General features: G+C 36.7%; 2 protein-coding genes, 1 non-coding gene and 1 pseudogene across 4 annotated transcripts in view; 2 read left to right on the forward strand and 2 right to left on the reverse strand.

The window, feature by feature from the left end:
* Nucleotides 1-2,797: 2,797 nt before the first annotated feature.
* Nucleotides 2,798-25,344, reverse strand: LOC118889456 (eukaryotic translation initiation factor 2 subunit 3, Y-linked-like). Its single transcript, XM_036841221.1, is given in 9 exon segments — nt 2,798-2,861; nt 7,371-7,543; nt 9,110-9,279; nt 10,253-10,397; nt 10,659-10,753; nt 12,537-12,671; nt 13,591-13,758; nt 20,597-20,894; nt 25,147-25,344. Coding segments are annotated over 9 exon segments (1,446 nt in total).
* LOC118889470 lies at nt 13,191-13,295 on the forward strand. The gene has a single exon (XR_005018537.1). It is a non-coding gene; the product is annotated as a U6 spliceosomal RNA (small nuclear RNA).
* An 11,544-nt stretch (nt 25,345-36,888) lies between the features above and the next one.
* On the forward strand, nt 36,889-37,961 carry LOC118889457 (annotated as a pseudogene).
* A 26,771-nt stretch (nt 37,962-64,732) lies between these two features.
* Nucleotides 64,733-72,089, reverse strand: part of LOC118889454 (eukaryotic translation initiation factor 1A, X-chromosomal-like) — a 16,705-nt gene continuing 9,348 nt past the window's right edge. The window contains exons 5-7 of one of the 2 annotated variants that reach the window (XM_036841219.1): nt 69,224-69,305; nt 67,901-67,992; nt 64,733-65,742 (exon numbers count right to left, since the gene is read on the reverse strand). In XM_036841219.1, coding sequence (XP_036697114.1) covers nt 65,737-65,742; nt 67,901-67,992; nt 69,224-69,305 — 180 coding nt within the window. In that variant the 3' untranslated portion in view covers nt 64,733-65,736. The remainder of the gene's footprint in view (nt 65,743-67,900; nt 67,993-69,223; nt 69,306-72,089) is intronic. The other variant, XM_036841218.1, reaches the window with a different exon arrangement.

The following is a 72,089-nucleotide window of genomic DNA, read 5'->3' on the forward strand; positions in this document are numbered from 1 at the left end:
AAATATTAACTATAGAGTAGGCACACATATGAATAAGCATTTTTAAAACTGCCACTCTGAGTGTAGAGTGAGAGGTAGCTGGATGAGAGTATATAAACTTCTTACCTTTACTTTTTTCACTCCTAGTACTAAAATCTACAGTGTTTTAGACTTACGTTTGTATCATTTAAGAGCAAAGTAATAAAGAAGCCCATCTTGGTGAAATTTTATCTTGTATGTTTAGAGTCCAAATTATTATCACCACTGCTACCAACACCAGTAAAAATATCCTTCATCTGTTACTATTTTCTTTTACTTAATTTTTTGTTTTGGGGGCTTTTGCTCACTTGTTACCTGTATGAGCCCTAAAAGTTTGCTGTACTTGTATCAGAAACAGGCAAACAACAAATACAGAAGAAATCATCATCCAAAGTAACATTTTTCACCATTCATGACTTTTCAGAGATATTAAAGGAGAAATGGTAGGGAAAGCTACTATTTTTTTCTCCCCTCATGATTATCCTTTGAAATCACTATCTCCTTCCAACCTATTTCATTTTTCAAGACTGGTCTTCCATGGCCACAAATAATTACAGAATGAGCAGTGGACCCTTTGCTTCCCATGCTTCAACTACATGAATTTTTCACACAAAAATAATTCATACTAACTTCAGAAGAATTATTATATTTTGAGGAAAGATTATTAAAAAAACAGCTCTACATATTCTCTTAATGATCTCACTGTGGGCTAAGTACTACTTTAAATATGGAGTTTATGATCTGTAGCATATTTGTGATTTGTTGGTAATGAATGAATAAAACACCATAGGTTATGTCCTAGTTATGCTGTAGAAACCAAACTTAAAAGTGCTTTTGTTCATTGTATCCCGTACTCACACAAATGTAAATATTCTCTGATCTTCTATGAAAATAAAATTCCCAAACGCTTTACTTCTGGCTAAAATTACTGTTGAAACCAAAGGTCAAATATTAAATGATACGCTAGGTAGATAATAAACAAAATTATACTGGTGTAGCTATACTAATAGCCAGTAAATTTTACTAGCCAAAAACAGTATTACAGACATTTATTTCCTTAAGTTGAAAGATGCACTTAAGTCTACTTTATCTGTACTTACTCTCAATATGTATAAAGCAAAGACAGATGACCACAAAAGGAAACTGAGTCTTTCTTCATAGAGAGAGATCTTAACAGTAATAGAATAAGCATTATTATAATAAGCAGGTAAAAACAGTAAGAGAACAATAAAAGGAGCAGAGGAAAAAATAAGTCTTAAAAAATGAAAAGCTCTTGAATGACAAATTTACAAAGGTTTATCTCACTGGCAAATATAAACCATGGCACCCAACAACTGGAAAATACACCTTCCAAAAGAGGTGAGTAATTTCATGATTAAGGGTATAAACTCTGGAGCCAGATTATTCATGTTTGACTTCCAATCCTTTACTTATTAGCTATGAGACTTGGGCAAATTTCTTATCTTCCTTATGCCTATTTCTTCAATGGTAAAATGGGGATAACTGTACCCAGCTCAATGGAACTTTGTGACAAATTACTATATATAAAATGGAACAGTGCAAAGCACAAGCAAAGCATGCAATAAATGTGTAGTAGTGGGTTTTTTTGCAGGCACAGGTTAGATTGTAGGAATTCTTAATACGAATTTATGAAAGGACTCCAGCGGTTCTGTGAGACTACTGAAATCACACACAAAACTTTAGACTTGAATGCATTTTTCTGGGAGATAAAACTGTTTTTGCTCTTAAATTTATGACCTATCTGCCCCAAGAGCCTAAATGTTAATACTGTGTTTATGCTTTTTTAAAAATAATTGACTCAATATTGGAAAATATTTAAGTCTCCCAGGCTATGATATCTCAAATTATTACTTTTTAAACATAACTGGCTAGTGAGCAAGTCAATTCAATGTATGTGGGCTAAGAAAAACAGGTTAAACACTTCCTTTGGCAAACTGTTTACAGTATCAGCACCTTGTCTTCTGTAAGCTCTTATTTTTTTCAAATGCAGATTAAAATCATCAATATGCCAATTTTGATAATTAGTAACTTCTAGTGAGTATTTTAAGAAGGAAAAATACTTGCTACTTGATAGAAAAAAAAAGACTAATATTAGAATCCATGTTATAATTATATAAACTGAACAGTTAGGATAAAACATAAAATTGGTTTAAGCTTCCTATGTTTCAGTCTAGGAACACAGTAAAGGGAGGGAAAGGTTTGTGCATGTAAATGAGCACCTATGCTCTAAAAGGACAATTTAATTTGAAGCTGTTAATTTTTGTTCTAAATTTTAAAGAGAAGGCAAAATAAAATAGGCATAAAAAGGAAACCTAGTTTTGAAGGAGACTTTGTATCTTCAGGTTTTGACTGGTACAACAGCCCTTCAGGCCCAGAAATACTCATAGACAAATCATGAAAAAATAAGAGAAAAACTTTATTTCAAACAGGGTCAGTGGTATGTATGCTATAGCAAAGGCTGGTTGTAACAGCACTTTCACTTCAAACCTGAATTGATGCACAAATGTGACATTGTTTAATGATCAGTTACAGCTAAAATGTGGATTAAATCCATCAACATGCTAATTCTGACATCTGTTATAGACCCTATTATTTATTTTAGTAGTAGAGGCTAATTTTCATCAGAAGAAAATGAAAACAACCTTACGGTTTCTACTAATGTAATGAACTGTATCCCCAGTATTGCTCTGAAATTATACCACTAGGTTGCTAAGAGAAATTCTAACTTCATCCAAATGTATTATTTAACGGATAATCTTCAATCATCATCTACTGTTGGCTTGATGGTTACTCCTCTTCTTATCTGACCCCAACCAATTAAACTGAAAAATGAAAATAAAAGAAATCATGAATTTTAAATCCATTTCATTAGCATTACTATAAAATGTTGATATATCCAATTTTACTACACTCTCCTCTAAATTCAAACTTGTTCCCATAACATGTTCTATTAAAAAAAGTCTGTATGTTACCTTCTTAGATTCCTAGAACCTTATACATGGATTTTCACCATCAGGAATGACAAGAAAAGCAAACAAGAAGTTGCTGTCACACATATGCTCATGTTTCTCTAAAAAAATATACCTATCCATTCAGAATCAGCAAACAAGAGCATGTCAGGTCCCCCTAAGGAACAATGCCAATAGACAAAACACATCAACTTAAATTAAAAACAACAACAAAAGAAACCCAACTCATTATCAATTCTTTTTTCCTTGAAGAATGCCTCTTTCACAGCATCTCAATAGATCATAATGGCTTTAAAGGGAAATAAGTAAAGAGAAAGAAGTGAAGAACTAGAATAGGTAGTCTATAAACAGATTACTCTCAATAGCAGAGGGACCAAAGTCCCCTCTAGTCAACAACCAGACTGGATTGATACCACAACTTTATTTTCTAGAACAAAGCCCACCTAAATATGGGTAAAAAATACAATTCTAAAGAATATAAAGGAAGAAGAAAGTTAGCAAAAATGGGGAACTTGAAGGTTCCAGATACCTGTTCTCCTATAGAACCACCAAGTAATTAACATTCTGAAAAAGTAGTTTTGTGGATCTGCAGCAGCCAAGCATATGCCCAACAACAAAAAAAGCCACACTCAAGATAGAAAAAAATTTTGTGTAATTTTGCTCACCCAGTGCAGCATAGCCAAGAGGAAGCCAACCAATTCCCAGTTCCTCCCATGGGACAGAAGGGAAAGAACAGAACTTGTTTTCAAAGGTCTAGTTTGTCTGGGGGTTGCTCAAGGGACTAGTTTCTGTTTTGTCTGACATTGAGTACCCGGAGAACTGTGGCATGGTTGCATCATCAGGTTGAAGACTCCAGAAAGCAGTAGTGTGAGACCAGGTGAGTAAAAGCTTCAGAAGGACTGGAGACTAAGGGTACCTGGGGAACAAAGGATTATGAGCAGAGAAATACAGTAAAGTGAGGTCACAGAAGAAGCAAGGGTGAGACTTGGAGAAACTAAGACATATAAAGCAGTTGTGTACATGAAAAACTTGGACAAAAGAACACAGCTCCAGGGAAGATGCACACACAGAAAGGCCTGAGAAGACAATAAACAGTCACACTCAGTTGATTAGTGAAGTTTTTTCCTTCAGTCTTCAAAAACTATGACAGATGGCTTCTTTTTCTTCCTTTCAAATGCCCAATTTTAAATAAAAGATCACAAGGTATACAGAGATACAGGGAAACATGAACACAGCCCATGCAAGAGAACAAAATAAATCCCTAGATACTAAACCTAAAGATGCACAGGCCTTGGACCCACTTGATAAGGACTTTAAAACAACTGTCTTAAATACTTCCAAAGAGCTAAAGGAGAAATAGAGACCTAAAAAAATAATGAAAATGATACACAAACAAAAAGAGAATTTAAACAAAGAGAGTTTATAAAAATAAAGAGAAAAAAACTAAATAGAAGTTCCGAAGCTGAAAAATGCAAGGACAATTGAAAAACTCAATAGATTAATAAAACAGCAGATTGGAACAGTATCAGCAAACAGACAACAAATTTTGAAGATAGGTCATCTGAAATTATTGAGTCTGAGAAGCAAAAGAAAAGTAAACACCAACTGAAGTACTTACGGGACATCCAGAGAATCAACACACACATTATGGGAGTACCAAAAAAAGAAGAGAGGGGCAGAGAGTTTATTTGAAGAAATAATGGGGTTTCCCTGGTGGCGCAGTGGTTGGGAGTCTGCCTGCTAATGTGGGGGACACGGGTTCCGGCCCTGGTCTGGGAGGATCCCACATGCTGCAGAGCAACTGGGCCCATGAGCCACAACTGCTGAGCCTGCGCGTCTGGAGCCTGTGCTCCACAACAAGAGAGGCCGCAATAGTGAGAGGCCCACACACTGCGATGAAGGGTGGCCCCCGCTTGCCTCAACTAGAGAAAGCCCTTGCACAGAAACTAAGACCCAACACAGCCAAAACAAATTAATTAATTAATTAATTTTTTTAAAAAAAAAGAAAGAATGACTGTAATAGTTCATGAATATATATAAGAAGCTCAAAACCCTCCAACTATGATAAGCCAAAGAGAAGTATATGAAGACACAGGGTGATCTAACTGTCCAAGTCAAAGACAACTAGAGACTTTTAAAACTGCAAGAGAAAAGGCAGTCAGTACATATAAGGGAACTTCCTTAAGATTATCAGTGGACTTCTTAGCAGATAACTTGCAGGCTGAAGGACAGTGGGATGATATATTCAAAGTGTTAAAAGAAAAACACTACCAACCAAGGATACTATCTTGAAAAACTGCTTTCAAAATGAAGAAATGAAGATTTCCACAGATAAAAGCTGAGTGATTCATTATCACTATACCTGCTTTTAAAGAAATGCTAAAATAAGTCCTTCAAGTTGAATTGAAAAGATAATACACAGCAACACAAAGAGCTATGAAAATATAATGCTCAGTTGGTAAAGGGAAATACACAAATATAAAAACCTGTATTATTTAATTCTGGTGCACAGAATCTAAATGACACAAATGTAAGAAGTAATGATAAATAAATATGCAAATATATAATTCATTTGTCACATCAATAGCATTAAGTGCATGAATAAATATTTAAAAAGAGTAAGCTACTGTATTTAACTGAAGTTAAGCCGTTAGCAGTTTTGAACAAAATGTTTTAATGTCAAGTTTTTATATGTAATCCAACAACAACAACAACAAATCTATAGAATATACACAAAGGAAAAATGATGGGGTGAATTCATAAGAACATAGGAACAGGGAATCCCTGATGGTACAGTGGCTGAGACTCAGCACTTTCACTGCTCTGGGCCCGGATACAATCACTGGTTGGGGAACTAAGATCCCACAAGCAAACACAGGAATGAAGCGGAACAGAATCCGACTGGCCAATGTGGGTTATGAGCATCAAAATAAAAACAAACAGCAATGGATCATAACCCACTGTAAACAAGTAAATAAGTAGGAAAAGAGGAATGGCAAATGATAAATGCAGAGAAGCAGCACAGAGTTATGCTATCCCCAGAACGAAGCACAATTCAAGCAAGAATAATCAAGTGGCAAACGGGTAGGCAATTTGATGAGAAGCAGGCTATTTGCAGTCTTAAGGGTTCTCGCCATAGACATCATTAGTGCAAGCATAAAAAGAGAAACTTTACAACAGAAAAATCAGACGTCTTGACTCTATGAACAAAATTAACATCACCATCTAGGTGCAGCCAGATATTCTGTGCCCTTGAGATTCCTGATAAGGACACAACACAAATTATATAGCATTTTGGCTTATAATAAATAACCTAAATCTAATAAGACAAAATATCAAATTCAAACTGAGGAAGATTCTATAAATTAACTGGCTTGTATTATTCAAATGTCAATTCATGTTCAGACAAAAACGTTTAAAAAAGTTCCATATTAGAGAGACTATAGGAACATGAAAAGGAAATGAAATATGTGATCCTGGGGTGAAGAAAAAAAATTCTATAAAGTACAATGGTGAGACAGGTGACAAAACTGGAATGAGAAGTTCAGGTTTTTGTATTTTGTCAACATTAAAAATCTTGAGGGGCTTTCCTGGTGGCGCAGTGGTTGAGAATCTGCCTGCCAATGCAGGGGACACGGGTTCGAGCCCTGGTCTGGGAAGATCCCACATGTCGCGGAGCAACTAGGCCCGTGAGCCACAACTACTGAGCCTGCGCGTCTGGAGCCTGTGCTCCGCAACAAGAGAGGCCGCAATAGTGAGAGGCCCGTGCACCGCGATGAAGAGTGGCCCCCGCTTGCCACAACTAGAGAAAGCCCTTGCACAGAAACGAAGACCCAACACAGCTAAAAATAAAGAAAGAATAAAAAAAAAATAAAAATAAAGGAATTCCTTTAAAAAAAAATTCTTGAACTAGCTGTATAAGAGAATATCCTTATTCTTAGGAGATACACACTGAAATATTAAGAACTCCAGGTTATGTAACCTACTCAATGGTTCAGAAAAACTAAGGTGTATGCTTATGTATGTGCACATGTAATAATATGAATGGTGTACATATATAAAAAGTCAAAGAAAATGGAAATATTGATTTGGAATTGTTTGATTTTATATAGATTCTGTCTGAGATTAAAGGAAAGCCAGTTGCAATACCTGGAGTAAAAAAGTGAACTGCAACTTTACAAATCAGTGCTTGAAATATAGATTTTAGCGATCCAAATACACACCTGAGAATTAAAGCCATGAGAACCACTGAATTCAAGGACAAATGTGTTCGTGCATGTATATACATCATTAAGAACTAATATAACACAAGAAAATGTGCCGTTGCTCTTGAATGAAAGGTGGAGAAGTTGACAAACTTACCGCCAGTGTTTCTCAACTCTTCGGCTAATGGCTATTTTTTCTCCCACTTCTGTGCACACAGGATTAGTGAGAACTATTTTACCCAAATCAGGCTTTACTGCACTAACTCTTCCTCCTGTTGAAAGGGATCCTATGTTCACCATAAGCACTTCACTCTTAGACAGCTTTTGCACCTAGGGAAATAAATTAAGAAAAAAATCCTTAAATAAAGGAAGTGCTTTCCAAAATGAAGTGAGAATTTACCAAATACTGCTAGAAATAAACTATGAAGGAAAAAGAATTCTGCACAAATTACATTATAATGGGATTTGAACTATATATGTGTCCAAACAAAACAAAAAGTTAGTTATTTAGCAATTACTGAATATACACAAGGTCTAATTCTAAGCTACTTAGTGTAGCATAGATCAATGAAACTCTTAAAATTTTGAAGAGACTTACAGCAAAAAGAATGTACAGGGACTTCCCTGGTGGTGCAGTGGATAAGACTCCCTGCTCCCAATGCAAGAGGCCCAGGTTTCATCCCTGGTCAGGAAACTAGATCTCACATGCATGCCGTAACTAAGAGTTCACATGTCACAACTAAGGAGCCCAAGTGGTGCAACTAAGGAGCCCAGCTGCTACAACTAAGACCTGGTGCAACCAAATTAATTAATTAATTTAAATAAAAAAAGAAAAAAGAAGTTCAATATTTCCTGAAAACTGCAGCAAAACAAGAATAACATATAATACATAGTTTATGTGAAGGTCTAATTCCATTCATGTAATGTTAACGAGGTACTTAAACTTCCTAGCCTCTATAAAACTGGGTAACACCTACTACCATAATTATTAACTGTTACACTGCCTACTGCTGTTGTCTACACTTACAGTCTCATGTCAAAATTCACACCAGTGTTTTTAAGGGCTTCAAGTTTCATTAAGTCAGAGGGTAAGAAATATAAATACTAAAGGAACTCCAAAAAATTGACATGTAAATTTTATAAGCACTTAATTCACATCCAGAACAATTCCTTTCCTATTGCTTTTACATGACCATTGTTTTTTCCTAACATAAAAAGGACTTTATAATCATACATACAGAATTTTGAGTACTGTATGGATTGATATTCAATCTTTCATGAAACAAAGGTAAAAATTTTAAGCAACACATCAACCAATCCTAAGGCTTAAAGAGAAACTGGAGAATAGAATCTGATAGTGAGAATGAGATACAAAGAAGACTTAGTTACTAGAAAAAGCCCAGTGTTAAAAAGTTAATATAAGAATTCTATATCACTCTTTTGCCACCTGTTTCTCTCCCTAAGCTTATTATATCATCAGACCTTTTAATGTCAAAACATGTATTATGGATCTCATTCCTTTTAAAATGTCATTTACTTACTGCTGTTTAAAATAACTCTGAAATGAAACTGCTGGGACACTGTTTGCACACTTAAATACATTACAAATTTATACTTTCTTGAAAAGGTTAAGTGCTTATTTCTGTGTATCTTTGCCAACAAAATCTTACTTTTTAAAAAAAAGTCAAGTGTATACTAGAAATATTGATATTAAGTCTTTGTAATATGTGCCACAAACACTTTTTTCCATTAAAAAACAAAACAAAACTCTGGCTTGGTTTATGGCTGGTTGCTACAAAGAAACTTCCAGATTATTCACCTTGTCTTTGTTTGTAATTCCATTGTGTAAGACAATGAAACAAAACTGGTTGAAACATCATACTTTGTCTCATTTACCTTTGCTGCTTTTTTGTCTCCTTCTGTGCGTACACCAAGAAGTCGTCTAAGTAGGAAATAGGAAATTTCCAATTCTGTGAAGATCTCAGGTAAAGCACCAACCACACCAAGCACTTGCCCCACCATTCTGTCAGCCCGGCACAGAGTGGGGTCAATTTTTGTTCCAACTCCTAATACATGATATAAACATTACATATTCCAACTTGTTTTTTCTTAAAATGTTTGTAAAGTTAGTCAAACCAGTACAAGTCTCTACATATTCTAACCCTGTTAACTCATACCATGTAACAGCTACGTAACCAAAATCCCATAAATTCCTAATTAAAATCCCTGCTTTATCTAAAAATACAAGAACAATGGGAAAAAGTGTTGCTAGAAATTCAAGACTAAAAAAAATCTTCTTGATTTAAATTATAAAGAAAAAAATTATAAAGGTAAATGAGATACCTGCTTACCTCAAAATAAATTTCATTTAATCAGATATTGTTTTAATAAAGATTGAGAAGTACAAAGTTTGTAATGTTTACTTCAAATTATATGTTTGTACATTAATGCAATAAAAAGTTACAAGAAAATATTCTCTGAATGTCCTTATTCCTAAAACAAACAAAAACACCAACCAAACAAAAAACTGCACCCACATCATATACAGAAAACAGGCAATTTGTAGGCAACCTTCCATTTGTAAAAATTTACATAAAACGCAACCAAGGACAGTGTAAATAAGAGTATAATAATATATTCAATATTAAATCATAAAACCTCGTTACTGAACTTAGTCATGAAACTAAAATGTATTCTTTATATATAAAAGTATCCTCCTTTTCCCCACCCCACCCCCTCGCACTGCACGACTTGTGGGACTTAGTTCCCCAACCGGGGACTGAACCCAGGCCCACAGCAGTGAAAGCACTGAGTCCTAACCACTGGACCACCAGGGAATTCCCTAAAAGTATTCTTTTTAACAAACATAAGAAATCATTTTATAATGTATAATCAACAATTCAACTACATGTATACCTCCCATCCACTCCTTCATATTCCGTTAAAATATCTAATCAGAGATACAGACTCTCAGATAATCCATTTCACACAAAGTGACATGAATAGCCACTATCAAAAGAATGTAAGTGAAATCCTTACCAATAAGACCCCCTGGAGCAGCATACTGAAGATCATTGTGTTCCGCGAAAAGTGATACAATTTTGGAAAAGATTGGTTTGCACATGAGTTTTCCTTCACTATCTTTGGAAACAATACCAGGTCTGACTTCTATCTCCTGGCCCACCTGAAACATGTAAGTGAGTAATCAAAATATGTGGGGCAACACAGTTACCATTTACATGGTTAAGAGTCCTCACTGGTAGATTGCCAAACACAATAACCACTCAATTATCTAGCAATTACCTAGAAGATATATATGCTTTAAAGACATACTTAAAACATAAAAACAGTAAACAAAACAATACGTGTTTTTAAAGTTAATTTTGAGATTTTGTTTTTACCATTTTTTTCCCCCTGGTTAACAAGAGTTCAAAATCAAGTTCACCTTTAATACTCCTTTTAAAATACTACCACCAGCCACACCACCTTTAAGGTCATCAACTTCACAGCCAGGTTTGTTGACATCAAAGGACCTAATAACTGGGAAGGGGATAAGAAAGAAAGGAAAGAAACCATAAGGCTCATAATGTTATTTAAATTAGATGTTTATCAAGTTAACTTACTATTTTTTTTTTTTTAACAAAAGTAGCCAATTAAGATCTACACTTTAGAGTTGAGTTTGTGGGGAAATATCATTATTCCAATGCTTACCGTGGTCTTAACTATTGGAAAAATGAAAATAACTTGATCAGTGAAGTGACACGTTTAAGCTTTATCTATCTTTTGGAGTATAATGTGACTGTTACAAAACAAAAGACAAAGAAATACTCTTTATGTATACAGTTAAGTGAAGGGATGACTGTTCTGGGCTGAATTATGGCCTCCTTCCCCAAAATTCATGCTGAAGCCCTAACCCTTGGACTCAGTACCTCAGAATCTGACTCTATTTGCAGACAGGGTGTTTAAAGAGGTAATTCAGGTAAAATGAGATCAGTGAGGGGCCCTAACCAATCTGACTGGTGTCCTTATAAAAATAGGAAATTTGGACAACGAGGTACCAGGGATGCACACACAAAGAGGAAAAATCATGTGAGAAAAACCATCATGTGGCCCTCTGCAAGCCAAAAAGGAGAGGCCTCTGGAGAAACCAAATCTGCCAGCACCTTTATGTCTGACTACTGGCCTCCATAACTGTGAGGAAATAAATTTCTATTGTTTAAGCACCCATTATGTGATACTTTGTTATGGTAGCCCTAGCAAACTATTACATTAGTCCTCACATACAATTACAAAAAGAATTAGCTATGAAATTAATCTCCAGAGTACAATCTTGCACTCATTAAAAAAGACTATACAGGGACTTCCCTGGTGGCGCAGTGGGTAAGACTCCGCGCTCCCAATGCAGGGGGCCCAGGTTTGATCCCTGGTCAGGGAACTAGATCCCACATGCCACAACTAAGAGTCCACATGCTACAGCTAAAGATCCTGCATGCCGCAATGAAGATCCCACGTGCCACAGCTGAGACCCGACGCAGCCAAATAAATAAATATTAAAAAAAAAAAAGACTACACACACACACATATGTTTATGTGATTTTATGAACAAAAAGAGGTTTGGAAATATACATGTTATCAGTGCTGTGGGACTGAATTCTTCTTTTATATACTTTTACATTACAACTTATGTAATAAAAACTTAGTTTTAAAACTACAAAATAATTCTAGGACTATGTAACTTACAAAAAGAACAGTGACACTTAACGAAGAGTGTGCTTCAGAATCACTCAAAAGAACATTCTCCAGAAAACACACAGGAGGCCCAGAAGAGTGCCCAGAAAGGCTGAAGTTTTCTACAAACTGTGTGCAAGAACCAGAAACTTAATGTAATTAGTTTTGGTACTGTAAGCTTAAGGTAAAAGGAACATGAAAATCTTCATCAGAAGTATAGTGAAATCATTTGTACAGAAATTCTAATGTCCTGTTCCTGCCTAAAACATTATCACATAAAGAACACTGTATTAGTCTAATCTCAATCACATAATAAAAAAATTAATGTTCCTATTTTATTCAGGAGTCTGTTCCTCAACCAATCTAGCATTACCAATACAATCTTAGAATCAATCTATCTTAATACTAAACTTTCATTCCCTCCACTGAGTTCAAAATGGAATGTTGTCCTTGGTGTTCATAAACTCAATCCTTATTTTAAAATTCAAAAAAGCACATAAAGACTTTAATTTACTATTGCCTCTGTGTCCTTAAAACCAAATCAACAATGCATAAACTGACTCAACTGTTAAAGGCCAAAAGGTTAAGTCCTTACCAATAAGTCGGGGCTCTGAAGTAAAGTCTCTTAGAGGTACTGGAATTTTATTAATGATATACTCACAGACAACTTCAATATTATATTTCAGCTGAGCAGAAATTGGAATAATAGGAGCTCCTTCTGCTACCGTACCTATATGACAAAATTCAGAAAGATCCAAATTTGTCATTTTTACAGAATTTGTCCCATAGATTACTAAAGATTATTAAATGGATATCCAGACATAGATATACAGATGTCAGCAAAATATGCAATGCTATCATCCTGTTTAGAAAGATGACAGTGTTTTGTTTTTCTCTCTAATTAAATGTCAATCGAGAAGTCAACAGAATGGACCAAATGAGTTTTTATAGACATAGCTTTTCCTTTTCTTTACCACATAATCTGGCTAATAAAGCCAGCCTATCTAACAAATAAAAGAGAAGTCAAATGTAAAAAATAATTTGCATCATGTCTTGCCCCAAATGAAAACAATATGTTTTACAGAAAGGGACACTAAAGATTAAAGAAATCATTGTCAGTTGCAGTTTGGGAAACAGATTCTCAATGAGAAGAGAGTCTAAATAATTATAAAACACACCAACATATATAAAAAAGCTACTTTCATTCATTTTACTATCACTGGGAAAGAATTTTAGAAACATCAGACTGGTGCTCACTTTGACAGCACACATACCTAAACTAGAATAATACAGACAATATTAACATGGCTCCAATGCAAGGGTGACATGGAAATGTGAAGCATTCCGTATTTTTATTATAATAATGAATTTGTTATATAGTTAAAAAAAAAAAAAAAAAAGCAATGTGTTTCCATTTGAAAAAAACCCACCTGGTAACATTCATGGAATATAACTTCTTTTCTATCTAATATGTACTCTAAGCACATCAAACTCAGAAACAAATTTCACTGCTTCTATAAACTGGCTAAAAGCAACACAAGTGTTAAGTAGTACAGAGAAAAAGGGCTTAGTACCCACAGATTCACTTCGTTTTTGATAACTAAATTCTTAAAACTTGATTCATACATTTATTAATTACAGCTTCTTACCTTGTACAAATGCAAGGATCTGTTCATACTGTTCTTTAGCCTGACTTTCTTTTACCAAATCAATTTTATTTTATAGAATCAAAATATGCTTCAGTTTCATAATTTCTATGGCAGCCAGGTGTTCAGAAGTCTGAGGTTGAGGACAGGATTCATTACCAGCTAAGTTGATTATGAAGAATTAAAACACAAAAAACATGAGTAATAAGAATTAGTTCTCACCTAATAGAGACTTTTGGCTGTCTTAAAGCAAATTCATGGACACCAGTGCCAAGTGTCTTTGTGTGTACATTTAAATTTCATGACAGACTGCCCTGGATTCCCCAGTCTTTTGGCTCCTATTCGAGGCGCTATGCACAATACTTGGAATCAGCTAGTTTGGCTTCTTTCAGACTGCTCTCAAGTACTCAGTAGGCTAATAACCTGATTACCATTATTTAAGACCTGTGAGTGAACTCAGGCTTTGGTCTGATCAGTTATATTTTCCAATTCTACTGAAGGCACAAAAATGACTGCTAAATAGTCATACCAGCGAAATACAGATCTCTTGACCCATTAGGCTTGTATGAATTATAAATTTGCTAGGGCCATATCTAAATTATTACATAAATGATCTTCAGTCCAAGGGAATCCTAAGGCACATCTTCCTATTCATCTTGTGGGAAGCCAAGGCCATAAATTAGTACCACAAATCCATTCAGTTCCATTATGTGCAACCCAATGAATCTCTGGTCTTCTGACTCAGTCTGTTCCAGACCAATCAGTGTCACTAAGATAATGATATGTAGGCATTGTTCATAAGGCACCCAGCCTAGTTTCCTAGTGCTGCTAGGCTGATTATCCTTAGTATGATTTAATTCTTCCCAACATAAAGGACACTTTAAACTTAAATGACCATCGCCTGGTGTTAACCATATAAATCCATCCCTTAATTGTAAGAGGTTTCCTTCTAATAAACAGGAGTTTCAGTTTTTGACTGAGATACAGCTCCTTGTTCTGACTGAGCTTGAGTTATCATAATAGAAAATTCATGTTTATGGTCGAGGTCAAATCAGGTACTATTAATTGGCCACCTAGTAATATCAGTAGTGGCCTGAAAAGAACTATGATTTCTTTCTTCTCGAATAATTTTCTAAGGACCATGCAGTTAGAACCTTGGACTGGAGAAATCCACGAAGGTAACAGAGAAGTACTGGATATAGGTCATTGACCATAAACACAACTGGATTAATTCGAAACTCTGCATAAGACTGTGAAATACATTTGTTTCATAAGAAAAAAGGGTGAGCAATTATCAAAGTAATTGGTATATAGCCCTAATCTGGCATCTTGGGTTAGATATCTACTTCAAATGTCTTCTTCTCATCCTTGTCTGGTAGTTTCTCTTCTGCTTGAGTATTGTTTTAAGGTGATTTTCAGGCCAGCGGTTCTCACTATAGGCCAGTCCAGTGAAGGAGCCCTAAGTGGAAATATTAATCCAAGAGTCAGTTCTCTTCAGTTTCCCTGTGCGTGAGTTAGTTAAGAGTACCTGATAAAGTTCCTTCTATCTAGACTGAAGATAGTCCTTTAAATTATGTCTTTTCCAGTATGCATGATCGCCTTGTTGCATGGGGCATCCAATTTTCATCCAAAGATAGATTACTGAGATAAGCTTCAGAAACAAATTTAGAAAGTCCTTTTAATAATTCAATTAAACTTTACATTAATATAACAGCAAGTGGCTGAGAAGTGAGTCTTAGTAAATGCAGACCTCAATTAACAAAACTAGAATTTAATATCCTTTAAAACATAATCTTTTTTCTAAAATTATCCTTGTTTTTACCAAATATAGCCAGATTAAGACTAATTTGTTTGCACAGTGAGTCTGGTTTCAATAAACTTGGCTTGATGATTTGTAATTGTAATCGATCATACAGGTTCTTTTAAACTGGCTGTGCTGGAACTTTTTTTTTAATATATTTATTTATTTATTTTTGGCTGCATTGGGTCTTTGTTGCTGCACGTGGGCTTTCTCTAGTTGTGACGAGCAGGGGCTACTCTTCATTGCAGTGTTCAGGCTTCTCATTGCAGTGACTTCTCTTGTTGTGGAGCACAGCCTCTAGGTGTGTGAGATTCAGTAGCTGTGGCACGTGGGCTCAGTAGTTATGGCTCTCTAGAGCACAGTCTTAGTAGTTGTGGTACATGGGATTAGTTGCTCCACGGCATGTGGGATCTTCCTGGACCAGGGCTCAAACCCATGTCCCCTGCATTGGTAGGCGGATTCTTAACCACTGCACCACCAGGGAAGTCCCCCTGTGCTGGAATTTTTATTTTACTTTTTATTTATTTTTTAACATCTTTACTGGAGTATAATTGCTTTACAATGGTGTGTTATTTTCTGCTTTATAACACAGTGAATCAGCCATACATATACATACATCCCCATATCCCCTCCCTCTTGCGTCTCCCTCCCACCCTCCCTATCCCACCCCTCTAGGTGGTCACAAAGCACCGAGCTGGTCTCCCTGTGCTATGTGGCTGCTTCCCACTAGCTGTTTATTTTACATTTGGTAGTGTATATATGTCCATGCCACTCTCTGTCTTTGTCACATCTTACCGTTCCCCCTCCCCATGGCCTCAAGTCCATTCTCTGTGCCTGCGTCTTTATTCCTGTCACGCCCCTAGGTTCTTCAGAACCAATTTTTTTTATATATATATATTCCATATATATGTGTTAACATATGGTATTTGTTTTTCTGTTTCTGACTTACTTCACTCTGTATGACAGATTCTAGGTCCATCCACCTCACTACAAATAACTCAGTTTCGTTTCATTTTATGGCTGAGTAATATTATGTTGTATATATGTGTCACATCTTCTTTATCCATTCATCTGTCGATGGACATTTAGGTTGCTTCCATGTCCTGGCTATTGTAAATAGAGCTGCAGTGAACATTGTGGTACATGACTCTTTTTGACCTATGGTTTTCTCAGGGTATATGCCCAGTAGTGGGATTGCTGGGTCGTATGGTAGTTCTATTTTTAGTTTTTTAAGGAACCTCCATACTGTTCTCCATAGTGGCTGTATCAACTTACATACCCATCAACAGGGTTGCAAGAGGGTTCCCTTTTCTCCACACCCTCTCTAGCATTTCTTGTTTGTAGATTTTTTGATGATGGCCATTCTGACTTGTGTGAGATGATATCTCATTGTAGTTTTGATTTGCATTTCTCTAATGATTAGTGATGTTGAGCATCCTTTCATGTGTTTGTTGGCAATCTGTATATCTTCTTTGGAGAAATGTCTATCTAGGTCTTCTGCCCATGTTTGGATTGGGTTGTTTGTTTTTTTGATACTGAGCTACTTGTAAATTTAAGAAATTAATCCTTTGTCAGTTGCTTCATTTGCAAATATTTTCTCCCATTCTGAGGGTTGTCTTTTCGCCTTGTTTATGTTTTCCTTTGCTGTGCAAAAGCTTTTAAGTTTCACTAGGTCCCATTTGTTTATTTTTGTTTTTATTTCCATTTCTCTAGGAGGTGGGTCAAAAAGGATCTTGCTGTGATTTATGTCATAGAGTGTTCTGCCTGTTTTCCTCTAAGAGTTTTTTTTATAGTGTCTGGCCTTACATTTAGGTCTTTAATCCATTTTGAGTTTATTTTTGTATATGGTGTTAGGGAATGTTCTAATTTCATTCTTTTACATGTAGCTGTCCAGTTTTCCCAGCACCACTTATTGAAAAGGCTGTCCTGTCTCCATTGTATATTCTTGCCTCCTTTATCACAAATAAGGTGACCACATGTGTGTGGGTTTATCTCTGGGCTTTCTATCCTGTTCCATTGATCTATATTTCTGTTATTGTGCCAGTACCATACTGTTTTGATGACTGTAGCTTCATAGTATAGTCTGAAGTCTGAGCACCTGTTTCCTCTAGCTCCATTTTTCTTTCTCAAGATTGTTTTGGCTATTTGGGGTCTTTTGTGTTTGCATACAAATTGTACAATTTTTTTGTTCTAGTTCTGTGAAAAATGACATTGGTAGTTTTCTAAGGATTGCATTGAATCTGTAGATTGCTTTGGGTAGTATAGTCATTTTCACAATGTTGATTCTTCCAATCCAAAAACATGGTATATCTCTCCATCTGTTTGTATCATCTTTAATTTCTTTCATCAGTGTCTTATAGTTTTCTGCCTACAGGTTTTGTCTCCTTAGATAGGTTTATTCCTAGGTATTTTATTCTTTTTGTTGCAATGGTAAATGGGAGTGTTTCCTTAATTTCTGTTTCAGATTTTTCATCATTAGTGTATAGGAATGCAAGAGATTTCTGTGCATTAATTTTGTATCCTGCTACTTCACCAAATTCATTGATTAGCTCTAGAAGTTTTCTGGTGGCATCTTTGGGATTCTCTATGTATAGTATCATGTCATCTGCAAATAGTGATAGCTTTACTTCTTTTCTGATTTGGATTCCTTTTATTTATTTTTCTTCTCTGATGGCTCTAGCTAAAAATCCAAAACTATGTGAATAATAGTGGTGAGAGTGGTCAACCTTGTCTTGTTCCTGATCTTAGAGGAAATGGTATCAGCTTTTCACCATTGAGAACGATGTTGACTGTGTGTTTGTCATATATGGCCTTAATTATGTTGAGGTAAGTTCCCTCTATGCCTACTTTCTGGAGGGTTTTTGTCATAAATTGGGGTTCAATTTTGTCAAAAGCTTTTTCTGCATCTATTGAGATGATCATATGGTTTTTCTCCTTCAATTTGTTAATAGGGTGTATCACATTGATTGATTTGCATATATTGAAGAATCCTTGAATTCCTGGGATAAACCCCACTTGATCATGGTGTATGATCCTTTTAATGTACTGTTGGGTTGTGTTTGCTAGTATTTTGTTGAGGATATTTGCATCTATGTTCATCAGTGATATTGGCCTGTAGTTTTCTTTCTTTGAGACAACTTTGCCTGGTTTTGGTATCAGGGTGATGGTGGCTTTGTAGTATGAGTTTGAGAGTGTTCCCCCCTCTTCTATATTTTGGAAGAGTTTGAGAAGGATAGGTGTTAACTCTTCTCTAAATGTTTGATAGAATTTGTCTGTGAAGCCATCTGGTCCTTGACATTTGTTTGTTGGAAGTTTTTTAATTACAGTTTCAATTTCATTATTTGTAATTTTTTCTGTTTATATTTTCTGCTTCTTCCTGGTTCGGTCTTTGAAGGTTGTACTTTTCTAAGAATTTGTCCATTTGTTCCAGGTTATCCAATTTACTGGCATACAGTTGCTTGTAGTAGTCTCTTATGATGCTTTGTATTTCTGTGGTGTCAGTTGTAATTTCTGCTTTTCATTTATTGATTTGAGTGCTCTCTCTTTTTTCCTTAATGAGTCTGGCTAAAGTTTTATAAATTTTGTTTATCTTCTCAAAGAACCAGCTTTCAGTTTCATTAATCTTTGCTACTGTTTTCTTCATTTGTATTTCATTTATTTCTGCTCTGATTTTTTAAAATTAATTAATTAATTAATTTATTTATTTATGGCTGTGTTGGGTCTTCGTTTCTGTGCAAGGGCTTTCTCTAGTTGTGGCAAGTGGGAGCCACTCCTCATTGCGGTGCACGGGCCTCTCATTATCGCTCCCTCTCTTGTTGCGGAGCACAGGCTCCAGACATGCAGACTCAGTAATTGTGGCTCATGGGCCCAGCCGCTCTGCAGCATGTGGGATCTTCCCAGACCAGGGCTCGAACCCGTGTCCCCTGCATTGGCAGGCAGATTCTCAACCACTGCACCACCAGGGAAGCCCTCTGCTCTGATTTTTATGATTTCTTTCTTTCTACTAACATTGGATTTTGTTTGTTCTTTCTCTAGTTGCTTTAGGTGTACGGATAGATTGTTTATTTGAGATTTTTCTTGTTTCTTGAGGTAAGATTGTATTGCTATATTTTACCCTTTTAGAACTTCTTTTGCTGCGTTGCATAGGTTTAAGTTTGTCGTGTTTTCGTTGTCATTTGTTTCTGTGTATTTTTTGATTTCCTCTGATTTTTTCAGTGATCCATTGGCTTCTTAGTAGTGTATTGTTTAGCCTCTATGTGTTTGTGTGTTTTACAGTAATTTTCCTGTAATTGATTTCTAATCTGATAGCATTGTGGTCAGAAAAGATGCTTGATATGATTTCAATTTTCTTAATTTTACATAGGCTTGATTTGTGACCCAAGATGTGATCTATTCTGGAGAATGTTTCATGTGCACTTGAGAAGAAAGAGTATTCTGTTGCTTTGAGATGGAATGTCCTATAACTATTAATTAAGTCTGTCTGCTCTAATGTGTCATTTAAAGCTTATGTTTCTTTATTAATTTTCTGTCTGGATGATATGTCCAATGGTGTAAGTGGGGTGTTAAAGTCCCCCACTATTATTGTGTTGATTTCCCCTTTTATGGCTGTTAGCATTTGCCTTATGTATTGAGGTGCTCCTATGTTGGGTGCATAAATATTTATAATTGTTATATCTTCTTCTTGGATTGATCCCTCGATCATTATGTAGTGTCCTTCCTCGTCTCTTGTAACAGTCTTTAAAGTCTATTTTGTCTGATATGAGTATTGCTACTCCAGCTTTGTTTTGATTTCCATTTGCATGGAATGACTTTTTCCATCCCCTCACTTTCAGTCTTTGCCTTTTGGTTGGAACATTTAATCCATTTACATTTCAGGTTATTATTGATAAGTGTGTTCCTATTACCATTTTCTTATTTGTTTCAGGTTTGTTTTTGTAGATCTTTTTCTTCTCATGTGTTTCCCATAGCTGGAGGGGGTTTGAAGGGGTTCAACACTCTGCCCACCTGGACCCATGCAGCCAGAGGAGGATTTGTCTGGGGTGGTACATGGGCCACCAGGACCCGTGTGTCCCACAGAGGCTTGGGAGGATGGTGCTTGGGTTCACTAGGACCATGCAGCCAGAGGACACATTTGCAGGGGCAGGGCTCAGGCCTGGGATCCATGCAGCCTGTGGAGGCTTTAGTGGGGGCAGGGCTCAGGCCCGGTACCTAGGTGGCCCTCAGAGGCTTTGGCAGGGGTGGGGCCCAGGCTTAAGAACTGCTCTGCCAGAGGAAGCCCTGTTGGGGTGGTGTGTGAGTCACTGGGACCACGAAGCCTGCGGACGCTTTGTGGGGAGCGGAACTCGGGTCTGCCGGGACCTGTGTGGCTAGAGGAGGCCATGGCAGGGGCTGGGCTCAGGCCTAGGACCCCAGCAGGCTCACTAGGTCTTGAAGGGTGGGTGAGCCTTCTCAGGTGTACACCCCCATCACTGTCCAAAGAGGCCGGGCTGGAGGGTGGGGAATGGTGCTGCAATGGCAACCCCACCCCTTGCATGCCACTCAATAATGGTGCCCCACTTCCTTTCCACCCCCCACAGACCAGTCACCGTGCTCCCCTCCGACCCCCAAACCCCTGAAGGTCCCCCTCTGTCCCCCCTCCGTGAGTGGGCCCCCTGAGAGTGGGAACCTCTTATCTCCCCAAGCCCCACCCAGGGGCACGGGTCCCATCCCATTTCCACACCTCTTCCCCCACTCCTTCCTTCCCACAACCCACCAAGTTACATGGGGACACCTACTGTCCCATTACACATCTGAGGTTTCCCACTGGCACCCAGCTGTCACTCTGAGAAAACTGTTCCAGTACACCCCTGTTGTACCTGTAAGGAGACATGAACTCCACGTCCTCCTACTCTGCCATCTTGAATCTACCCCGATCAATCATTTTTTAAAATGAGGTGTATCTAGATTGATTTGTGGATATTGAACCATCCTTACATCTCTGGAATAAATCCCACTTGATCATGGTGTATAATTCTTCTAATGTATTGTTGTAATTGATTCGCAAATATTTTATTGAGGGTTTGTATCTATGTTCATCAGAGACATTGGCCTGTAAATTTGTGTGTGTGTGTGTGTGTTGTCTTTGTCTTGTTGTTAGGGTGATGTTGACCTCATAAAGTGAGTTAGGAAGTGTTCCCTCCTCTTCAGTTTTTCCCAGGAGTTTAAGTAATTGCTTGAGATGTAAGTTTAGATTGTTTATTTGAGATTTTTCTTGTTTATTGAAGTAGGTCTCTATTGCTATAAACTTTCCTCTTAGTACTATTTTTGCTGTATCACACACATTTTTGTATGGCATATTTTCATTTTGATTTGTCTTTAAGTATTTTTTGATTGCTCCTTTGAATACTTTGTTGACCCAATAGTTATTCAATAACATGTTGTTTATTATCCATATATTTCCATTTTTGTTCTTGTGGTTGATTTCTAGTTTCATATCATTGTGACTGGAATAGATGCTTGATATGATTTGTCTTTATTGACACTTTTTACTGAGACTTGTTTTTTCTCCCAACATGGAGTCTCTCCTTGAGAAAGTTCCATGTTCACCTGAGAATGTGTATTCTGCTGTATTTGGACAGAACGTTTGGCATGAATTTTGAAATCCACCTGTCCAATGTTTCATTTAGGACGACTGGTTTTGTTGTTGTTGTTTTGTTGACTTTCTGTCTGCATGATCTAGATCTACCCATTTATGTAAGTGGGGTGTTAAATTTCCCTACTACTATTGTGTTGCTGTCAGTTTCTCCTTTTAGGTCTGTTAATAATTGCTTTATATATTTTGATGCTCCCATATCAAGTGCATATGTATTTGTAACTGTTATGTATTTTTGTTGTTGTTGTTGTTATGTCTTCTTGATGAATTGTCTCCTTTATCTTTACGTAGCACCCATTTTGTCTCCTGTTATTATTTTTTTGACTTCATATCTATTTTGTCTGATATTTGGAGTATCATCTACCTTTCCTTCACTTCGAGCCTATCTTTGCCATTAGACTTAGTGAGTCTCTTAGAGGCAGCATATAGTTGGGTCTTGATTTTTAATCCATTCAACAACTCTGTATCTTTTATTAATGACTTCAATACTCTTTGATAGATGAGGACTTTTAGTACCACAGTTATATCTTTTGTTTTCTACTTGTTGTATATCTCCATTGTTTCTTTTTCCTTGTGTTTCTGTCTGCCATTTCGGTCTGGTGGTGTTCTATGATGTTGTTCTCAGCTTTCTTTTTTATGTTTTGTGTTTTGTTCTAGGTTTATGTCTTGCGGTTACCACGAAGTTTGTAGAAAATGTCTCATAAAACCAACTATATTCCTTAAAAACAAAATTCTTGCTTCCTACATCCACTAGGATGGCTATAATAATAGTTATTTTTTTTAAAGAAGAGAGTAAGTGTTGGCAACAATGTGGAAGAATTGGAACACTTGTACCTTGCTGATAGGAATGTAAAATAGTGGAACAAAATTTGGTGATTCCTCAAAGGTAAGCATGGAATTACTATATGACCCAGAACTTTTACTCCTAAGTATATACCCAAGGGAATAGAAAACAAGTGCTCAAATATATGTCTGCACATGATCATAGCAGCACTATTTACAAATAGTCAAAAGGTGGAAACCTGAATTTCCATCTACAGATGAATGGATAAACAACTTGTAGTGTACGTTAACAATGAAATATTATTCAGCCATAAAGGGTTTAAATACTGACACATGCTACAATGCCGATGAACTTTGAAGACATTACATTAAGGGAAAGAAGCTAGTCACATAAGGTCACATGTGTGTGATTCAATTTATATGAAATATCCAGAATAAATTAATCCATAGATGCAAAAAGCAGGTTGGTGGTTGCCAAGGGCTGGGAGGAGGGAGGAATGGGAGTAACTGCTTAGTGGGTACAATGTTTCCTTTTGGGATGATAGGAATGTTTTGGAACTATATAGAGGGATGGTGGTACAACATTGTGAATATACTACATGCCACTGAAATGTTCACTTTAAAATGGTTAATTTTATAATGTTATGTGAATTTTACCTAAAAGTATTTTTTTAAATTGCAAACTACATAAAATGTTTTGCTAGAATGGTTAAACAAATTATGACACATCAAAACAGTGAAATATTATTCAGCCATTAAAAATTCAAGGATGTTTTAATGACATGGAAAAATGCTTACAATATAGTACTAAGCAAATAAATGCAAATTGTATTTGCAGCATTTTACTAATTATATTAAGTAAAATGTGCACAGAAAAGACTATAAAATAAAAGTAAACTAAGATGTCTGTTATAAAAACAAATGTCTCAGAGATAGGATATTTTTTTTTCTGCTGATAGCCTCTTATCTCCATTTACCTAAAGGGGTTGCATCCTTCTCCTCTTATCCCTACATGTTTTTGTTGTCTCAAATTATCCCTTTTTGTGTTGCGAGTTTGTTACCAAATTGAAGTAACTATAGTTATTTTTTGCTGCCTTTTCCCCCTTTAACTTTCATGATATTATAAAGTGTTTAAAAATGTTTTCTAACACAGAATTACAATTTTCTGACTCTGTGTATTTATCAGCTTACTCAACATTTTGTGTACATTTGCTTTTTTGTTTCTGGTAGAAGAGCTTATTTCAACATCTCTTGTAAGGCAAGTCTAGTGTTGATGAAGTCCTCCAGCTTGCGTGCTTTTTCTGGGAAGGCCATTATTTCTCCTTCATATCTGAATGATAACTTTGCTGGATAGAGTATTCTTGAGTGACAGTTTTTATCCTTCTGCCTTTTGAGAATGTCATTCCTCTCTCTCCTTGGCCTTTAGAGTTTCTGCTGAGAAATCTGCTGATACTTCAATGGGTTTTCCTTTGTGGGTTGCCATCGTTTTCCCTGGCTGCCTTCAAGATTATTTCTTTATCATTGACTTTTGACATTTGACTTTTAATATAACATGTCTTGGGAAGGTTTTTTTGTTTGTTTGTTTCTGTTTTGCTTTGAGGTAATTCAGTGCCCTCTTAGTTTCGTGGACTTGTATATTTAGTTCCTTCCCCAGGTTTGGGAGGTTCTCAGCTATTATTTCTTTATTAAATAAATTCTCTGCTCCCATCTCCCTCTGTTCTCCTGGGACACTGATTACCCTAATGTTGCCTAATGTTAAGAGTCAGATAGTTCTCTCCAGGTTTCCTCATTTTAAAAATATCTTCTCTTTTTTCTTCTAGTTGTGTAATTTCTAGACTTATATTTTTGAGGCTGATTCCCTCTTCCATATGGTCTGCTCTGTTTTCAATGTTTTCTAAGCATTCTTTATCTCATTTATTGAGTTCTGCAGCTCCAGAATTTCTGTTTGGTTCTTTTTTATAGTTTCAGTCTCTTTGATAAAGTATTCCTTCTATTCATTAATTTTATTCTTGAGCTCATTGAACTACCTTTTTGAGTTTTCTTGTAGCTCCTGGAGTTCATGACAGCTATTTTGAATTCTCTTCAGTTAGATTATAATATCCCATGACTTTAAGTATCTGGAGAATTGTTATTTTCTTCTCCTGGTACATACAGCATTATTGTGGTTCTTCAGGGTGCTTGATGAGTTGTTTCTCTGCTGGCACATTTGAAGTAGTGAACACTTCTTTTCTTTTTGGGTAAAGTTTTAAAAAAAATTCTATCAATTCAATATGTTAGATATTAGAGCCCTTTCTTTTGTTTCCCAATGTGTGGCACTATAGCACAAGTCTTTGGTTCCTCTTACCTGAGCTGCCTTGGCAATTTTCACCCTCCATCCTCCAATATCAGAGGTATCACCTAGCACCCTCATTATCACCACTTGTACCTCCAAGGTTGTTGGTGCCTTGCTGCTTCTGGTGTCACTGGCATTGCAGCTGAGGCACCAGGATGGTGAGCTCTCCTGCTGAGTCACAGACTCTGCCACTGGTAGGGGGATGGGCATGGGGCTGGTGTATGGTAGTTCTGGGCCACCAAGTTTGTGGGTGCTTCTGCCGCATCTGTTGTTGTCAGGTTCTCAGGCTCTGCCATTATTGTGGGTGCCTCTGTGGTTGGGGGGCTGGGATTTCTGGCACCCTCCCCCTGGTGTTGTCTCTTCTGTGTGTTATAGTCCACTCTCCTTTAGATATACCTATGTGTGGAATCCTCCAGCATCCTGATGTGTTGAGCAGAGGCACCTTTGTTGAGTTGTGGATGTTTTTCTGGTTGTAGATTGAAAGGGAGAGACAAAAGGAACATCTCACACCATCAAGACACGGCTGTCACTCCAGTGGGCAGTTTGTTGATGAGTCAGAAGGAAATCTTTCTTCTTCCTGTTAGGGTATGTAAGCTGCAGTGAGCAATATATGCATGAGAGCTTCCACTTCTGGGCTTCCCTACTCCATTTTAAATGAATTTTCCTTTATTCATTTTCCCCTTTTGATCAGGATCTTTCCTTGAAAGCATTGCCAACCAAGAGTCATGTTATACAATTTTAGTGGAATTGTGTTTTGTCCCTAAGCAGCAGGAAGGATTTTTCCAGGATGTCATGTCCCACTATGGATGAAAAATGCACATGTTGGAAACTGTTGAGGTCACACTTGAGTAACAAGGATGGGAAAAAGGGAAAAGTTTCAGGCTTTTCCCTTACTAGGTCTATACCTTATCAAGGTTGTGAGTGTTGAAGATCATCTCGAAGCACTGAGCTAAAATCACCCCATTAGGTGCATCACTTCTGCTGAGATTTAACAACAGTCATTTATTCTTTTTTTTTTTTTTAAACATCTTTATTAGAGTACATTTGCTTTACAATGGTATGATAGTTTCTGCTTTATAACAAAGTGCATCAGTTATACATATACATATATCCCCATATCTCTTCCCTCTTGCGTCTCCCTCCCTCCCATCCTCCCTATCCCACCCCTCTAGGTGGCCACAAAGCACCGAGCTGATCTCCCTGTGCTATGCAGCTGCTTCCCACTAGCTATCTATTTTACGTTTGGTAGTGTATATATGTCCATGCCAGTCTCACACTTTGTCCCAGCTTACCCTTCCCCCTCCCCGTATCCTCAAGTCCATTCTCTAGTAGGTCTGCATCTTTATTCCTGTCTTGCCCCTAGGTTTCTCTGACCATTTTTTTTCTTTTTTTTTTTATATTCCATATATATGTGTTAGCATACGGTATTTGTTTTTCTCTTTCTGACTTACTTCACTCTGTATGACAGTCTCTAGGTCCATCCACCTCACTACAAATAACTCAGTTTCGTTTCATTTTATGCCTGAGTAAGATTCCATTGTATATATGTGCCACATCTTCTTTATCCATTCATCTATCGATGGACACTTAGGTTGCTTCCATGTCCTGGCTATTATAAATAGAGCTGCAATGAACATTTTGGTACATGACTCTTTTTGAATTATGGTTTTCTCAGGATATATGCCCAGTAGTGGGATTGCTGGGTCATATGGTAGTTCTATTTTTAGTTTTTTAAGGAACCTCCATACTGTTCTCCATAGTGGCTGTATCAATTTACATTCCCACCAACAGTGCAAGAGGGTTCCCTTTTCTCCACACCCTCTCTAGCATTTATTGTTTGTAGATTTTTTGATGATGACCATTCTGACTGGTGTGAGATGATATCTCACTGTAGTTTTGATTTACATTTCTCTAATGATTAATGATGTTGAGTATTCTTTCACGTGTTTGTTGGTAATCTGTATATCATCTTTGGAGAAATGTCTATTTAGGTCTTCTGCCCATTTTTGGATTTGGTTAAAAATGATTATACAGAATAATATGAGGAGCAGAATAATGACCCCAATTTATATAATAGTCTTAAGCCAGGAGCCCGAACCTGAAGGCAATCAGCTAAAGAGGTCAAAGGACCATTGATTGCAGGTGACAGCTGGCAAAGGTGGAGGTGTTTTAGTTGAACTCATACAGTTATAGTTGAAGAAAAGTTGACACCTGGCTGTAGCAGCCTGACCCACTGGGTAATAACAATAAGCTTGTGGGTATAATCGACAGTGGCATTTGGGGTCAAAGAGAAATTGGTTATAGGTAGGACCAAGGGAACTACAACATCATGAACAGATCAGAGTTTCTCATAACAGATGCAACAGTCAAAAAGGTTTCTCCCTTTTGGAAATAAGGTAAGAAGCAACTGGAAGAAAAAGGAATACCGGCCTGGTCCAATCATCTTGGGGAAGCTGTCTCCTATGCCTGTCATCTGCTTCAATTCCTGGAGATCTTTTCCAGGTAATCAGTTGGTGTGCAGGTTCAGTCAGGGTTTGGTGCTTTCTTTTCATGTGATACATGGATCCTAGAGTCTATTTTTTTGGAGTTTGGTGGCACATGGTTTGGTTACAAGTGCCTGATATGGGTCTTTCCAATGGGGTTAAAGGGAGTTTTTCTGGAGGTGTCTTTCCTAATAGATGAAATCTATGGGCTGCAAGGTGTGTTTAAGGTTTTCATCTCCCAGGAGTGTGCTGTAGAGAGATTGCTCTCCGAAAGCATGGTTATTCTCAATGGAAGCAATTAGGCCTTTGCAATGTTGAAGTATATCTCCTTTTACTAGTTGTGGACCAAAGGGTGACAGTTTATGGGCTCCAAAAGGGGTAGAGAAGGAGTAATGGCAGTGTTTTTGGCCGGGGTACATGAAGGGTCGTTATAGATTTTGCCAGTTGAGTCTTAGTGATGTTGGTACTAAGTTATTTAGATAGAGGATTAAGGATGGTTAGCACAGTGAAAGTGTTGTAAAACTGACCACTCTCATCAATGCCCTTGATGGTGATGAAAATTCCTTGGCCACAATGCAGTTTTGGCAGGAGGCAGGGAGGTCCCAGATAGGCATGATCTTTTCTAGTAGGATTTTAGCCACAGAAGTAGCTGTAGCTTGTCTACAAGGGAAGGCTTCAGTGCAGTGAGAAAACATACAAACTATTACCAAGACATATTTACATCCATGAGACAGAGGAAGCTGAATAAAATCCATCTGCCAAAACTCAGTAGTCCATTGGGCAATTTAAAGTGTCCAGGAGCAGTGTGGATAGGTTTTCCTGAATTATATTTTGTGTAGCTGGGGCAAGCAAAGTAGACATTCTTTGCAGCCTTGTTAATATTTCCCCACTAGTATTGGTTCATTCATGTTATCATTTTATCAGTAGATCAGTGATTCTATTGTGTGTACAATAGCTGGTAATAGGAATTTTAGAGTCTCTGACAGGATTGGATTATTATTTGGCCCAACTCAGAGTTCTTTCTTTTATTGAATCAACAATTATTAGATTTCCAATATCACTTTTTTTTCCCCTATGGCCAATTTTGGACATCTCTAGTCAGTTTTTCTAGATTATCAATTGGGGGAACATCCTTCTGTACCTTTTGGTTATTGATTTTCAGAAATATCAGTGAAGTGGTTTCCTTTAGTGTCCATGGAATCAATTTTGGAATGCCCAGGGAACTTGAAAATAGCCAAAGCAGCTGGCAGAAGTATGGCACCAAATAATTCCTGGACATAAAGACCCTTTTAAATTGTGTCCCTGGTGGAAGTGAGGAAGTCTCGCTCTTTGATGATCTACTCCAAATGCATACTTACTGTCTGCCCTTGACTAAAATGCAAGACTGAGCAAGTGTGGGTACTTATAGGCAAAATAGGAGTTTGCAGGGACCAATGCAGAGGATTATAAGGCCCTGAGTCTTGAAGTTTTTTGCTATGGGCTTGATGACTTGCAGCTGATCCAATAGGGCAAATGGTTAGTATCCTTAAAATTAACCGTACTGACATTAAAGATGGAGCAAATAAAAGGTGAAGGATCATTTGATTCACCTGGTTGGCTATTTTGGCTGCTGCTCTCAAATTCTAGAATTGTTTGCCCTTTTAGGGAGAAAGAAATTCCAGCATGATATTTCTCTAAAAAAAAAATCTTGTCACAATAAATGGATAGAGGTAGAGGAATTAAGGAGAAAAGGGTGCGTATCTCTCAAAGGGCCTAAACAAAAGGGAATAGGTTCAGAGGCAAAACCTATTGAGGCTTATTAGAGATCCCACTCTTTAAACCATTTTAGTACTCCAAGGCAGGGGGCTGTATAATAATTTGAAAAGTCCCTATAGTTTCTTGGAGTCCTGGAATTGAGGGTTAGGGGGGCATTTGGAATGGCTAGCAAAAGGGTAAAAGCACCTGGACGCTTAAGTTTGTAACAATTTTTCTTCCAGTGTCCTGGCTTTTTGCAGCAATATCAGAGACAAGGAGGGGTTTAATTTTGTTTCGGGACCTCCATTTGTTGGAGTTGAAAATTGAGGATTTTAGTAGTCTTCCTTTTGGTTGAATCCTCTAGGTTGAGGGTGAGCTGATTTGCTATATTAGCTAAATCTGGAGTGAACATTGCCTCCCATTCCATCCTTGTTCTTTTAATTAGAAGAGAAAAAGCCCAGTTCAGACCACATGGAGTTGAATGCTACCTGTGTCGATTCAACATCCATAGGAAGGCCAGGATTTTCCTTAAAAAAATTTGGAGCCATTATAGTCATCACGAAAGAGCTCACTGGGTTCCTGAGTACAAGCTTGAATTTACTTTAATTAATAGCTTTTGGGAAAGATCTGGGATTGCGAGGTGAAGTCAATTAGTGATTGCTCAAGGCTAGTCATTTAAGAAAGCAGGGGGTTAGTTTCATTTGCAATTCTAGAGATCTTTTCAGGATTATCCAAATTAGCTGTTTTCAAACAGTGTTGGGCTTGGCCTTTGCCGCTAAGCATGTGACCTATCTGGTCTAAATCTCAGAAACCTGGTTGGTGTGTCTTGGTCACTATATTAAATTTCTTGGCAAATCTATGAGGACTTTCAGTAACTCTAGGAAAATCTTTGTCCATGGTTTGTAGTTTGTTCCCTTACTGTAGGGAACATAGGAAATTAGGAACTTAGCATTAGGATCCTTAGAGGGTCTAATTTTAAAGGAGCAGGTTTTATAATGGGTAGGGAGTGACTTGGGAAAAACAGGAAAGTTATGGAGCCCAAGAGGACAGGAGAGAATATAAAGCAGTCTCGGAAGGTTTTTGTTTTTTGGTTTTTTTTGGTCTTCTTTCAGTATTTTATTCAACTTGGTTGATTTAGAAATAATATTTTATAAAGAGGCAATTTTAGATTTCTGAATATGCTTGGAAGCCTCAAGACACCCATTGAAATAGCCATCCCGTTCAGCTTGTTTTTTTTTAGAGCTGCAGTCTTCTAATTTGGTTCTAAGAAAAGCAAGTTTGGGGAGATCAAAATGTTTCCATAATGGTCACTGGAGTTCTAAATTCCTTTTGGTTGAGTTGATCCAAATAGTTAAAATTGTACATGAGGAGAGACCCTTGTTTTTAAAGAAAGCTACCAGGTTCCCAGAAGGAGGACCCAACAGAGACCCAATTCAGCAGTTTGGGATTCCATTATACAAAAAGCGCTTCAAAGAAAGAAATGGGTACTCTCCAGAAAGGAAAAAGCCTTCAAATAGATCCTGGATAAAGTCAGAAAGCTCAAGCAAGAGGAGGGAGCTCAAATCCAAGAGGAGACAGTGAACTGAAAGGAAAAAGATGACTCATGGAAGCAGAGAGCACAAAGGACTGGAGGTCTCTAATTCCTCAGGGTTTTTCTTCTTGGGATCCCACTTCTGATCATCATACAATGTTGACCGTAAAAACAAAGCCAGTTATTTTACCAGCAAAATGGGTTTATTCAGAATAAACAGAGAATAGCAGAGAATTGCAATTTGGGACAAGCAAAGTATGGCACACCATAGGCAGGTCTGGAGAACAGAGGGGAGGGGAGACATTTATTTAGAGATAAGAACTGTAAAATCTGTCTTTATGAACATTCTATTTAAAGCCCTGCACTAAGAGACTTGATCAATCTTTAATATGGCTTCTATTAGTCTGAGGCTAATCCCTGGGAAAATTTAGCCGCTTTTTAAGTTCCTTTCTGGAAAAGCTCAAGGCTATCGAAAGAACTTACTATTTGTTCTAGCCAACACCTGAGATTGGCCCTCAGCCTCTGTTTCTTAGAGCATTTATTGAAAGGGTTTATTTACAATTCTGAAGCATTCCTCTGTCCCTTTGGGATGTACTTGCACTTTCTACAACACAGAGTATCTTTCTCAAGACAGCCATTACTTTGAAATGTTTATTTTTTTATTTTTTAATTGAGGTATAGCTGGTGTGCAATAATACGTAGGTTACAGGTGTACAGTATAATGATTCATAATTTTTAAAGTTTATACTCCATTTATAGTCATCATAAAATATATTCTCCATGTTGTACAATATATCCTTGTAGCTTATTTTATACATAATAATTTGTACCTCTTAATTCCCCTACCTTTAATTGCCCCTCTCCTCTCCCCACGGGTCACCATTAGTTTGTTCTGTGGCAGAGCAGGATGGAGTGGGGCCTGTGCACATGGTCTCTGTGGCAGCCCTGGGCACCCCAGCCTGGGTTGTGTGTCTTTTGGTGGGGAGGAGGGTTGGGTGCCAGCCAGTGGGGTTTGGAAGGTGGACCCGGGGAGGGGAGAGCTGTGGGTGGTGGGCGGGGAGGGCTCCATGGCCAGGAATTTTGGTGGACGAGGACCAGACCACCAGGGAAGTGGGGTGCCATTGTTGAGTGGTGTGCAAAGGGCAGGGCTGCCATTGCAACACCAGTCCCTGCCCACCAGTCCGGCCTCCTTTGGCAGTGGTGGGGGTGCACAACTGAGAAGGCTCACCCACCCCTCAAGCCCCATGAGCCTGCTAGGGTCCCAGGTCTAAGCCCCGTCCCCACTAAAGACTCCTCTGTCTGTGAGAGTCCCGGACTTGAGTCCCACCCCCGCCGGGGCCTCCTCCAGCCACATGGGTCTCAGTGAACCTGAGTACCACCCCCCAGGCCTCCGTGGGCTGCATGACTCCTGGTGGCCCACCTGCTGCCCCTGATAAGGCCTCCTCTGGCCCCATGGGCCCTGGCAGGCCTAAGCTCCACCCCCATCCATGGGATACGCAGGTCCCGGTGACCTGCACACCACCCCAACAGGATCTCCACTAGCTGAGCAGGTCCTGGGCCTGGGCCTCCCTCCTGCCAAGGTCTCTGAGGGCCACGAGGGTCTCGCCACCCCTGACAAAGCCTCCTGCAGCCACACAGGTCCTGGCCTAAGCCCCACCCCCATGAAGGCCTCCTCTGGCCACAATGGTCCAGTCAGGCTGAGCACTGCTCCCCTCCAAAGCCTCCTCCAGTTGCACCAGCTCTGACAGACATGCCCACTGACGTGTTCACCCCAGCCGGGCTTGTGCAGGCATGTGTGTTCTGGGCCAGATTCAGGAGCAAACGCTGGTGAGAGGAACATGCACAGAGTTCAAGCTGACACAGTGGGTGCAGAGACCTACCTAGAGGTCTGGGAGGCCCTCCAGGGCAGGCAGGGGTTGGATGTAACTCACTGTGGGGAGAAAGACACTGATAGCAGAAGCACCAAGAAATTTCTATTTTTTTTAATTAAAAATAATTTTTTGCTGTTGTTATGTTTTCTTTTCTTGTCATTTCATTTTAATTTTTCTAGTTTTATATTATTTTTTATTCTTTTCTATCATTCTGCTCCTTTTTGTTTGCCATTTGTTTTTTGGTTTTGTTTCTTTGTTTTGTTTTTTTTGTTGCCATGCCATGTGGCTTGCAGGGTCTTGGTTCTCAGGCCAGAGGTCGGGCCTGATCTCCTGTGGTGGGAGCCCTGAGTCCAAGCTACTGGACTAACAGAGAACTTCAGGCCCCAGGGAATATTTATCAGTGTGAGCTCTCCCAGAGATCCTCATCTTGGCACTAAGACCCAACTGCCTGCAAACTCCAGTACTAGATGTCTCAGGCCAAACAACCAGCAAGACAGGAACACAGCCCCACACAACAACAAAAATGAGGTGACAAGTAATATGTTACAAACAAAGGAGCAAGGTAAAAACCTACAAGACCAAAAACATCAAGAGGAAATAGGCAATCCACCTGAAAAGAATTCAGAGAAATGATAGTAAAGATGATGCAAAATCTCAGAAGAAGAATGGAGGCATGGATCGAGAAAGTACAAGAAATGTTTAACAAGGACCTAGAAGAACTAAAGAACAAACAAACAGAGATAAACAATGCAATAACTGAAATGAAAAACACACTAGAAGGAATCAATAGCAGAATAACTGAGGCAGAAGAACGGATAAGTGAGCTGGAAGATAGAATGGTGGAAATAACTGCTGCAGAGCAGAATAAAGAAGAAAGAATGTAAAGAAATGAGGACAGTCTCAGAGGCCTCAGAGACAACATTAAATGCACCATATTTGAATTACAGGGATCCCAGAAGAAAAGAAAAGAATGGGTCTGAGAATATATTTGAAGAGATTATAGTAGAAAATTTCTCTAACATGGAAAGTAAGTAGCCACCCAAGTCCAGGAAATGCAGAGAGTCCCATACAGGATAAACCCAAGGAGAAACACTCTGAGACTCATAATCAAACTAACAAAACTTAAATTCAAAGAAAAAATATTAAAGGCAGCAAGGGAGAAACAACAAAAAACATACAAGGGAATCCCCACAACTTATTAGCTAATTTTCCAGCAGAAACTCTGCGGCCCAGAAGAGAGAGTCCAAATATATTTAAAGTGATGAAAGGGGAAAACCTACAACCAAGATTATTCTACCCAGCAAGAATCTCATTCAGATTTGACAGAGAAATCAAAAGCATTACAGACAAGCAAAAGATAATTCAGCACCACCAAACCAGGTTTACAACCAATGCTAAAGGAATGTCTCTAGGTGGGAAACAAAAGGGAAGAAAAAGACCTTCAAAACAATTAAGAAAATGGCAATAGGAACATATATATATCAATAACTACCTTAAATGTAAATGGATTAAATGCTCCAACCAAAAGACACAGACTGGCTGAATGGATCAAAAAAGGAAATCCATAGATATGCAGGCTAAAAGAGACCCACTTCAGACCTAGGGACACACACAGACTGAAAGTGAGGGTGTGGAAAAAGATATTCCATGAAAGTGCAAATCAAAAGAAAGCTGGAGTAGCAATACTCATATCAGAAAAAATAAACTTTAAAATAAAGACTGTTATAAGAAATAAGGAAGGACACTACATAATGATCAAGGGATCAATCCAAGAAGAATATATAACAATTATAAGTATTTATGCACTCGACATATGAGCTCCTCAATACATAAGGCAAATGCTAACAGCCATAAAAAGGGAAATTGACAGTAACACAATAATACCAGGGGACTTTAACACCCCACTTACGCCAATGGACAGATCATCCAGACATAAAATTAATAAGGAAACACAGCTTAAGTGATACATTAAACCAGATAGACTTAATTGATATTTATAGGACATGCCATCCAAAAACAGCAGAATACACTTTCTTGTCAAGTGCACATGGAACATCTTCCAGGATATGTTACATCTTTGATCACAAATCAAGCCTTGGTAAATGTATGAAAATTGAAATCATATCAAGCATCTTTTCTGACTACAATGCTATGAGATTTGATACCAGTTACAGGGAAAATAACTGTAAAAAACACAAACACATGGGGCTAAACAATATGCTACTATATAACCAAGAGGTCACTGAAGAAATCAAAGAGGAAATCAAAAAATACCTAGAAACAAATGGCAACAAAAACACGACGACCCAAAACCTAGGGATGCAGCAAAAGAAGTTCTAAGAGGGAAGTTTATAGCAATAAAATCTTACCTCAAGAAACAAGAAAAATCTCTAGTAAACAACCTAACCTTACACCTAAAGCAACTACAGAAAGAAGAACAAACAAAACCCAAAGTTAGTAGGAAGAAAGAAATCATGAAGATCAGAGCAGAAATAAATGAAATAGAAACAAAGAAAACAACAGAAAAGATCAATGAAATTAAAGCTGGTTCTTCAAGAAAAACAAAATTGATAAAACTTTAGCCAGACCTATCAAGAAAAAAAGGGAGAGGACTCAAATCAATAAAGTTAGAAATGAAAAGGATAACTTACAACTCACACCCCAGAAACACAAAGGATCATAAGAGACTGCTACGAGAACTATATGCCAATAAAATGGATAACCGGGAAGAACGGACAAATTCTTGGAAAGGTACAACCTTCCAGGACTGAACCAGAAGAAACAGAAAACCTTAGTTTAATACTATACCAACACTATGCTCCCTTATAGTTCTGTACTGCCACTTAAGTTGTGATTGGCACAAATAACACGCTTATACATTACCAATTAGCAAAGATTTACAAGAATCGTTTTATGCATGTATCTTTTGTGTTAGCAAAAAGTGCAGTATTACTGGCTTTTATATTTAACCTATGTAGTGACCTTCACAATGACTCTTCATTTCTTTGTATGCTTTCAACTGCTATCTCATGTTCTTTCATGTCAGCCTGGACTACGCCCTCTCAGCATTTCCTGTAGGTCAGGTCTACTATTGATGGATTTCTTCAGTTTTAATTTATCTGGGATTGTCTTAATTTCTTTCATTCTTAAAAATATATTCCTGAATACAGAGTTCTGGGTTGACACTGTTTGTTTATTTTTTCAAGATGACTTTGATATTTAAATAATCTTAAGTATGTCATTCCATTTCCTATTCCGGAAGTCAGAGCTTAGGGTCCTCTTAGTTACTTTCTGAGCATGTGTTCATGCATATGAGTCCCACATGGCCTTCCAATTCCCCAACTTTAAAATTTCCTCTCCCTCCCCCCACTCCGGATTCCTGACTTTCCTTTTCCAACCTCTTTCTTCCCAGGTCTGGAGGGCTGTGATTAGTTTTCCCAACTATTGTTCCCTGTGCCTGGCTGCTGGAGGCAATACTTTTCTTTCTAAATGGTATTAACTCAAGTACAATTGTTATAAATTTAGGATGTTGATTATAATCACCAGGGTAATTATCAATGAAATAATTAGATATGCAGGAAGGTAAGAGTGGAAATCAAAAAGGCATACTAGGAAAAATATCATTTAATCACATAAGAGACTAGTTTTGGAGGAATTGAGAAACTAAAAAGGTATAAGACATACAGTAAATTAATTATCAGTATTTACTTTAAATTTACATGAACTGAACTCTCCAATGTTGACTAAAAAAAATGCACATGAGAGTTGTGAGTTAAGTTTTATTAGGTGCAAAATGAGGAGATACCTCTGAGAAACTGCTTCAAAGAAATAGAGGGGAAGATCAGTATTCTCTTTGATTTTAATGAAGGAGGGTATGCGTAGTAAGTACAGATTTTGGCAGAAGCTTGCTGCTACTCCCAAGGAGCAGACGTCACTCTTAATAATTTTAGTGCTGGCCAACTTCCTGGGCCCACTTGTAAGGATGTCGTGACAATCCCCCCACCCCCTCACCCTTGGAGATGCTGACCCAGTGGAGCCTGCAGCGCCCCTACCTGAGTCGTCCATGGCCTGGATCAGGACACTGCCATCCCCTGCCAGGTATGGGCTGGACAGGCGGCCAGGGGCAGATTTTATCATGTGGGAAACCTGATGCAACTGGTTCTGCCTGAATGGACAGCCTGAGGAAAACCCACCGCCCCAGAGAGCCATGACACAGGCCTATTCCAACCCTGGGTACAGCTCCTTCCCTTCCCCCATGGGCTCAGAACCAAGCTGCAAGGCCTGTGGGGCCCACTACATAAGCATGGCCAAGAAGCAGACCTGTTTGGACTGCAAGAAAAATTTCTGCTTGACCTGTTCCAGCCAAGTGGGGAACGGCCCTGCCTTCTCCACCAATGCTTCTGAGCCACAGCCTTTCAGTGAGAGGAGCTCATGAAGATGAAGGTAAAGTAGCTGAGAGACTACCTCAGCTTCCATGACATCTCTACTGAAATGTGCCAGGAGAAAGAGGAACTGGTGTTCTTGGCCAGCAGCCTGTAAGCTCCCAGGAGGTCTGGACTCACACCCCGACCTTGTCCCCAGACTTCCCCAAGCAGTGGGACTTCCTGACCCAGAGTCACACCAGCACAGTACCTCCTACCTTACCCAGCCTCCCTTCTTCACGCCAGCCCAGGCTGGGGATCGGCAGCAGGCGAGTGGACATGTGTCTCCAGGACCACGAGGAACCTGGAGAGCACAGCCAGAGCGCCTGCTGCGGATGAGACCCAGACTGTTGATGCAGAGAACAGCTTCATCCGAGGCCAGAAGACCTCTCGGTATCACTTGACTAACCTGGAGGACATTGAAGGTCTAACTGTGTGGCAGCTCGAAGAGGTACTGGCTCATACAGGGCTGCTGTGAGAAGTGAGAGCTGATGGAGAGGGTGACACAGCTGGGCAAGGATCAGAAGGGACTCCAGCACCTGGTGTGTGATGCTGAAGACCAAAACAGGGGAGCAGTGCCATCCAGCCTGGAGGACAACCTGTGTCATATCTACATGGACTCACCCATCAACTGTGTTCTGCTGGAGTGCGGCCACATGGTCACCTGCACCAAGTGTGGCAAGCACATGAAAAGTGTCCCATCTGCTGGCAGTATGCAATCTGAGCCGCACACGTCTTCCATCCCGAGGGCTTGTACCAGCTTCTTGAGTGCCTTATAGGGACATAGCTCTAGGTGTCTGAGTCCATAGTTGGCCAGCTTGCAGAGGGGCAGACTAACAAGAAAATTTGCAGTGTTCCCAAGACCAGGGCAAGCAAAGATGCTGTTTCACCTCTGGGCATACCAGTCTTGCTTCAGAGATACACTTTGTGGCTGGCAGAGCTGGAGGCCAGTGGGAACTGGTACAGATCTCACAAGCAAGTCCCTGTTTCAATGATCTTGGGGTGATGATGGTAACTGATGAAGAGAGGACTTTCCAGAATTTGGACCATATCTTCCTCCCTTCCTCTGAGAACTTAAACAGTTTCACGCTTCCTCCTGTAGCCTGCCAATCCCCCTGTGTGCCTCTGTTTCAACCATCAGCCATTTTTACCCTGGTAGAAATGGCTCTCTTCTTCCCCATCACATCTGGATTCGTTTCTGTGCTTTAACTGACCTTTGCTAAAGTCTCTTGCTACATTACCTAAAATTCGTTTGTTTCTTCAGACCAAAACTTTGCTAGCTTACCAAACCAATAGTGATCCTCCTTAGGGCAGAATTTGAACAGGTAAACTTATTTTTGGTGAGAAATGAAACACAAATGCTGTTGAAAAAACCTGAAGTCATTAACAGTTGCTTCTTTAAGTGAAGGGATTGAAAGCTATCAGCCTCCTGACCTGACCTTGAGAGTCAAGAAAACATCTGGCCTTCAAACTGCTGGGAAATTCCAGCCTCTGCGCAAGAGATGGTACATGGAGCATCTCTGCTTCTTCTCTTGAGGCCTGACTTTGTGCCATCGTTAAGTTTAGTTCATGACTAAAGGGAAAGTTTTGGGTGGAAGCAGTGGTTTTCTGCTTGGCTTTGGATGTGAATGTTTTATTTCAAGTGACTTACATTAAGAATTTCTCAGACTTTCTTGCGTGTTAGAGCAAACTCAAATCTGCTTTTTTTGTTTTGTTTTGTTACAGAGCTCTGCTTTATAATTTTGTAATAAAGTTTCAACATAAAAAATAATTTTAGTTCTTTTCTAGATATAAGGAGATGCAAGAACTTGGGTTCATAAAAATATTCTCCTGAAAATATTTAACTCTCTGAAGGCCTGTTCTGCCAGTTTCTCCCAGAGCACAGAGTGCCTCATTCCTGATCTCCACCCTGAACTCCTTTCAGGGGGTGTTGTAGGTCAGCAACTGCAGTGGCCAGTGACCTAATCCTTGTAGTGCCAGAAGGCAAGTGACAATTTATAGTTGGCACCAATCAAAAGGCAGATAATGGCAGAATGTATTTTTAAAAGAGTAAAGAAAAGACAAAGAAAACATGATTCAGTTATGCATTGTCATCAAGAAATTCACTCTAAATGCAAAAGGTATTCTCCATTATGATGCAAAGATACAATGCAAATAGAAAGCAAAAGTGAGCTGGGGTTGTTCTATTAATATCAGAGAAAACAGAATTTGGTTAAAGATACTTACAAGAGAAAAGGATATTTTTATTGATAAAAGAGTCAAACCATTAACAGGAGTTCACAATGATAAACATATATGCACCTGAATCTATGATGCAAATAGTGACAAAAAAGGGGATGTTCTATAATCATAGTTGAGGGCTTCAATACTCCATTTTCTATTATGAATATAACTAGAGATATCTAAAAGCAGACAGGGGACTTGAACAACACAACACACAAACTAGACTTAACAGATAATTATGTATACATATATCATATATACACACACATACAAATATGTCAGTACGTAACAACAGCAGAATACACATACTACTCTAGTACACATGGAACATTCACATCATAGACCAACTCATATGTAAGTCCCCCGAAAAGACTCAGTGATGTTTTAAAGTTTGAAATCATAGAAAGCATATTCCATGACTACAATGGAATGAAACTAGGAATCAGGGGGAAAAAAAAAATCCATGACTCAAAAGTTGGTTCTTTCAAACCATTAAAAGAGTACAAAAACTTTTATCTAGGCTGACTAAGAAAAAGAAAGAGAAGACTCAAATTACAAAAATCAGAAATAAAGGTTGGGGGCATTACCATCTACCATGCAGAAATAAAAAAATTTACAAGAGACTACCATGAGCAGTTATACTCCTATGAATTACATAAATGGGATAAAATGGACATACTACTAGAAACACAGAAACTACAAAAACTGATGAAGAAAGGAACAAGAAATCTTAGACCTATGAATTAGAGATAGAGTACAGTAAGTAAAAAGATTGAATGAATATCAAAAACCTTCAGAAGATTCTGACATCACCAATATGGTGACAAAGTTTGTTTCACTCCCTCTCTCAAGAAGAACAACAAATAACTATTCAATATGAGACACCACTGAGAGGATCCTAAATATTGGGGTGATACTGAAGCACCCCATTCCTCACAAAGGCCAAGACAGACTTGCATTAGAAGGTAAGAGAAGTGACTACACGTTAACTGCATTGCCCTTCCTCCAGCTCAGTGCGGCACCACAAGGAGAGGTCTCCCCTGAACCCCTGGTTTCTTCAGTAAGGAAAGAGAACCTAGGGTGACAAACCCCTCTCCCCAGCATTGTAAGTTGCTTTGCAGGAACTCCTACTCTGATCTTGCACCATGAGGATTGCAGGGAAATTTGCATGGCTCAACCACTGGAAATCTGACTGTGACAAAGTAGGGAGGAGGGGCTTGCAATGACCAGCAAAGAGATCTTGGCAGACTGAGTCCATATCTGCAAAGCCCAAATATAATATAATCCTAAACAGCAGCTTTGCTTATTTACAGACCAGGTTAAGTAAGCACTCTGACAGGGAACATGGTGAGTTGGGATGCAGATCTGCCTGCTTTGGAGCCTCAAAGGATGCCAGTCTTAGAGCCCAGTTTTCCCTTACCAAAGCAGGAAACTGAATCACATCCCCACCTGCTGTGGACAGTGTCTTCTGTCACCATCTGACCAGAAGGACTGCCAACAACTCCTGGAAGCCATAGGGCTCAGCAGCACTCATGCCTAGACTTGACAGGGCATACCTATTAGACTACAGAGCAAAGCCTGTACTGGTCCTGGAGCATTTCTGTGCTATACACAATCAGCGAGGTTAATTCATAGCCAAGGCTGAGCGTAGCTCCTGGCCCCTCCCACCTAGAAAGTCTGTTGGAAAAATTGAGAGTTGTCTGAAGTAGACTCTCCACCTCCCACACAGGCAAGTGAGATAAGACATTGCCCACCCGCTGTGGAGAATGTTTTCCCACACCATATGACCAGAAGGGCTGAAGACAACTCCTGCTGTAGCCCAGTGGCTCTTGAGCCAAGGGGTGGGCGGGTGGAGCCAATAGTTTGCAGAGCAAAGCCAGTGTCTCTGTTCAGTCAAGGAACTTGGGGTGAAAGTCGGCTTGATTTAAGGCAATACACAAGTGAATTTACTGGCATTAGAGCTGCTTCTCCTGCTGTACCTAGGTAAGGAATCTAATTTGTATCCATGCTTTTCACTGAATATAGCCTTAAACATGTCCAACCAGGAAACCTTACTTGGGAATCTGCATAGCCCATTCAACAGCCCTTCAGGCAGTGGCACTCAAAACGGGAACAGAGCCTGCAGCTTCCCCACCTGCAAAACTTATGGCCTCATCCAATGAGGGAATTTAGTTCACATTCTGGCCATACACGCTGGTCCCCATACAACAAGCTGTACAGGTCCTGGGAACCATCTTGCTGCCCTACTAGAGTATGGAAGCTAATTCATACCCCATCAACTACTGAATAGAGTACTCAGTCCTAACTATCTAGTAAGCCTGATCAGAGAATCCAGGAAAATATGTGGCCTATCCTACAACCTCACTTGGGTAGGGAGACTACCAGCAGTCCTATCCAACTCTTCTCAACCAGTTGCACAATGAAGATCTTTGTTAGCAGAGCTGAAAGAGTTGTCATGTCCCATAGACCATAATAACAGGTGGCACATACCCAAGCAGAGACACCCAGAAACCCAAACTTAGCTAACTGGTGAAGAACTATGTCTGCCAAAAATAACCTGTAATGTATAGAAGAGGAGCCTCATTACTCAAATGTGCAGATATCAATATAAGGAATCAAGGATCACACACACAAAAAAAACTAGGTAAGTTATGTCATCAGAAGAAACTAATAAACTCCAGTAACTGATCATAAAGAAATGGAGATCTATGAACTTTCAGACAAAGAATTCAGAATAATTCACTTAAGGAAGTTTAGTGAACTACAAGAAAACTAAATAGTTGTCTATTTAGTTGATACACAACTAAATAAAATTAGGAAAATAATGCATGAAAAAATGAGGACAATAACTTACGAGAAAATATTTAAAAACCAAACAGAATCCTAGAGCTAAAGAATAAGATGACTGAACCGAAGAATTCAATAGACGTCTACAATAGTAAAATTAGTTTTGCAAAAGAAAGAATCACTGATCTAGAAGACAGGACATTTAAATTTATCCAGCCCGAGGAGCAAAAAGGGGGGGGAAAAGGAATTTAAAAAATGGGATAATATATTTAAATATTAAGAGGGGAAAAAAAACTGTCAACCAAGAATACTACACCTGGCAAAGCTACTCTTCAAACATAAAGGAGAGATAAAGGCTTTCCCAAATTATCAAAAGCTGAGGAAATTCATTATCACTAGACCTGCCTTAGAGAGTTCTTTTAGTCAGTGTAAGAGTATACTAATTAAAATTGTGAAAAAAAATCTGAAGGTAATGTAAAACTCACTGGTAATAGTAAACATAGAGTCAAAATTGGATTTTCTAACATAATAATGGTGGTGTGTAATTCTCTAACAGGTTTACTTGAAAGAAAAAACATCACACATTAAAAATCACCATAACTACAAACAGAAAACAATTAACAAAATGGCAAATAGTACCTACCACCATGCAACTTGCCTATCAATAATTACTTTAATCAAAAATGAATTAAAATCTCCAAAGACCTGCAATGGCTGAGTGGATTAAAAGCCAAGTTCCAAAAGTATGCGAGCAAATTTTAACAACAATGAAACCTAAACAGGAGTAACACACTTATATCATAAGATAACATATTTTATTATATTTTAATATAACATACTTACATTATGAAATAGATGTTAAACTAAAAATGGAACAGAGAGACAAAGAAGGTTTATATATAATATTAAGGGGTCAATTAATCAAAAACATGAAACAACTGAAAATATTTATGCACTCATCCTAGGAGTGCCTAAATATATGAAGCAAATGCAGACAGAACTAAGAGGAGAAACAAACAGCAACATAATAATAGTAAGTGAGGATAATACTTGACTTTCAACAATGTATATACACTATCCAGACAGAGAATCATAAAGGAGTAGCAGAGGGCTTCCCTGGTGGCGCAGTGGTTGAGAGTCTGCCTGCCAATGCAGGGGACACGGGTTCGAGCCCTGGTCTGGGAAGATCCCACATGCCACAGAGCAGCTGGGCCCGTGAGCCGCAATTACTGAGCCTGCGCGTCTGGAGCCTGTGCTCCACAACAAGAGAGGCCGCGATAGTGAGAGGCCCGTGCACCGCGATGAAGAGTGGCCCCCGCTTGCCACAACTAGAGAAAGCCCTCGCACAGAAATCAAGACCTAACACAGCCATAAATAAATAAATTAATTAATTAATTTAAAAAAAGAGTAGCAGATTTCAACAGCTCTATGGATCGAATGAACATAATAGATATGTGCAGAAAATTCTATCCAACAGCAGCAGAATACACATTTTCATCAAGCTCATAACATTTCCAGGATAGATCATATGTTAGGGCACAACACAAGTTTTAGCATATTCAAGAACTGAAATCATGCCAAGTAGCTTCTCTGACCATAATGATATAAAACTACAAATCAATAACAGAAGGAAAACTGGAAAGCTTAGAAATACAGAATATTAAGCATTCTCCTGAAAAACCAATGGCTCAAAGAAAAAAGTTACAGAAATAAAAAGTACCTTGAGACAAACAAAAATAGGAACAATATATAAATATTTATGGAATGCAGCAAAAACAGTTCTAAGAGAAATGCTTATAGCTAAAAAGGCATATATCAAGAAAATAGAAGTTTCTTAAATAAACAACCTAACATGATACCTAAAGGAACTAGAAAAAGAAGAACAAACTGAGGGCAAAGTAGCAGAAAAAGAAATAATAAAGACTAGAGCAGAACTTTAAAAACAGAAATATAATAGAAAAGATTAACAAAACTAAGAATCGGTTCTTTGAAAAGATAAATAAAATTGGCAAAACTTTAGCTAGACTTACCAGAGAAAAAAGAGAGGACCTAAGTCAACAAAGTAATAAATAAAAGTGGAGACACTACAGCTGATACTACAGAAATATACAGAATCATAAGAAACTATTAGGATCAACGATATGCCAACAAACTGGACAACTGATACAAAATTGATAAATTCTCAGAAACATACAACCAGCCAAGATTGAATGAGGAAGAAAGAGGAAATCCTAGCTGACCAATAGCAAATAAGGAGATTGTATCAATAATCAAAAATCTTTCAACTACAACAAAAGAACTCAGGACCAGAAGGCTTCATCAGTGAATTCACCAAACATTTAAAGAATTAATACCAATTGTTTGCAAACTTTTCCAAAAATCTGAACAGAAGAGGATACTCTCAAACAAAATGTGAGGCCAGCATTACATTGATATTAAAGCCATATAATGGCACTAAAAGAAAAGACAGCTACAGACTAATATTCTCAATGAATATAGTTGCAAAAAATTTCAATATAATACTAGCAAATGGAATTCAGCAGTTTGTGTTGAGCAGTTTAGAATTGTAAGCAGTGAAGTACAATTGTCTCTATTTGCATATAACATAATTTTAGATGTATAAAAATCTTAGAGTCCACCAAAAACTGTTAGATCTAATGAACAGATTCAGTACATTTGCTAAATACAAAAGCTATATACAAAAATCAGTAGTGGATCTATCCACTATCAATAAATTATCTGAAAAAAATCTTAGTCCATTTACCCTAGTATCATAAACAATAAAACACTTGGAAATAAATTTAACCAAGAATGTAAGTCTCTATATTGAAAACTACTACACTTTGATAAAAGTAACTAAAGAAGACACAAATAAATGGAAACATAACTTGCGTTTATAGATTGTAAGAATTAATATTATTAAAATGTTCATATTACCCAATGTCATCTATATATCCTTTGCAATCCCTATCAAGATTGCACTGGCAGTTTTTATTAATGTAAAAAGAATCTTTAAATTTTTATGGAACTGCATAAGTCTCTGAATAACCAAAGCCATCCTGAAAAAGAAGAACAAAGATGGAGGCATCAAAATTCCTGTTTTCAAACTATAGTACAAAGGTATAATAATCAACACAGTATGATATTGGCATAAATATACATAGGCCAATGAAGCATAATTAGGGTCCCCAATAAACACATGTAAATTCCGTCAAGTAAGATTTGACAAAGGAGTCAAGAATACTTAATGGAGAAATATAGTGCTGGTAAAATTGGATAGTCAAATATAAGATAATGAGCTTAGACCTCTATATTACTCCATTCAGAAATAAACTAAAAACCAATTAAAGTCTTAAATGGAAAACCTAAAACCATAAAACTCCTAGAAGAAAACATAGGCTAAAATTTCCTTGACATGTCTAAGCAATGATTTTTTTTTTGATATGACACCAAAATGAGAGGCAACAAAATAAAAAACAAGTAGGGTTACATCACACAAAAAAATCTTTGGCACAGCAAAGGAAACTATATACTACATGAAAATGCAATATATGGAATGGGAGAAAATATTTGCAAATCTTATATCTGATAGGGATTAGTATTCAAAATATTAAGAACTCATACAACTTAATAGCAAAAAGTAGTAATGCTATTTTAAAATGTGGAAAGAACCTGAATAGAAAATTTTCCAAAAAGATATTTAAATGGCCAATTATTACTTATTTAAGTGGCTTCTACTCCAACAAATGGGGAGCAGAACCCATCCCTGTCCTGTGACAGCCACTGAGCAAAGAGGAAGCCCTGTCCAACATCTAGTTCAGGCTCTGTTCACCACAACACTAAGCACACCCTTAGCAAAAGGAGAATTGCCAGCATGCTCCGAGAAAAGACGTGGTAAGTATCCTTACCAAAAACATCCCTTGCACTGAAAATATTAGACTCACACAGGGACACTTCGACATAAAAACAGCCTTTCAAGACTATGGTAGATAACTGTTTCTCCTAAGTTCATAGAGACAGAGAAAATAAAGTAAAATAGAAAAGCAGAGGAACAGCTCACAGTTAAAAGAACAAGAGAAATCCCCTGAAAGAAAGAAAACAGTAAAACAGACCTCTCTAGTCTACTAGACCCTGAGTTAAAAAAGGAGGTAATAAAAATGCTAAAGTAATTAAGGAAGATCATCAATAGAAATGCAGATTACTATAACAAGAAAGTAGAAATTATAAAGTGGAAACAATAAAGGGTAGACAACTCAACTGCCAAGATAAAAACTGAGCTAAAAGTAATGAATAGCAGACTAAATAATGCAGAAAAAAAAATAAGTGGTCTTGAAGATAGAATAATGGGAATATACCCAATCAGAACAGCAGACAGAAAGACAAGTGAAAAAAATGAAATGAAAAGAAAATAAAGAAAGAAATCAATATACAAGAACATGGGATAATATAAAGCATACAACCTACACATAATAGGGGTTCTAGTGCAGAAGGAAGTGAAAAGGGGATTGAAAATGTACTTGTAGAAGTTGTAAGCTGAAAACTTCTCAAACTTAAAGAAGGAAACAGATATCCACGTATGAAAAGCACAGTGTCCCAAATAAGATGAACTTAGACCCACACCAAGACACACCATAAATAAAATGGCAAAAGTTAGAGATAAAGAGAGGTTCCTAAAAGCAGCAAGAGGAAAGCAAAGAGTCAGTTACAAGTGAACCTCCCCAAGGTTATCAGCTGATTTCTCGACAGGAACAGAATATTGAAAAGTCTTCTGTAAGTAGAAAGAAGCAAGAATCTATAGAAAAGGGAATAACACAATAGGAAAGGCAAAACTACAAAAGGATTGATCACTTAAATAAGTCAGTTCATAGAGTGAAAAAACAAACAAAAAACTGTCCATGTGATTATAATCACAATTAACAACAAAAGAATAAACATGAAGATGTAGACGAGGACATCAAAATCACAAAATGCGGGGAAATGTACTCCTTTAGAATGTATTTGAGCTTATGTGGCTATCAGTCTAGGGCAAGAAGATACAGTTATGGGTTAACATAGTTAAAAACCAGGGTAACCTCAAATCAAAAAGCATACAATAGATTCACAAAAAACAAAAAAGAAAGGAACTCAAGAATATTACAAAAGAAAAGCATTAAACCACAAAAAGAAAAACAGAAGCAGAAAGGAACAAAGAGCTACAAAATCAACTGGAAAACGGTTTAAAATGGTAATAAATACATATTTATCAATAACTACTTTCAATGTCTATGGACTAAATGCTCTGATCAAAAGACATAGAGTGGCAAATTGGATTCTTCTTAAAAAAAAAAAAAGAAAGAAAAAAAAAAAAAAAGAATTTACAACATCCTGCCTACAAGAGACTCACTTTAGGGTGAAAGATACAGACTGAAAGTAAGGGGATGAAAAAAAATATTTCATGTAAATGGTTGTGACAAGAAAGTGAGGGTAGCAATACTCTTATCAGACAAAATAGACTCTAAATCAAAGTCCATAATGAAAGACAAAGAAGGACACTATATGATGACAATGGGATAAATACAAGAAGAGAATATGATGCTTGTTAACATATATGCACCCAATATAGGAGCACATAAATGTATAAAAAATGCTAACAGAAAAAAAGTGAGAAATGGACAGGAATACAATAATTGTAGGAGACTTAACTCCCCACTGATATCAACGGACAGACCTTCTAGATGGAAAATTAATAAGGTAACAGAGATCCTAGATAACACAGTAGCATAGCTGGACTTAATTGATATGTGCAGGACACTACATCCAAAACAAGAATACACATTCTTTTCAAGCATGCATAGAACATTCTCTAGGATTAATCAAATACCAGGACACAAAACAAGCCTCAACAAATTTAAGAGGTTAGAAATTATTTTAAGCATCTTTTCTGACCACAGTGCTATGAAACTAGAAATCAACCATAGAAAGAAAAACAAGAAAGAAAAAAAAAAGATTACATGGAGACTAAACAACATGCTACTGAAAAACCAGTGGGTCAATACTTAAATCAAAGAGGAAAACAGAAAATACCTTGAGACAAATGACAAGGAAAACACAACCTTAGAAAACCTGTGGGATACAGCAAAACCATTCTAAGAGGGAATAGCAACACAGGACTTCCTCAACAAACAAGAAAACTCTCAAATAAACAACCTAACCTGTTACCTAAAAGAAGAAAAAACAAAACCCCCAGTCAGCAGAAGGAAGGAAGTAATAAATATCAGAGAGGAAATGAAATAGAGATAAAACTAGAAAAGTTCACTAAAACCAAGAGCTGATATTTGAAAGGATAAAAAAAAATTTTTTGTGAAACTTCTCGCCAGGCTCACCAAGAAGAAAAGAGAGAAGACCCAAATAAAATAACAAATAAAACAACAAAGAAAGAAAGGAAAGAAAGAAAGAAAGAAAGAAAGAAAGAAAGAAAGAAAGAAAGAAAGAAAGAAAGAAAGAAAGAAAGAAAGAAAAGAAAGAAAGAAAGAAAAAAATACTACAAACAATTACCTGCCAACAAATTGGACAACCTAGAAGAAATGGACAAGTTTCTAGAAACACACAGCCTGCCAAAATTGAGTCAAGATGAAACAGATCATGTGAACAGATCAATCACTAGAAGTGAACTAGAATGTGTGAGGAAAAACTCCCTGCAAAGTCCAGCATGGGATGGCTATACTGGGGAATTCTACCAAACATACAAAGAAGTCGTAACTAACTTTCTCAGACTATTCCAAAAGACTGAAGACAAAGAAACACTCCCAAAGTCACTCTATGAAACCACCATCACCCTGATAGGAAGACCAGACAAAGACGCTGCAAAAAGAGAAAATTACAGGCCAATATCTCTGATAAACATAGATGCAAAAGCCTCAACAAAATATTAGCACACTGAATCCAACAATACATAAAAAGGATTATGCACCATGATCAAGTTGGATTGATTCCAGGGTCACAAGGATGGCTCAACATATGCAAAGTAATCAGTGTAATACACCACATCAACAAAAGAAAAGAATAAACCACATGATCATCACAATATATGCAGAAAAAACATTTGATAAATTTGAACATCCATTCAGGGACCATATCTCAACCCAATAAAAGTCATTTATGACAAACCCAGAGCCAACATAATACTCAACAGTGAGAAATGACATCCTTCTTGCTGAATTCTGGAACAAGACCAGGATGCCCACTCTTACCACTTCTGTTCAAAAAAAAAGAAAGAAAGAAAAGAAAAGAAAGAAAAGAAAAATAAATAAGTAAAATCCAGATTGGAAGGAAAGAGATAAAACTGTCATTACATGCAGGTGGCATGATACCCTTTATAGAAAACTAATAAAATAATTCACCAAGGTAGCAGGATAAAAAATTAATATACAGAAATAAGTTGCATTTCTTTCCACTAACAATGAAATATCAGAAAGAGAAAGTAAAAAAGCAATCCCATTTCAGATTGCATTAAAAAAAAAAATACCTAAGAATAAACGTAACCAAGGAGGTGAAAGACCTAGATATTGAGAACTGTAAAACATTGTTAAGGGAAATTGAAGATGATTCAAAGAAATGGAAAGATATCTCATGGTGTTGGATTGAAAGAACTAATATTGTTAAAATGGCCACATTACCCAAAGCAACCTACAGATTTAATGTGATCCCTATCAAATTACCCATTACTCTTTTCACAGAACTAGAACAAATAATCCTAAAATTTACATAGAACCACAAAAGAGCCAGATTTGCCAAAGCAATCCTGAGGAAAAAGAATAAAGCTAGAGGCATAACCCTCCCAGACCTCAGACAATACTACAAAGCTACATTAATCAAAATGGCATGGTATTGTCACAAAAACAAAAATATACATCAATGGAACAGAATAGGGAGCCCACAAATAAACTCATACACCTATGGTCAATTAATCCTTGACCAAGGAGGGAATATATGCAATGGAGATGAGACAGTCTCTTCAGCAAGTGGTGTTGAAAAATCTGGAAAGCTGCATGTAAATCAATGAAGTTAGAACACACTGCATACAAAAATAAACTCAAAGTATTTTAAAGCACTAAATATAATGCATAACACCATAAAAGTCTTAGACAAGAACAAAGGCAAAACATTCTTGGACATAAATTGTAGCAATATTATCTGAGATTAGTCTCCCAAGGCAAAAGAAACAAATGCAAAAGCAAACAAATGGCACCTAATCAAACTTAAAAACTTGCACTGCAAAGGAAACCATCAACAAAATGAAAAGACAACCTATGGAATGGGAGAAAATATTTACAAACAATGCAATTAACAAAGGATTAATTTCCAAAATACACAAATAGCTCATTCAACTCAGTATCAAAAAAAACAACAACACAATCAAAACATGCACAGAAAACCTAAATAGACATTTCTCTGAAGAAGTCATACAGATGGCCACACAATTGTCAACAATGACAATTATTAAAGAAATCAAAATTGCAATGAGGTATCACCTCACACTGGTTAGAATGGGTACCATGAGAAAATCTACAAACAACAAATGCTGGAGAGGGTGTGGAGAAAAGGGAACCCTCCTACACTGTTGGTCGTAATGTAAACTGGTGTAGCCACTATGGAGAACAGTATGGAAGTTACTTAAAAAACTAAAACGAGAGCTACCATATAATTCAGCAATCCACTCCTGGGTATATATCTGGAAAAGATAAAAACTCTAATTCAAAAAGATACATGCACCACTTTGTTCATACCAGCACTATTTACAATAGCCAAGACATGAAAACAACCCAAGTGCCCATCAACAGATAATTGGTTTAAGAAGATGTGATATATAATACATAATATATATTATATATAATGAAATACTACTCAGCCATTAAAAAGAATGAAATATTGTCATTTGCAGCAACATGGATGAACATAGAGGTTGTCATGCTAAGTGAAGTAAGTCTGACAAAGACAAATATCATATAATATCACTTATATGTGGAATCTAAAAAATAATACCAATGAATTTATTTACAAAACAGAAACAATCTCGTAGACACAAAAAACAAAGTTATGGTTACCAAAGAGGAAAGGTCAGGGCGGGTGGAAGAGGAATATATTAGGAGTATGAGATTAACAGATACCAGCACCATGTATAAAATAGATAAACAACAAAGATTTACTGTATAGCACAGGGAAATTACATTCAATACTACAGTCAAAAAGAAAAAACCCAGTTATTGATATATTAGATTTGTGTTTATCTCTTAAACAGTTCTAGTTTCCACCTTACACAGAATAATCAGGGTGAGCAGAAAAACCCAAAAGTGAAATAAAGAATTTTATCAGTTATAAAAAAAACTTCTTTTGTAATAACCTATAATGGAAAATAATCTGATATATATATCTGAATCACTTTGCTCTACACCAGAAACTAACACTACTGTACTTCAAGTTAAAAAATATATAGGAGATGTAGTACCTCTTTTCTCTTTTCTTCTTAGTTTCGAGTATTCTCTCCATCTCTCTTTTTTTTTTTTTTTTTTTTGAGAGAGAGAGAAAATGTAGAGAATTTTATGTATATATACATATATAATTCAATGATATATATATAATTCAATGATATATATATTCATTTCAAGTTAATTTTTGTGATTGTATGTCATATATATATACACAATAATATATATACATACAATCACAAAACTTACATACAAATACATATGACACACAATCACAAAAATTAACTTGAAATGAATTAAGCACTGAAAAATGAAACTTAAAGTAAGTAAACTCTTACAAGAAAATATAGGAAAAAAGCATTAAACATTGGACTTGGTAATGACTTCTTGGATATAACACCCAAGGTACCGGCAACAAATCAAAACTAGATAAAAGAGAAAACATCAAACTAAAAAAGTTCTGCATAGCGAAAGACACAACAATATAAAAAGGCAACTTGACAAGTGGAGAAATATTTTCAAAACACATATCTAATAAGGGATTAATATACAAAATATGTAAGGAACTCAATAGCAAAAAATAAAAATAACCCAGATTTTAAAATGGGAAAAGTATGTGAATGGACATTTTACCAAAGAAAACATACAAATGGTCAACGGAGACATGAAAAAGTGCTCAACATCACTAAAAAAGGAAATGCAAATTGTAACTACAATGATATATCACCTCACAGTTGTCAGACAGTTATTGTGAATAGAAGAAAAACAATTGTTGGCGAGGATATAGAGAAATTGTAAGCCAGGGACACTGTTGGTGGGAATGTAAAAAGGTGCAGCATTATGAAAAACAGTATGGGGATTCTCAAAAATGAAAAATACAACTATCATATGATCCAGCAATCCCACATCTGGATATATGTCCCAAGGAGTTGAAATCAGAGTCCTGAAGAGATATATGTACTCCCATGTTTATTGCAGCATTATTCACAACAGCCAAGATATAAAAACAACCTAAATGCCCATCAGTGGTTGAATGGATGTGTTACATACACATAACTGAATATTATATTTAGCCTTCAAACAGAAGAAATTTATGTTTCATATTTATGTGATGACATGCATTACTGTGGCTAGTGAAATAAGCCAGTCACAGAAGGACTAATATTGCATGATTGTGCTTACACGAGGTATCTATAGTCTGAGTCATAGAAACAGAGTAAAATGGTGGTTTTCTTGGACTGGAAGAATGGAAAATGCAGAGCTGCTATTCAGCTATACCAGTTGTCAGTTATGTAAGATGCACAAATTCTAGAGATTTGCTGCACAGCATTGTGTCTATAGTAACAATATGACATTGTATACTTAAAATTTTGTTGAGGTTGATTTAGTTAAGTATTTTTACTGCAATAAAAAATAGAATAAAATAATATTTATGCAGAAATCCATAGGCCTTAGAATGGCTAAGATAATCTTGAAATGATTAATAAAGTGAAAGGAACTATACTTTTGATATTAAGCCTTATGATATAATTTTATTAAAAATAGAGGCTATAATTCCATCCATGCTGCTCCACTCAGATCCAAAGAGTTTCTTTAGTCTCACCAAGTGCACATCCTGTTGCTCCTAATTCTAAAAGTGGTCCTTGTGGTGGTTATGACCATTGTTTTGTAAGGCTTGATCTCAGCCCAGGGTGCCTCAGACATGTCCAGTGCCTCCAGAATAAATGGAAAGAGTTTGGAACATCCAGGAGGAAAAATTCCTTTATCAAACACTGACGTGTATAATTCCGGAGCTGGTTTTCTGCGATAATTCAGAATTGCCTTCTCCTGCATGCCAAGAGTGCCATCATGCTATTGTTGCTGCACCCCTGGAGAGGCCTCTGAAATTTCTCATGCCACAGCCTCTATGCCAATAATTCCTTTCATGAATCTCCATCACTCTGCACTAATAACGTCGTCCTTTCAAATAATAATAAATTTTAAAAGAATAAATAGAAATAACTCCAAAAAATGCTTAACTGATTTTTTTTTTTTTTTTACAGTATTGCAAAACCACTTCCACTTGAATGGAGTTAAGTCTTCAGCAGATAGTGCTAGAGCAGTTGGGTGTCCATAGGGAAAATGATTGTCCCTCCAAATCTCACATCTTACTAAAAATTAGCTCAAAGTAGATCACATAATTAAATGTAAAACTATACACTTCTAGAAAATAAAATGGGAAGAAAAATCTTTGCCAACAAGAGCTATGAACAGAATTCTTGACTTGACACCAAATGATTCATTAAGATAAAATTGGACCTCATCCAAATGAACTTTTGCTCTGCAAAGGACTATATGAAGAGGTAAAGACAAATTACAAGCTGAGAGAAAATATTTGCAGACCACATATCTGACAAAGGACTAGTGTCTAGAAAATATAAAGAACACTTAGCACTCGATAAAAAAATCAAATTAAACAATGATTGTAATTATATTAATTATGCTTGTATGGTTTCTGTAAATTGATGCTTTATCATGCTTTAACATTTAAAGATGGCTGTCAACTTTATTAGGGACATGAGATGTTCACCTGGTCTTCCCCACACTATTATTCAAGTATGAGTTCACAGGAGCACTACTTTTAAAGAGTGCTAAATAATCCAGAGCATCTTTTCTTGCTTTGCCTCCTCTTTCCTGTGGAAATCATAGCAGAGTGCTCGCCCATAGTTTTTCCGTCTCTCTCTCTCTCTTTCTCTCCTTCTGCGTCATGACTGACCCCGGTGTTTTCCCACATTGTTCTGCATGGTATACTGTTTTCCCCGGGGAGCTGTGTGTGGGAAACTTCTAAGATTTCAAGAGAACATAGATCAAATCAAGATTTCTCCTTGATCTATGTTTGGGCTCCCTATATCTTAATCAAAATTAAACTATGATGAAAGCAACTGGCATAGTGAACTTGACGGAGTGGCCCTAGACCGAGAAGAGATGCCGCTACACTGCTCTTGCTTTATATGTGGGTTTTGCCAGACAGCAGATGCCACTTGCACAGGCACCACTGTTTGCTGCCATTTTTGTGCTTTGACCACTGCTTCAGTTTGTTGTTTGTACAGCTGTTGCCTCACCTTCTCACTCAAAATCGTGAAACTTTTAATTAGAGTTTTCCCCATGTGTTCCTCTGAGACAACCCATCTTGTTACTGGTAACTTTGAGATCAGGGTGGACAAAATTCTGAGACACTTCATCTTGTTACTGATACCCAAAAGGGAGTGGGGTGGTACTTCTCTCCAAGTGTCTTATGACAGGCTTAATCAGCCAACCACACAGCACTATCTAGACCATGCATCACTTTACTCAGACAACCTTTGATGATTTATCTTTGTAAAAGTACTGAGACAATTTATAGACTGGTCCAGAAATGGTGGGAGAGTATCCTCTGGGTTGTTTAGGACTCCCAAACAGAATTAGTATAAGGACACTCCCCTCACAGACTAGCAATGACACACCAGCAGGGACAATGGTGTCATAGCTGCCATCTGTTATGTTGTTGATTTGCCTGTATCAATGTGCCCTATCCCCTGGTCTGGTGTGACACGTGGGATTCCATCCATGGAGACTAGAGGCATAAAAACTCATGGAGAGAATAGGAGTAGGAGGCCTTCTCCTAAAATTAGTTCCTCCGAAAGCGTGTGCTCAAGTTATAAACTCCCTGAGGAGTGCAAAAACTTCAAGCCAATGTGTCTGGAATTTACTGCTGCTGCATATTAGAGTGCCAGGGATCTTTTGCTAAAATCTAAGGGGATCAAAGACATTACCAAAACAGAGGGTATCTTGACTCTCCTGATGTTGAGCCAAATCTCTCTTAGGTTGATTGGGACAATCTAAAGCGAAGCAGCCAGCTGTGAGCAGAGACACAGAAGACTACTAGTTAATCTGATATATTTTTCATGTGTAAAAACTGTTGAGGACAGGCCACAGATACAGAGATGAGGAATTTCACCCATCTTGAGACTTCATTATCTGGGATTTTGTTTAAAAAGACAATTGGAAATGAGTCTGTACTCTTCTTTACCATGTAGCCTGAATCATGGCTCTCAGATCACGAAGTGAGACTAACAGCCAGTCTAACCCGAAACCCTAAAATGTGCACCTTACTAAGGGAGTCATGAAGTTTCCTCTGTCAATGCTTATGCAAGACAAAAGTGTATCCTGCTCACGTGGGCTGACCCTGTAAAAGCAGAGCCAAACCCCAGGAGGAAGGTGAAATTGAGGAGAGAGAGAAGAGTGTCAGAGCATTACAAGGTAGAGCCTCTAACCTTCAATTATTTTGCATTCAGCTTTTATGTCATGGAAGATGGTCCATCCTACTATTATTGTTATTACCACTGAAAGAGATGCTCCCTAGAAGACTCTCCAGGATGCCTGTGCACAGGACATCCTGAAGACTCTGAAGCTATTTCAAAGCCTAACACAGACCTCTCAACACAGAGTAAGGATTGTTTCTCCAGGGTGCCCCACCTAATTACGGTGCTGTTCTACTCTCCCATATTGCGTCCTTTCACATTTTCCAGGAAGACTTGGAGTATGCTCACCATGAAGGAGATCCTGATCAGACTCTGAAGTACACACTTACCACCTTCCCCCTCATTAATTCTTCAAAATGCCAATCTTGAGGTGGCCCAAAGAATTCTTGGCCTCCCTTCTGAGGCAATAAACCAAAGCTCATGTAGTAACTGAGAGAAGCCTGAGACTGCCTAACAATTTAATTTCTGGCCTGCCAGCTTTGAAGGTCTAACAATTACACAAGGTGCTATATAAATTTCAACTCAGTCCACAGTTACAGCTCCCTTGGGACATGGCCTCAGCCACCACGAGGGTATGAGGTGTTCCTGCAACAGGAGAACCCCAGCCCAGTATCCCTTATCCTGACTTACTGCTAGTGATGACCTAAACTTCCCCTAGGAAAATGGTGGCTTTCCAGTGTGTGTCCTACCACCTAGGGCCAATCACTCAGACACAAATTTGGTGCTTCATTGCAGCAAACTAATGATGAATATTTTATTGGTCTTTTAGACATGGGCATCCAAGTTATAGTTATTCCCACACATTGTGCTCCCTTTATAAAACATGGGACACACACCCAATTTACTACAGGCATACTTGAATGCACCATTAAAGGAATCTAAATTAGCCCTACATTTAACCACTGGGACAATTAAACTTACTAAGTTGCCACGTGTGATGGTCCGTTTCTTTCCATTTTATGCACAGAACTCTATTATCAGCCAAGTTCTTCACTGGAGCAAAATAAAATCTTCAGTTCTCATGGTGCAATCAAATACGAAACTGTGTCAACACTTTGCAATCTCTTCTGAAGCAAAGTACTATGGCAATTTGGGCCCACTCTCATTAAAGAGCTGATTCCTGAGGATGTTCTAATTCCTACTACCCTCCCTTTCAGTTGCCATATTTGACCTATGCTAAAAATACATGTGAATGACACCTTCAGTAAACCATCACAATTTACAGTGGTTCCACCAACTAAAGCACCAGAATCCAATATTATCTGAGAATACTGAAGACATCCAGAGAATTCTGCATGATTACCTTGTAGTCACAGATCTGGTCAATATGTTTTATTCAATTCTTATCTCCAAGTCCTCATAGCCACAGTTAACCTTCACATTTGAAGGCATGTGTTCATTTGCTTTACAATAAGTTATGTAACAGTCTGGTTGTGGCACATAACATCTGCCAACAGAATCATAATTCACTGCTCCTTCACATATACACCTGTGGTACTATGCAGATGATATTCTCTTAAAGGGACTCATGGAGAAGGCAGTGGTCCAACACCTTCACCCACTTTTGCAACACCTTCAAGACAGAGGCTGGGCTGTTAGCTTCCATATATACAAATTCTTGGGCATTATGCATCCTAAAGGTAAAAACAATTCCAAACACTAACAACTAACAACTCATATTATCAAAACCCCCGCAAACACTTAAATAGGCAAAGTCTCCTAGAAATGTTTACCTTTAGGAAATAGCACATCACTAATGTATCTATTATACTCTATCCATTATATCACATCACTAAAAAAATAAATGCTTTCCACTGGGGATTCCCATAGCAGCACACCCTTGAATAAACACAAGCCAGCCATCAGGATTTGTCTCTGGTCCTGCTGGAATCTGACTTCTGAATTAAGCCACTGGCCACCAACATATACCATGGCTATTGGAGTTTATGGACCAAGCAGAGTCCTAAATGGCTGCACAATAGGCATTAGCCTAGTGACTGTTGTGTGTTTACGTGGGCATGGGTTGTAGCAGGAAAGGGAGGTAAAAATGTGTTGGGTTAGCAGAGAACTCACATGGCAAATAAGAGGAGATGTGCCCAACTGACTTGCATGGCTAAACTTGGAAAAGATAAAATTTCTGGAATCAAGGAAAAACAAAAGTTTTTAGAATATTCTTTTTACTTAACTGACAATTTTAGGGTTTATTAAACCCCCAAATTTTCTTAAGTGGGAAAGTTCTTCAACACTTTTTAAAAAGAGTTTCAAATAGAGCTACCATATGATCCAGCAATCCTACTCCTGGGCATGTATCCAGAGAAAAACATGTTTCAAAAGGATACACACACCCCAATGTTCATTGCAGCACTGTTCACAATAGCTAAGACATGGAAACAACCTAAGTATTTAACGACAGATGAACAGATAAAGAAGATGTGGTACATACATACAATGGAATATTACTCAGCCATAAAAAAGAATGAAATAATGCCATTTGCAGCAACTCAGGTGGACCTACACAGTATTATGCTTAGTGAAATAAGTCAAACAAAGACAATTAATCTGTATTATCACTTATATGTGAAATCTAATCTAAAAAATAAAACAAATGAATACATAAAATAAAACAGAAACAGACTCACAGAGTGCAAACTAATGGTTACTAGTGGGAGGAGGGGAGGGGCAAAATGGGGTATGAGGTTAAGAGACACCAACTACTGCATTTAAAATAAATCAGCAACAAGGATATATTGCACAACACAGGGAAATATAGCTATCATTTTGTGATAACTTTAAATGGAGATTAATCTATAAAAACATTGAGTCACTATGTTGAATACCTAAATCTAATAAAATATTATAAATCAACTACACGTCAATAAAATGTACTCAATGGAAGCAGCTATTTTATATTTTATTTTCTAATTGCAATTAGTTTGCATTTGACTTTGTTATATTATCCCAAATATAATATGAAAGAAAACATCCTATTAAATTGGTGCTAATTAGTTGTCATTAACTATAGTAAAAGGACTTACTAAGAACCAGAGAATAACAGGCCAGAGCTATTAATATTAAAGCTATAAGCTATTCCTAAGCATATAACACAGTTGTATATCCCTCATAGCCATTTTATGTAATAAATTCAAGCAGCAGAAAGAACTCCATCTTCACATTCATCTTGAGTTGAACTAGATGAGATTGGTAGCAACTATTTTCAATATTGTCTTGACACAAATGTACAAATATATACTATACTATGTACGTCAAATTGTAAGAATAAAAGATGTAAACAAAAGAATGGTCAGTGTATAATATAAAATGTGCATATATTACACAGACCAACATATCAAAATTGCAGAAATTCTAAAAGCAAATTTTAAACAACCAAAGGATCAAAGAACAAGAAAGTAAAAAGATACTTGAAAACAAATAAATATAAAAACACAACATGCCAAAAGTTGTGACACAAAGACAGCAGTGAAAAGAGGGAAATACATAACTACAAATGCTTACATTAATAAACAAGAAAGATCTCAAATCAACAATCTAACTTTAAAACTTAAGAAACTAGAAAAAAAAAAGAAGCTAGGAAGAAACAAGAAAATAAAGATTAGAACACAGATAAAATAAGAATAGAAAAACAATAGAGAAAATGTGGTTTTTCCAAAAGATCAATAAAATTGAGCAAACTTTAGTTATACAGACAAAAGAGAGAGAGAGAAAGATATGAGACTCAAATTCCTAAAATCAGAAATGAAAGTGGGAACGTGATTATTGACTCCATAGGGTTTCAAAAAAAAAGATTATGAGAGTACTATGAACAATTGTATGCCAACAAATTGTGTAACCTAGGTGAAATGAACAAGTTCCTAAAAACAAGAAACATATTAAGAATAACTAACAAAAAGTAGAAAATCTGAACAGAACTTTATCTAGTAAGGTGATTGATTCAGTAAAAAACAAACAAACAAACAAACAAAAAACAAACTCCCAAAAAAGAAAACCTGATAACTTCACTGGCGAATTCTACCAAACATTTAAAGATTCAAAACATCAATTCTTCTCAACACCCACCCCCGAAAATGAAGTGTGGGGACCACTTCCTACCCTACTCTATAAGACCAGCATCACCCTGATACCAAAGCCAAACAAAGACACAAGAAAACTATAGAAAACTATTCCTTATGAATGTTAATGACAAAATTCTCAACAACATACTAGCAAAACAAATGCAGCAGCATTTTAAAAGGATTATGCCCCATGACCAAATGGAATTTAGACATGGAATGCAAGGATGGTTAAATATACAAAAATAAATTAACGTAATACACCACATCAACATAATAAAGGGTAAAAAACACATGATCAAACTGATGCTGAAAAAGCATTTGACAAAATTCAACACCTTTTCACACAAGAAAATAGGAATAGAATGACACTGCCTCAATATAATAAAAGCCATAGATGTAAAACCTACAGTATACATCAATCATACTCAACGGTAAAAGACTAAAAAACTTCCCTCTAAGATCAGGAACAAGGCATGGACACCCACTTCCACCACTTTAGTTCAACCTAGTACTGGAAGTTCTTGTCAGAGAATTTAGTAACAAACAAAATAAAAGGTATCCAAATTGGAAAGGAAAAAGTAAAACTATCTCTTTGCAGATGACACGATCTTATATGTAGAAAACCCTAAAGATTCCACAAACACACACAAATGTTAGAACTAACAAATGAATTCAGCAAGGTAGCAAGATACAAGTCAACACAGAGGTATCAGTTGCATTCCTATGCACAGTGAACAATCTGAAAAAGAAATTACAAAAACAATTCGATTTATAATAGCATTTTTTAAAAAACTCAGTAATTAAAGAAGTAAAAGACTCACACAGTTAAAACTACAAAACACTGCTGAAAGAAGTTAAGACAAAAATAAATCAAAATACACCCCATGTTCATGGACTGGAAGACAGTATCTTTTAGATGTCAAATACTACCCAAAGTCATCTGTAGATTCACGGCAATCAGTATAAAACTCCCAAAAATTTTATCTGCAGAAACAGAAAAAAACATCCTAAAATTCACATAGAATCTCAAAGGACCTTGAAAAGCTGAAGCCATCCTAAAATAGAACCAACCCCCCCCACCCCCCGCCACCAAAACTAGAGGACTCACACTTTCTGATTTCAAAACTTACTACATAGCTACTATAATCTAAACAGTGTGGTGCTGGCATAAAGAGAGTTATATATACCAGAAGAAGAGAATAGAGCCCAGAAATAATCCTTTGCAAAATGGTCAAACAATTTTTGACAAGGGTATCAAGATCATTCAATGAGGAAAAGAACAGTCTTTCCAATAAATAGTGAAGAACTGGATATCCACATTCAAAAGAATGAAGTTACACCCTTACCCAACACCACACACAAAAATTGAATTAAAATGGATCTAGGACTTAAATCAAAGACCTAAAACACTTACAAGAAAACATGGAAAAAGTTTCACAACACTGGATTTGGAAATGATTTCTTGGGTATGACACCAATAGCGTAGGTAAAGGCAAAAATAGACAAATCATGCTTCATGAATATTTTAAAATTTGTGCATTAGAAAACATTATTAACAGAATAAGAGTGTAATTCACAGAAAGGAAGAAAACATTTGGAAAGCATGTATCTGATAAGAGGTTAATATCCAGAATATACAGAGAACTCCTAAAACTTAGCAATGAAAAACAACCCAATTCAAAAATAAGCAAAGGAACTCCATAGACATTTCAAAGAAGATACACACATGGTCAATAAGCATATGAAAAGATGCTCACCATCACTAATCATTAGGGAAATACAAATCAAAACTATAATACCACCTCACACATATTAGCATGACTAATATATTTATTTAAAAAGACACACACACACCACACGCTACTCACACCAAAAATCAGCAAGCGTTGGGGAAGATGTGGAGACACTGGAACCTTTGTGCACTGTTGGTGGGAATTTAAAACGGTACAGCCTGCGTGAAAAACAGAGTGGTTCCTCAAAAAAATTAAAAGCAAAACTACTGTTAAGTTCCAGCACCTCATTTTGGTTATATATCCAAAAGAATTGAAAACAGAGCTTCAAAGATACCCATTTGTATACCCATATTAATGGTAGTATTATTCACAACAGCTAAAATGTGGGCATAAGCTATGCACCCTTTGATGGATGAACAGATAAGCAAAATGTGGCATTTACGTAGAATGGAATACGATAGACCCTTAAAAAGAAATTCTGACATATACTTATTACATGGATAAAACTTGAGGATATCATTTTACCTGCATGAAGCATTTGGAGTATACAGAATCACAGATAGAAGTATAATGGTGGTTGCTAGGGGGGGTCGGGTTGGGAGGGGAGAATGGTATTACTGTTTGATGAGTACAGAGTTTCAGTTTTACAGGATGGAAAGTGTTGAGTGCATGGATGGTGGTGATAGCTGCTCAACAATGTGGATATATTTGATACCCCTGGACTGTATGTTTTTAAATGGTGGTGATGGTAAAAATTTTATGTGCATTTTACCACAATAATAAAAAAGGGAGAAAAAAAACTTCTTTCATTTTGTTATTTTATGTCAACCAAAAGCTAATGCTAAATGTGATTATAACTACTGTATAAAATACAAATCGAAGTATCAACAAATGTGTTTTATTCCAAACATGTGTTTACTCATTTGTGAATACTGACAGCATATACCTAATGAAGGAACACTTACTCAACATAGCTAGAATTAAGCTAAACCAATCACAAGTTTTGTAAGCAAGTATATTTTTAGTTATGATACCAACATATGGCAAGAAAATCAATGGTCATTCCTTAATAAAATACAAGACTGTCCACAATGCATAGTTTATAAGCTCCTTAAGGCTCAAAGCAACGATAGCCAACTAATTAAATGTTGCCAGCCTTCTTACACGAAAGCTTATGCATTTATTAACCACCTTAATAACACATTTATACTGTATATACATATGTCCTATAAGTACGATAAACAATGCATGAAAATGCAACCCTACCAAATTTACTATACAAAAAGTTAATCAGTACCAAATCACTATAGTCAGCTGTTCCTTGGTATCTCCTGAAGATTGATTCCAGGACCCCCCTACAGTTGTCAGAATCTAAGAACATAAAATCCCTTACATAAAGTGGCATAGAATCTCTAGATTACTTACAATACCTAATACGATGTAAATACTATGCAGTTGTAAATAGAATAATAATAGTGTATATATAGTTGCCATTGTGTAGCAAATTCAAGCTTTGCTTTTCGGAACTTTCTGGAATTCTTATTTTAATATTTTAGATCCACAGTTCAATTCATGGACGCAGAACCCACGAATATGGACGACTGACTATAAAGGTTACTTTTCTTGGCTTTCAAACATTTTGATTTCCTTTCTAGACACAGTTTATGTGATTGTATTGTGGTTATCAAAGAATGTAACACGTTTCTTTTTCTTCCTTTCATTCCTTTTTTGAAATATTATCAAAACAACGAATCTATAAAATTTCTAATGACGTGTATCAAAATAATTCTTCCATGGGAAACTGCACATAAGCTACATCTTTGATCCAACTCAAGATGAAACACTATGCTGCACTGGTACTAAATAGCAAGAAAAAAGTCTGTTACCAGTATCTTACTTCATTCAGACTGCTATAACAAAATAGTACAGATTGGGTGGCTTATAAACAACAGAAATTTCTCATAATTCTGGACATTGGCAGTCTAGGATCAGGGTGCTGGTATGGTTAGAGTTCTGGTGAAGGTCCTCCTTTGACTTGCACACTGCTGAGTTCTTGCTCTGTCTTCTCATGGCAGAAGAACCCTAGGAGGTTTCCTTCCTAAGAGCAGTGACCACATTTATAAGAGTTCCTCCTTGGTGCCTGATGACCTCCTGAAGGCCCCACTTGCCAACACCATCGTCTTTAGGGGTTGGGATTTCAATATACAAATTTCCAAAGGACATAATCAGACCACAACAACTAGCAAACACAAACTGGGAGTAGAGTAAATCTTGGGGCAAACCATATTTATCTGAGGAAGTCAACAGAAAAGTTTTTTAAGTAGGGTCTCCACCTACCATGAACTGTATCACATATGCAGATTCTGATATTTTTGGCAAAATGTTGAAGATAGGTAAACCTAATATACCTTTATGTATAAAAGACTAGTTGACTGCCCATGAAGACAACCACTAAGTCACCTTCTCAAGCTTGTTTCTTAAGAGTATCAACAACTAGTCCTTAGTCTCAAACACATTCATCACCTAGGTAAGTGTTCAGGAACTCACAGATTAAGAACCACAAACCACATCTGTGAAACTTCTCTTCTTCTTAGATTTAATTATGTACATATTCTGGCCTCAGATTTTGAACCTAGAGTTTTCACACTTGGGAAGTAAAATTAGAGCAAAGTGAGATGGAACCATATGAAGGTTTATCCCCCTTAGTTATATTTATATTACTGAAACCAGGTAACGGTGTAGTCCCTGTATATTAATTTTCACTGCTGAAAAATTCTCAGACAAAATATAATGTTTCACAAATTACCTGATGAATCTTTTCTTACTAAAGTTGTATAAAATTGAACTGAGGCTGTTTAACTAGCCTTGCCCTTAATTTCATCTTACTATAGTTGATAACTTCAAAACAAAACGTTAAAAAAAGGTTATGACCTAAACTCCTAGTAAAATATAAACACAAAAGAATTGGAACACACATAAAAATACACCAGTAACACAAAGTAAGGCCAAAATATACTCAATGCAACATTTTATTGTATTTCTTAGCTGTGGTTCCTTCTTTTCCCTTATCTCAGCTAAGGGATAGTTTAAGAAAGACTTAGTTTATAGAATTTTTTATGAAATTAGATTTTCATTTATACATTGTAATTTAATTTTTCATAAAACTCAAAACTATGGGTTACAATGTATGACTTTCGACAATGAAACAACATATACAATCTATTTTGTATAGTAAAGAATAATCTACTTATTTTACCATTAAAAGTTGTCTTACTTGAGGAAAAACACTGTCAACAAATACATCAAAACTTTCAACGTTAAGGAAATTGAGTATTACCTAGCACAGAATTTTTTCAACTACTAATCTTACAAATTCAAAATTACTACTCAAACCCGTATTCTAAAAACTGCATTTTGGAAATGCTTAATATTACGATGGTGGCAACATAAAATGATGAAAAGAATATACAAGTTACCAAAATTAGTATAAAAATACACATGGCTACATATATCTGAAAATAGCCCCTTTTCTTGACTTCAAATGCAGATTTCTTCTTTCCTTAAATTTTATCAAAAATCTCAGGAGACCATCTAGGTAACTGGAACATACAGAAAGACTCTGTAAACAGACTAGTTGGAACTAGGGCTTATCACAGTCTACGATGATAAGGCAATTTATTCAAAACATCCATTAACTGGAAGTAAAGTAATCAGAGTGGGGAAGGCATCTCTTTTCTCCTTTCCTTCCTCCCACTGTTTTAACAGCAGATATTGTGATCTTCTACCCCTAAGTTCCATCACATTAAAAGAACAAAGTGTTAACAATTTACTGAATATAATTCAGCTTCATCAGTTTTTTATACAAATATAATAAATACTTTAAAACAATGAAAACAAATCAGTGTGCCTTAGACTACATTCACGCTGAATGAAGTTTTATTCTTCTTAACAGGTGATGACCAAAATTCAAACTGTAGAACAATCCTCAGAAACTTTGAGTTCAATTTAGATCTGTTAAGTGAAAAGAACATCAGGTCAATGGAAAAAATAATTCTTATAATACTGCATATAGGACCCCCTTAGACTATCTGGAAAATAAATCCTTGAACAAAAATTCTGTACACCAACCAGATTTTTTCTCAATTCCTGTCTGTTATCAGTAAATCTCTATGAGAACATTAGATGTTATGCAGCCTATTCTTAATAAAGTTTAGCATCTCATTCTTTCCTTTCATGCTAGTGATCAGAGACTTTTTGTTTTGGAACTGGGAACAGACATGGGGAAGTAAAATTCCCTTAAGAACGACAGAAGTGTGGTACTAAACCAAATTCTTCTCTGAGTCAACTTAATCATAGGATTGAAACAAGTATATCACCTGGCAAAGTGACTCTGGAAAAAGTAGGACTGAGAGGTAATAAACATAAACCTAACCAAAATATTCAAAATAACACAAATTCTTTTAATCACCATTGTCTTTAGTTTCTTTCCCAACAAGGCTGCTTAGACACAGCACCAAAGGAAGTGTTGGCATAGATCCAGAAAGGTGTTTTCTTTTTCTTCTGAGGGAAGACTTAATTCTGTGGCTGGGTATTCAAGCATTCACTCTGCTTATATTCCTAGCCTTCAACCCCGGCTCAGCTGTCAAAACGTTCAAGTCTCTGTTAATATACTACACAACTGTTGCATTTTACATTCTTACCACGGAAAATAATTGTTAGTTCTACTGTCAAAGTATTAATTGAGCCACAAGAACTCTCTGGCAAAACTGAACAAAATGCTAGTTCAATAGAGAGAACAGCATTTCTAAGAAATCTGTTGTCAGCATTAGAGACCACCTATGCTACAAAGATGTCATTAAACAGAATTTGTTCAATTACTGGATTCTTTCTTCTTATATGATCAGTTTATAGAATTTCCGATTTGTAACTCTGATTCATAAAACTGGGACTTCACTTTTCGAAAATACAGCTGACTGATTTTTTTTTCAGCCACAATTTAGCAGACTTGAGATGCTCATTTTAGCATTTACATAATTTATAATCCCAAACGTATAATAGACAATGACAGAAGCATCATAAGTAAATAATGCAAACTGAAATAGTTACGTCAAACTTTTGGACCTTCTGATAGCACAAGTGTAACAGAAAAAGTAAAAAATATTTAAAAACAGAACAATATTTTTCTAATCCTTTTTCATTTCCTATTTCTGGGTGATTGTTCACTTCAATTTAAAATTCTCTCAATTTCTCTGAGTGTCTGAAAATGCTCTTAATAATGATGTTGGTGACTGAAAGACTGTGAATCTTTTCTTCTTGAAAAGCTTGGTTAATTGTGCTGCACAATCTTCGTCAGGAACAAATGCTCTAGGTATTCTAAAATTCCACCTTCACATCCAATAAAACACTAATTAATATTTTCGGACTTTTTGTTTCTAAACTATACTTTTAATACAGAGGTACAAAAAAAAAAAAGGCCTAATAAGCTTGACTGGAGGTAAGCTCGATGGTGGTAAGCCATACCACCATCCCAATTACTTAACATGAAATTTCAAGAAAATCAGGATGAATTTAACATAAATATAGTAACAGTAGAACAGTCAGGCATTTAACACTCTTATTCTCACCGTTTCATTACTAAGAAAAACAACCTTTTTTCCACAAACTCCAAACCAAGAGTTTGGCCAACAGTGATATATGACAAATAAAATAATGTAACCTCTAAATACACAGGCAACATGCCTCCGTTTTACGGCTTTGGAGAATATTGTAATTTCAATGCTTCAGCAAGTTGGCTTAAACATGATTTTCTTCTTTTAACATACAAACAAACATTTTATTTGGGAGATGGCATATTTTTTAAGCTGTCTGCTAAACTTCTTAATAGCTATCACTGTAGACAATCTTACCTAGTAAGTTATCATTATGGAGTATCCACTGTCAGAGCTAACTGAGCTTTTCAAAGAAAGAAGGGTTTCAAGAATTACAAGGTTTCTCAAAGTTTAAAAAGTCTGACTAGAGGGTTTCTGAATACTAATGAATATTCAAATTTATGGATAAGTCTCAAAATATATTCAATTTAAGTGTTCAACATTCTGAGATCAAAAGTAAAGATCTGACTACCTTCATAAACAAAACAATCAAAAAGCCACAAGGTTCATCCACTACTTACATCATCAGTGTCTTCATCATCATCTCCAATGTCATCAAACTGGATTTCGTCATCATCTCCAGCACCAAAGGTATCTGTTTCATTAATTTTTGCTAAAAACACAGTAACATATATATATAAAATCAAGATGTTACTAGGTGGATTGCCTACTAAAAGAAATAATACTGAAACAATAAAGAATACTAAAACACTGAACTATACAAGAAGACTCTTATAAGTAATCTTCAATTCAACCATTTCATTCCAAGAAAAATCTTCCTAGTCTTCCTACAAACAAGTCATCACACAAAGCAAATTCACACTGAAACCTCCAGAAGTTCACTGCAAAGTCATTACAATGAAGAGTATACGCACTATAATTTTATCTTGTTCAAAAAAATACACGTAAGGCAGGCTGGCTCTAATTACACTAACTTAGTAGTTATTATATTTCTGAAGTTATCTTTCAAAAAGGGCTTGTATGCATGTTAACAACTTACCCTTGGCACGTATAAACTTCTCCTAAGATAAGAACATCCACTTCACCAACCACTGGATAACTAACCAAATGAATGTAACCACTGGATAGACTTACCAAATCAGTCAGAAAAACTTTCAAATCATGCTTATCCCTAAGCAACAAAAGTAAGAAAGTATTGATCTGATTTCCAGATATCTTAGTATTTCTTAAAAGGCCAATAATTTCATCAGAATTTTCATGCTTACTCAAAAATCTCATAATTTTATAATAAAATGCAATGGAGTAAAGTAAATCAAATAAAATAGCTTCCAAGTTAAAAATGTGAGCTTACTATATTGCCTCTTTTATGTTATTAGAAATTTACTTTAATCTTTTCACGTTTACTACAGTAAGAATGCAACACTTTTGCCTTTATGAAATAAAAGGAGTTATCTGTTAAAAACACACAAACCCCACAAAACTCTCTGGGATAGTACTATGCTAAGTTAAACTGAACATTGTTTTCTATAAAAATCAATACAAGTACCATGACTGTTACCCTCATTTAGCTGAAGACAGATCATCTCTTAAGAACAGTTTAAAACACTGTAACTAATGTACACCTTTAACAGATATTATACACAAGTCCAGAGTTTATAAACTTTTACACTCCCCACCAGAAGAACATTTATTAGGAAGAGAATTCAATTTATTACGAAATTGTTAATATTTTAAAGGATATACATACTTAAAGCTAATTTAATAAGCACATATGCAAAAAATACGTAAAAGAGACAGAATTCTGTCAAAACTGCTTCACCTAAACACTAACAAGCTAGTATCACTGTAAGACAGGGAAATGTAATAACTTTAACATTAATTACCATGTTCCGGAAGCTCACCATAAGCCTTCAGACTTCTAGCTTCATCTGCATTGTACTTTAAAATTACATCAGCTTTGTTATCCTTGGAGAATAACAAGTAACCAACAAAACAGGTTATGCCAAAATATCATCAGTTGTCTCATAAATTACTTTCTAATTAAACACACTAAGAAAAAGCTCACTGTTCTGTTACAAATTCTCTGCTTTTCTTCACCTTCCTTCTATCTTCTTTAAAAAAAACCCTTGGCAAGAAGTTTGCATTCAAATAATGAATAGCCCAGAAAAATTACTTATAGAATTCACTTTAATAAAGAGAAAAAAGGAAAATAAGGGGGGGAAGGAAAGAAAAAGTAGAAAAAGAGAAAAAGATGCAATGTGGTCCTTGGCCACACTGTAATTCAAACTGCAAGTGGTATTATTACCCAAGAAAATTAATAAGCCTTTCTATAATCAGTGGTTCTTAGGGTAGCTTACCTGTTAGAATTGTTTGTGGCACTTTAAAAAGATAACCTTATCTCCTGAAAATTGACAGACCTGAGGTAAAGTCCAAAAATCTGTATTTAAAAAGCTCTTTTGGGTGTTTCAGACGCAAATATCCCTGAGAACTACTGCCCTAAAATGTTCACATTTCTCCATTGTAAAGAATCTGAGTCATTTACAGAAGAAAAAATGAGTTTGAATGCTGACAATTAACCTAGAAAAGACCTAAAGAAAGGCAACTGAAATCATCACAGTGATGCAACTGCAATGTAATATAAACCAACACTTCTCAAACTGTAACGTGCACACAAAACATACAGGGATTGTGTTAAAATTCTGATATTGACTCAGTAGATAGGAGACTGGGCTAATAACCTGTTAACTTGCTTCCAGATGGTGGTGATCCTGCTATTATCTTTAGATTACTGTGAGTAGCAAGGATATGTAATTATTCACCAAAGATTAAGAATCAGAAGAGCTGTTTGTAGCTATCACATTAATGTTAGAATATTAATCCCTTAAGAATTGTGGTTTCACTGTCCACAAAACAGAGAATTAAACTGGGAATTAATAACTATTCTCTCCACTTTGGGGGTTTATATAAAGTTAAACCAAGAAAATGGACATGAAAATGATACATTTTTATGGACAGATTACAAGTTTTTATTATAGAATATTAAAAAGGAAAAGACTATCAATGTATGATCCACTTCATAAAAATAGATACAAGAAGCAAATTCAGTAAAGTTTCAGGTTATCAAGTCAACACAAAAATCAGTATGTCTGTATAAACTAGCAAGGAACTACCTAAAAAAGAAATCAAGAAAACAATCTCATTTACAATAGCATCAAACACAAATACTCAGAAATAAATTTAACCAAGGAGGTAAAAGATCTATACACTGAAAACTATAAGATACTGATGAAAGAAACAAATAAACGGAAATGTATCCCATGTTCTTGAACTGAAATAATTAATACTATTAAAGTGTCCATATTACCCAAAGTAATTTAGAGATTCAACATAATTCCTATAAAAATTTCAGTGGCATTTTTTTTCACAGACAGATAACGTTATATGGAACCACAAACACTCCAAATAGCCAAAGCAGTCTTGAGAAAGTACAAAGCTGGAGGCATCGCACTTCCTGATTTCAAAATACAGTTGTCAAAACAGTAAGGTACTGGCATTAAAACAGTCCTGTTGACTAATGGAAGAGGATTGAGAACCGAGAAATAAAATTTTGCAAAAATGGTCAACTAATTCTTAACAAGGGAACCAAGACAACACAGTGTAGAAAAGACACTCTTCAATAAATAGGATTGGGAAAACTGAATACTTACATGAAACTGGACCCCTTTCTTACACCAAAAACTGCCTGAAATTAACTTGAAATAGATCAAAGACTTAAACACAAGACCGGAAGCCATAAAACTACTAAAAGAGAACAGAGAAAAGGTACTTGATGTTTATCTTGGCAATTGTTTTTTTGGATATGACACCAAAGGCATAAGCAACAAAAGCAAAAAGGGACAAGTGGAACTACATCACTCTAAAAAGCTTTTACACAGCAGAGGAAATCATCAATGAAATTAAAAGACAACCTACTAGATAGGAGAAAATATTTGCAAATGATAGGACCAAAAAGGGATTAATATCCAACATATATAAATCCTGCCATTTGCAACAACATGGATGAACCTGGAGGGCAGTATGCTAAGAGAAATAAGTCAGACAAAGAAAGACAAATACTGTATGATCTCACTCAATATGTGGAATCTGGGCTGCACGTAAACTCATCAAGGATCTGGAAAGGTCCTAATCTCCCAGCTCTGAGTGACCCTGCAATTCTGCACAAGCATGAAATTAAGACTAAGAGAGTATTACTGCCTGGCTGCGTGTTAAAAGGTATGCCCCAACATGCATAGACTCCATATGCAAAAGCTGGCAGGCTTACTGGTTTTAATGAAATCTCACACATGGGCTGTTTGCTAAGATAACCAAGCATTCAATGACCACACACAAGAAAAACATACAGACCAAACAGAATTTGTTTCAGAAAACAACAGCAAACAACAGCAAGAACAAACCCTGGGAGAAGAAATCTGATTTCCAGTCTTGCCACATTATATTTGCACTTTCTAGTTCTCAACAAAAAAATTATCAGACACACAAAGAAATAGGAAAGGGTGGTCACACACAAGAAAAGAAGTCATTACTAACTGTTGCTGAGAAAACCCAGAAGTTTTACTTAACAAAGACTTTACATCAGTTACTATAAATATAAAGAACTAAAAGAAACCATGTCAAAAAAACTTTGTCAGAATATTTCACTAAATAGAGAAAATCAAGAGATGCAGATTATTTAAAAAAATTAAAATTATG

Source organism: Balaenoptera musculus, chromosome Y (genome assembly GCF_009873245.2).
Source record: "Balaenoptera musculus isolate JJ_BM4_2016_0621 chromosome Y, mBalMus1.pri.v3, whole genome shotgun sequence".
Lineage (NCBI taxonomy): Eukaryota > Metazoa > Chordata > Mammalia > Artiodactyla > Balaenopteridae > Balaenoptera > Balaenoptera musculus.